Source organism: Myxocyprinus asiaticus, chromosome 1 (assembly GCF_019703515.2).
Source record: "Myxocyprinus asiaticus isolate MX2 ecotype Aquarium Trade chromosome 1, UBuf_Myxa_2, whole genome shotgun sequence".
Lineage (NCBI taxonomy): Eukaryota > Metazoa > Chordata > Actinopteri > Cypriniformes > Catostomidae > Myxocyprinus > Myxocyprinus asiaticus.
In genome coordinates, this window is record NC_059344.1 from 16,075,225 (window position 1) to 16,147,313 (window position 72,089).

Below are 72,089 nucleotides of genomic sequence, written 5' to 3' on the forward strand. Positions count from 1 at the left end.
CCTGGTTGAAGGACGGCCCTCTGAAGCGGGGTGACGATGAAGAGAAGGAGGGGCGGGTTGTTATGCCACAAAATATACCCACACAATATGAAGGATATGCGTATAAACACAATTTTAGTGTGATAAAATCACTTACTATCCTTTTCTGTATAAAGTTATAGCCAATTTTACAACTTTGTTGCCATGACTGTTGTAATGTCAAAACAATGTCAACACACCATAAAACCCTTCAGCCAGGCTCATGACGGGAGTGGGCAGGAGAGAGGTGCATAGTTAGTAAGCCTTGTTCGGGCAGCGGGAAATGAGGCAAACCTGATGTGTGTTTGGCCTCGTCACCATTGCCAAATAAACGTAGAGTGCGCCTCTTCTCTGGGAACCGGCTTCTATCTTCTTGTGTGCACACACTGACGTCCTCACAGATCCAGGACCAGAGTGGGTTGGGCCCGGCCGAGTTAGATGCGTGCCGGACCTGCACCCCCAGACTAGTGGGGGGATTGGAGCACGCATAGCAGCCGATGGGCATGGATGCTGGGCCACCTTCCCTTCACACTCGCCGTGGCTCCAGGGAAGACAGGAAGCCAATGAAGCTGCCGCCCCTTGCGCCACGGACCATGGACCCCTGGATCCTCCTCTGGACACTCCCCATCCTACATGACGCCCCTTTTCACAGTGTGGATGCCAGATACCTCTTTATTTTGAACACTATTCCCCCATAACAATATTTTACCCATTTTTGGACATTTTATGTTTAATATTATTTCCAATAAATGCCTCTCCAAGGCTCGATGCCACACCTACTGTGTCTGTCTCTTGCTCACCCCGCCACACCATTCACTTCCATTGTAAGTGCCTTACTGTAACTTCGATTTTTGCTTTTTTTAAAGAAAAGAAGGAATGAGCCTTCTTTTCTTTAAAATAATTTTTTATGGTAAAAAAATGTACCATAAAATTTTTTATGGTATTTTTGATTACCACAAAAAATTTTTTTTGTGGTAATCAAAATTACGCCACAAATGCTTTGATTGAGCTTAACTTGTATTGAACCTGGAACATTCCTTTAAAATGGTTATTTTATATATTCTGGTTTTAGTGTATCAGTAAGAAATATCAATTTTAGATCTCAACATTCCCTTTGCAAATAGAATTGAATAGAAGAAGAACAAGGAGCCATACAACAGATGGTATGGCCCCCACAGAGCCCAGATCACGACATCAAGTCAGTCTAGGATTACATGAAGAGACAGAAGCAATTGATACAACCTAAACAGTTAGAAGAACTGTGGCAAGTTCTCAAAGTATCCTGCAACATCCGATACACCAACAACCAAGAAAAACTGTGTCCAGGTGTACCTAGGTGAAATGGTGCTGTTTTTAATGTTTGCGGACTGATATTCTATGAACATGCACTACACGGATGGCATTCACTGTTGTGCACCATCTCCATTTTCATATCAGTGTCTCCTGCAGAACGCATTTAGATGTGCTCCTCCTGCGAACATCAGTGGTGGAGAATGGGGGGGTGGATGCCATGACTGGGGCCCCCCTGGGTGTTTTTGGCCCCTGGGCTTTAGCCCATGTAAGCCTGTGCATTAATGCGCCTCTGATCTCAGGGCACTAACAATTACATATTTACTGTAAATATAAAGAATTACAATATACTGTTTATTTTTTGCTATTTTGTATTTTGTCATTGTAACACTATTCATACGAGAAAGGTTGAGGAATACTAAAGAGGTGGGGGCATAACTCATAACTAATGAGATAGAGAGGGGTGAAATGAGGGTAAAGGAGAAAGTAACACTAGTGAAGTGGGAATGTGTGTATAGCCTTACCAAGAGGCGTAAGTTAGCTTTGAAAGCCTTCGTCTTAAATTCAGACAGCCTTTGTTGTCATAACCTTAAACTGGTTTTAGGGATCTGTCTTTCTCCATAAAAGAAAATTGCCTCTGTTTTTTTAAATTTTTTTTTATCCCCTTTTCTCCCAATTTGGAATGCCCAATTCCCACTACTTAGTAGGTCCTCGTGGTGGCGTGGTTACTCACCTCAATCTGGGTGGTGGAGGACAAGTCTCTGTTGCCTCCACTTCTGAGACAGTCAATCCACGCATCTTATCATGTAGCTTGCTGTGCATGACACCACGGAGACTCACAGCATGTGGAGGCTCATGCTACTCTCCGCGATCCACACACAACTTACCACATGCCCCATTTAGAGCGAGAACCCCTAATCGTGACCATGAGGAGGTTACCCCATGTGACTCTACCCTTCCTAGCAACCGGGCCAATTTGGTTGCTTAGGAGACCTGGTTGGAGTCACTCAGTAAGCCCTGGATTCGAACTCACGACTCCAGGGGTGGTAGTGAGCGCCAATTCTCGCTGAGCTACCCAGGCCCCTGAAAATTGCCTGTGTTGTCCTCTAATAGAAAAGTACATCTACAATGCATTGCTTTCAGATAATGAAATTATATACTGTGTAAACAAAGTTTTCTGCCAGATGACTGCTAACTGCTCACTAGTAGATTTGTTTATTGAAAAGATTAAATTACACATTTTCCAGCACCCAAAGACTCAATCAGGCCTTTTTTAATGGAGCCAAACTGTGTTTGCATTCAAACTCTTTGACTGAAGGGATATAGTGAAATGTGCACTGCAAATTCTGATTTCTTTTTATGAAAAAAAAGAAAAGAACAAAAGATAGGCCTTTTGATAGATTTCCTCCATTTGGCTTCCCTCTTTTCCTCGTTCTTCCCTCTTTACACATTCTCTCTCTTCTTTGTGTCTGATATATTTTTCAAAGCCCATTTTCTCTCTCTAGCTCAAAAGAATCCCTCTTTCAGGAGTGGAAAATCTCCTGTGTCCAGCTTATAAAGTTATTTGCTTAAGCTGGAAATCCATCGCATTTTGCTGTTTAAATCTATTCCATTTCTCCCTCCAATGTTCTTTAAAACATATATCATAGAGCTATTTATAAAGTCCTTATATAGATCTTACAAGTGTTTATTGTTATACTGTATCTAATATATTGAGTGAATGATGAATGTTAAAGTAAATTTAGGATGGCAGTTGTTTAACCAAAAATATGTAAAACACATCAGCAGGGCACTGATTGAATTTGCTCTTGGAGTGTTTAGCTGTACTGAATAGACCATGTACTATAAGTTAATGTTGTGCTGAGTAATAGTTTGAATATATCTGCATGGTATGTGTGAATGTGTGTGTACAGTGTCTGTGTGTGTGATTGAATGAGCTGAAATGATCATTACTGTGTTTTGCTGAGACTGAAGGTTTTTGCTGAAGGATTTTCAGTCAAATTTGCAGTCATTTGTGTTTGTTAATGAGAATAATCAAGAGACAGAAAGAGATAATTTTGAAAAAATACTTTGGCATCATTCCATGTTATAGCAGTAGCTTATAATTAATAATCAAGCCTTGAATTAAGATTTAGAGGTTTGGCTTTGCTGCATTTTCGAATTCACCAATGGAAACCCCCTCTCTGACTGGGATTAATGAGGTGCGTGTTTGTACATTCACACAGGGCCGTAACCACAATATACTTTGAGGGGGAAAGTCCCCCTCAATAATCAGATATGGCCATATTGTTTCCCCCAATAACTGATATCCTTGTTGCTGTTCTGCTGCAGTCCATTATGCACTGCTGTCTAATTGTCATTAAGTTGTTGCAGGAATGACATAATGGTTTAAAAAAGTTACATTTTTATCGCGCTCTGTAGTCTATCACCGCTCGTGAATGTCATATGAGATGGCCAATCAAATCGATGAAGGTGGGACTCAAGTTTAAGACGCTAAACGGACACCTCATGGATTATTCCAGCGCCACACTTCAGCAAGCAGTTCAAGTTAGGAGTGTTAGTGTCATGTGAGATGTAAGTATCTAACTAAACATGCAATATTTGACCACTGTTTTATGACTGAAATGTTGTACCGAACAACATTAATTTCCAAGGGTGCAAACTATTCGCCATTTGGCGAAATTCGCCATTTTGAATTTAAAATATGTCATGTACAGTACGTGATTTGTATGTCATTCATAATTGTGAATGTGAAAACATTAACGGAGCATTTCAGCGAATCAGGCTTAAGACAAAGAGCGAATATGTGTATATTATAAAGGAATTGAATGAATGTGGTAATCTGGCATGCTTTTGAAGTAGCTTTTAAAAAAATTCCCTTGACATTTTCTAAGAAAATTATCCCTAAAACACAAAGTAGAGCATTATCACCATCAGGTTAGAACTAGAACATGGTAAGACCTGTGACTTGTGACTTCTATTGTGCTTTTAGGTTTTGGCAAGGACAGTGTCATATATACTTAATGCAAATTCCTTACAGGCTCTGGTGGTTTCACTGGCTTCTGGACACTTTGAAGCCCGCATTCCCCCTCCAGCCCCGTATTCAGGTGAGGCTGAATCCTGCAGCGCATTCCTTTTACAGTGTTCCCTGTTATTCACGTTACAGCCCTCCACTTTCGCATCAGATACGATGAAGGTGGCCTGTGTAATTATGCTTCTCACAGGAAGTGCTGGCGAATGGAGCACTGCCATGTGGGACAACAGACATCCCTGCGGCGATTCCTGTCATGTCTTTACCATGGAGCTCCGCTGAGTGTTTGACCTCTTGGCTCAAGGTCGGGAGATGGCGAGGGTCTTATCTGGACTGTCTCAAGGATCTGTCTCAAGCTGCTTCTTGTGAGAGGAATGACCATGTTATGTGGGATCGATTTCTGCATGGTCTTTCCGACGACATTCTGGACGAGATTTACTCTTTGGATTTTCCTCTGCGCTTCGATGACTTAGTGCATTTGGCTATCCGAGTCGATCAACACCTGACCCTATGCCGTGCCACAGTTGACGCCACTTTCCACCCACCCTGGCTCCACTTTCCACCCACCCTGGCGGCTGATCCTCCTACTCAGTCTGCCAACTCACCGGTATCACGGCCTGACAGTGAGCCGATGCAAGTCACTAGAACCCGAATTTCACATAGGGAGAAACAGCAACATCTCGTTAATGGACTATGTTTTTATTATGCTTGTTCTGATTATCTCTCTGCTTCCTGTCCGGTAAAAGACATCGCTCGTTCAGTAGGAGAGGGGTTACTGGTGAGCGCTACACCTTTGGACAAAACCCCTGGACTTTGGACACTTCTCCCGGCCCAGCTGCAGTATGGATTTGTCTGTCACAAGGTTTCTGCCTTGGTTGATTCCGGAGCTGAAGGTAACTTTATGGATTTGAATTGACTCCTAAATGGCGACTTACTATGTTCCAGTTGGATAAACCCATCACCGCCTACACCCTAAGTGGCACTCTGCTGTCCGTCATCATTCAGTCCACAAAGCTGGTCACCTTCTTCTCTGGGAATCATATGGAGCACTTGTCCTTCTACCTGATCCAATCTCCTTCAGCACCGGTAGTGTTGGGGCATCCTTGGTTGGTAATGCACAACCCATACATAGATTGGTCAACCAACACTGTTCTTGCTTGGAGTCCTCATTGTTTGTCACACTGTCTTTACTCTGCTGTTTCCCCTGTCCAGTCTTGTGTTTCACTGCAGGATGAACCGGTGGACTTATCCGGAGTACCTTTGACATATCATGACTTGAGGGTGGTGTTCAGCTGGTCCCACGCCGTGACCCTTCCTCCTCATCGCCCATACGACTGTGCGATTGAACTGCTTCTTGGCACCTCGCCACCTTGGGGACAGCTGTATTTGCTATACCATTCTACCTGCGTGTTGGGCATGGTATTCTGGGAGGTGGAGGCTAAAGTCTGTGCTGCACTACGAAACACCGTGCCCCCCACTACGTGCCCAGAAGGCTGGTTATTAGTTCCACGATCTGCCCCATCACTTCTCATCCAGGGGCGACACGCACCCAGACGCTCATTAGACAGCGATTCTGGTGGCCATCACTAGCGCAGGACGTATGTGGATTCGTAGCCGCTTGCCCCATTTGCGTGACTAATAAGACGTCCTGTGAATCCCCAGCTGGGCTCCTCTAGCCGCTGCCTGTCCCTTTAAGACCTGGTCGCACATAGCCATGGATTTTGTAACTGGTCTCCCCCCTCCCATGGCAATAAATCCTGAAAACATTTCCCCTGCTCTTGGGTCTATTTGTTCTCACTATTGCTCGTTACACAAGACATCATAATAGCTGTCCATATGACAAGTGCACTATATTACAAGCTTTCTGGGGCCATACAACAGCTATGAGTTGTGTGGACTACTTTTATGGTATTTTATACCAAAATGGTATTTTTTTCTCTTTGGACCTTGACAGTAGTGCTCAATTTGAACTGTTTTTGTATGTAAAAGAGCAGCATTTAGATTCTTGAAGAAAATATTGTGTTAAGATTCCACTGGGGGAAAAAACTAAATGAGGGACAACTTGAGGGCAGTAAATTATTTTGTGTATTTTCTTTTTGCTAGCCAGCTGACACAGTCAAGTCATTTTACAGATACATCAATGATGAAAAGAAATTCAAATGATATCACATCATCTTTTCTTTGAGACAGCACAAAAAAGAAAGAAAAGATGACTGAAACAGGCAAATTGCTAGCAATGCAGACAGTGTTTGTCTTGTACTGTGTGAACTTTTAAAACCAAAAATTATACAATTTTGGGACTTTATCGCATTTCAAGCCTTTAATCAGAAAATGATTGCATTCAGCACTCTTACTATATTAAAGGACCAAAGAGGATCATTAAAACTTAATACACAAGTGAGTGATGCAACAAAACTAGTTGTAACTTCATCACAATGCTTGCTCTCAGTGTAGATGTGATGAAAGTGTGGTACTGAACATGTCTTTGGAATTGAATTTTTGCCTGGGAGAAGTGTGTCAGTTATACGTTTATTTACTTATTTATTTATTTTGGTTAGACCCATTTTTGGACATTTTATGTTTATTATTATTTCCAATATATAAACGCCACACCCACTGAGTCTGTCTCTTGCTCAACACCCCCCCCCCACACACACACTATTCACTTCCATTGTAAGTGCCTCACTGTAACCTTGAGGAACAAGTCAAAATTAATTTTTGTGGTAATCAGCATTATGCCACAAGTGCTGTTGATTGAGCTTAACTTGTACTGAACCTGGAACATTCCTTTAAAATGGTTATTTTATATATATTCTGCTTTTAGTGTATCAGCAGGAAATATACATTTTAGATTTCAACATTCCCTTTGCAAATAGAATTGAATAGAAGAAGAACAAGGAGCCATACAACAGATGGTATGGCCCACACAGAGCCTGGATCTCAATATCATTGAGTCAGTCTAGGATTACATGAAGAGACAGAAGCAATTGATACAACCTAAACAGATAGAAGAACTGTGGCAAGTTTTCAAAGTATCCTGCAACATCCAATACGCCAACAACCAAGAAAAACTGTGTCCAGGTGTACCTAGGAGAAATGGTGCTGTTTTGAATGTTTGCAGACTGATATTCTATGAACATGCACTACACGGATGGCTTTCACTGTTGTGCACCATCTCCATGTTCATATCACTGTCTCCTGCAGAATGCATTTAGATGCGCTCCTCCTGTGTACGTCAATGGTGGAGAATAGGGTGACGGACGCGTGACTGGGTCCCCCCTGGGAGTTTTTGGCCGCATTAATGCGCCTCCAATCTCAGGGCACTAACAATGACATATTTATATATAAACAATTCAAATATATTGTATATTTTTAACTATTTTGTATTTTTTCATTGTTACACTACTCATACGAGAAAGGTTGAGGAATACTAAAGAAGTGGGGGCATAAATCCAAAAAATGGATGAGGTAGAGGGGGGTGAAATGAGGTCCCAGGTCACTAAAGACCCGAGGTATGCATTTAATGGTAAAGGAGAAAGTAACACTAGTGAAGTGGGAATATGTGTATAGCCTTACCAAGAGGCGTAAGTTAGCGTTGAAAGCCTTCATCTTAAATTCAGACAGCCTTTGTTGTCATAACCTTAAACTGGTTTTTGGGATCCGTCTGTCTCCATGAAAGAAACTTGCCACTGTTGTCTTCTAATAGAAAAGTACATCTACAATGCATTGCTGTCAGATAATGAAATTATATACTGTGTAAACGAAGTTTTCAGCCAGACGACTGCTAACTGCTCGCTAGTAGATTCATTTATTAAAAAGATTGAATTACAAATTTTCCAGCACCCAAAGACTCAATCAGGCCTTTTTTAATGGAGACAAACTGTGTTTGCATTCAAAATCTTTGACTGAAGAGATATAGTGAAATGTGCACTGCAAATTCTGATTTCTTTTTATGAAAAAAAAAAAGAAAAAGAAAAAAGATAGGCCTTTTGACAGATTTCCTCCATTTGCCTTCCCTCTTTTCCTCCTTCTTCCCTCTTTACAGATTCTCTCTCTTCTTTGTGTCTGATATATTTTTCAAAACCCCTTTTCTCTCTCTAGCTCAAAAGAATCGCTCTTTCAAGAGTGGAAAATCTCCTGTGTCCAGCTTATAAAGTTATTTGCTTAAGCTGGAAATCCATCGCTTCGTTTTGCTGTTTAAATCTATTCTATTTCTCCCTCCATTGTTCTTGAAAACATATATCATAGAGCTATTTACAAAGTCCTTATATAGATCTTGCAAGTGTTTATTGTTCCCTATCTGTCACTCACTCGATGTTGTGTCGATGTAGTGACACTAGGGGTCACTCTTGGGAGCCCGAGACACCTCTGGTCTTTGATAAAAGGCCAATGAAAATTGGCGAGTGGTTTTTGCATGCCATTCCCCCGGACATACGGGTATAAAAGGAGCTGGTATGCAACCACTCATTCAGATTTTCTCTTCGGAGCCGAATGGTCATGCTCATTGAGCTGAATTCTACTGTTCATTCACCTCTGCTGGATCTGACGGCGCATTTCAGCGGCTTGTCCCTCCTCTGCACTGGTGCACTGCAGAGAACGCCCCTGGGTGCTTCGGCAGAAAACAAGAGAGTATATTTTCTGAAAGAGCTTTTTTCCTCTAAAAGAGTATATATTTCTCTAAAAGAGCGGCACACACGGAACGTCTTTTTAAAGACGCGTCTTTTTAAAGATGCCTTTCCGATTGTGTGTTATTCCTGGTTGCGGTCGTTATCTCTCAACTTCGGATGGTCATGATTGCTGTCTTTCTTGTCTGGGCGCGACCCACAAGGAGGCAGAGTTTGTGGATGGTTCATGTTCTCATTGCGAGAACATGACCATTGCAACGTTGCAGTCGCAGCTTGCTTTCGTAAGAAAAGCCACCCCAGCGGCTCCCCGCCTCGGTCCTTCCACCTATGGGTATGAGGCCAGCGCGGCTAGCACTGGGGGCGATTTCGGGACCCCAATGGGATCGCTATGCCGGGTATCCCCCCGCGGACCTCCCATTCCCCAGCACGAACACAATGTCGAGTGAGTGACAGATAGGGAACGTCATGATTACTTGTGTAACCTCCATTCCCTGATGGAGGGAACGAGATGTTGTGTCCCTCCTGCCACAACGCTGAACTACCCACTGAAATGGCCGGACCTTATATCGGCTTCTCAGCATAAAACCTGAATGAGTGGTTGCATACCAGCTCCTTTTATACCCGTATGTTCGGGGGACTGGCATGCAAATACCACTCACCAATTTTCATTGGCATTTTATCAAAGACCAGAGGTGTCTCGGGCTCCCAAGAGTGACCCCTAGTGTCACTACATCGACACAATGTCTCGTTCCCTCCATCAGGGAACGGAGGTTACACAAGTAACCATGACGTTATACTGTATCTGATATATTGAGTGAATGATGAATGTTAAAGTAAATTTAGAATGACAGTTTTTAACCAAAAATATGTAAAACATATCAACAGGGCACTGAATGAATTTGCTCTTGGAGTATTTAGCTGTACTGAATAGACCATGTACTATAAGTTCATGTTGTGCTGAGTAATAGTTTGAATATATCTGCATGGTGTGTGAATGTGTGTGTGTTTGAATGAGCTGAAATGATCATTACTGTGTTTTGCTGAGACTGAAGGTTTTGCTGAAGGATTTTCAGCCAAATTTGCAGTCATTTGTGTTTGTTAAAGAGAATAATCAAGAGACAGAAAGAAAGAGATAATTTTGAAAAAATACTCTGGAATCATTCCATGTTATAGCAGTAACTTATATCCAGCCTCGAATTAACATTTAGAGGTTTGGCTCTGCTGCATTTTCGAATTCACCAATGGAAACCCCCTCTCTGACTGGGAATAATGAGGTGCGTGTTGGTACATTCACATATAGCGAGTCATTAGTGAGGGTCGTTATTATTAACTTCATTAAATCTCATGATGTATAGAAATAATGGCATGGGAAAGTTCCTTTTCCCACTCCCATGGTGAGCAAACATTGGCCAAGTTAGTACAGTGATTCACAAGAAACATTTAAAGCAATCAGAGAAACTTAGGTTAGTCAGATTCACATGGTGTCCTATCCAGACATGAAACAGCAAGTATACCTTCAGCCAGGCTCACAATGGGAGTGGGCAGGAGAAAGAAAAGGTTACGGCTTCTATCTCCTTGTGTGCACATACTGGTGTGCTCGTAGGTCCAGAAACAGAACGGGGAGTTACATGCGTCAGCACACCCGCATCCAGGAGGGAAGCATGTCGCAGTCACCGGACCCCGCCCATTTGACCTGAACCTCAATCTCTATCTCGTTATTGTCGCCTTTCAGCTGAGGGCTGTCCTTCAGCCAGGCTCACTAGGGAGTGGGCAGGAGAGAGGAGAGGTTCCATTTAATAAGCCTCATTTGGGAAGCGGATGATGAGGCGCACCTGATGTGAATAGCCTCATCACCGCTGCCATTAAAACATAGAGCACGCCTCTCCTCGGGGAGCATGCTTATGTCTTGTATGTCCAGGAACAGAGTGGGGAAGGTCCGGCACATGTTAAATGTATCTCCTGCCCACACCCCAGACGTGTTAGATTCGACGCCGGAGATTGGAACACATGACACGGCCGACAGGCCAGGATGCCGAGCCATCATTACCCTCATACCCTAGGGAAGCCGAGCTGTTCTAAGGAAGCCGCCACCCCTTGCGCCCCCAATCCAGAAGTGGAGCGTATCGCAGCCACCTGACCCTGCCCATTATACCTGGATCTTACTCTTTCTTCATTCCCTGCCTGCCACATTCACTGCAAAGGCAACAGATCCCCCTGTATTTTGGACACTTTCCACCATGGACATTATTTTCCCCATTTTTGAACATTTTATGTTGTTTATTAATTAAAGTAAAAGCCTCTCCAAGGCCTGACACCACACCCACTGTGTCTGTCTCTTGCTTACCCTGCCACAATTTTAATACTTTAAGTTTATAATTTAAAATGAATGACTTGAAAATTGTTATGATTTATTCATTGCTTTATTTATTTATTGCTTATTGCTTTGTTTTCCATGGGACAAAAATACATTTTTAGAATGTCTGACTTGAGGCTCAAAATGAGAAAAGCACCATAGAAATTATTATAAAAATATGATCTCTTGTGACCGATTGCAAAATTCAATATTTGGATGTAATACTGATCCGGAAAGTATTCACAGCGCTTCACTATTTCCACATTTTGTTATGTTACAGCCTTATTCCAAAATGGATTAAATTCATTATTTTCCTCAAAATTCTACAAACAATACCCCATAATGACAACGTGAAAGAAGTTTTTTTAAAATCTTTGCAAATTTATTAAAAATAAAAAATGAAGAAAATCATATGTACATAAGTATTCACAGCCTTTGCCATGACACACAAAATTGAACTCAGGTGTATCCTGTTTCCACTGATCATCCTTGAGATGTCCAAGAACTTGATTGGAGTCCACCTGTGGTAAATTCAGTTGATTGGACATGATTTGGAAAGGCACACACCTGTCACAGTATAAGGTGCCACAGTTAACAGTGCATGTCAGAGCACAAACCAAGCCATGAAGTCCAAGGAATTGTCTGTAGACCTCCGAGACAGGATTGTATCGAGGCACAGATCTGGGGAAGGGTACAGAAAAATGTCTGCAGCATTGAAGGTCCCAATGAGCACAGTGGCCTCCATCATCCGTAAATGGAAGAAGTTTGGAACCACCAGGGCTCTTCCTAGAGTTGGCCGCCTGGCCAAACTGAGCGATCGGGGGAGAAGGGCCTTAGTCAGGGAGGTGACCAAGAACCAGATGGTCACTCTGACAGAGCTCCAGCATTTCTCTGTGGAGAGAGGAGAACCTTCCAGAAGAACAACCATCTCTGCAGCACTCTACCAATCAGGCCTGTATGGTAGAGTGGCCAGACAGAAGCCACTCCTCAGTAAAAGGCACATGACAGCCCGCCTGGAGTTTGCCAGAAGGCACCTGAAGGACTCTCAGACCATGAGAAACAAAGATTGAACTCTTTGGCCTGAATGGCAAGCGTTATGTCTGCAGGAAACCAGGCACCGCTCATCACCTGGCCAATACCATCCCTACAGTGAAGCATGGTGGTGGCAGCATCATGCTGTGGGGATGTTTTTCAGCGGCAGGAACTGGGAGACTGGTCAGGATCGAGGGAAAGGTGAATGCAGCAATGTACAGAGACATCCTTGATGAAACCCTGCTCCAGAGCGCTCTGGACCTCAGACTGGGGCAAAGGTTCATCTTCCAACAGGACAACGACCCTAAGCACACAGCCAAGATAACAAAGGAGTGGCTCCGGGACAACTCTGTGAATGTCCTTGAGTGGCCCAGCCAGATCCCAGACTTGAACCCGACTGAACATCTCTGGAGAGATCTGAAAATGGCTGTGCACCGATGCTCCCCATCCAACCTGATGGAGCTTGAGAGGTCCTGCAAAGAAGAATGGGAGAAACTGCCTAAAAATAGGTGTGCCAAGCTTGTAGCATCATACTCAAAAAGACTTGAGGCTGTAATTGGTGCCAAAGGTGCTTCAACAAAGTATTGAGCAAAGGCTGTGAATACTTATGTACATGTGATGTACATCGTTTTTTATTTTTAATAAATTTGCAAAGATTTCAAACAAACTTCTTTCACGTTATCATTATGGGGTATTGTTTGTAGAATGTTGAGGAAAATAATGAATTTAATCCATTTTGGAATAAGGCTGTAACATAACAAAATGTGGAAAAAGTGAAGCGCTGTGAATACTTTCCGGATGCACTGTACATTTTTGTATGATGATCATCTGAAGTACTGCTTTTTTGTCATTTGTTGGAATAAAATAGACTATTGTGACTGTACTTTAATCTGCTTGTTACACCTTTTAAATTGTTGGTTAGTTTTATTTTTGTTATATTTTTGGTTTTGCATGTTACATGTGGTTAAGTTTAGGGGTGGGGTTGGGTTAGGTGATTTAAAATATCAAAATATATATAATATAATTTAACTAACAATTATATATAAGTATAATGAAACATACTGTGGTTAAACACGATAAATACGAAAATTGTACAACATTGACAACTAGTTGTCTGTTACATCATATAATTAAAGAGCCCCACTGCACTTTACAAGTGTGTCTCGTGTTTTTCATGCGAGGTGCCATTAACTCATGGAGGCAGAGAAATATGAGTTATGCATCACCCGAAGATTCAGTTGTTGTCTTCAAATGAAGATGCTTCCATCAGATTAATGGTGTGGGCACTCATCAAGTGACCCAATTACTGTGCTCTACAAGCAGTTAAATAGCATTTAAAGCCACTATCGGTTAATTAACATTTGACGCATGACCTTGCACTTGTGTTTCCGGTCTTATAGAAGCTGAATTTAGTCACTGTCACCATGGTAATAAGTGTTACTAGGCTATTGTGAGAATAGAATATGGGCATGGCTTTGGTCATTTTTTCATACACAGTATTCAAGTTGCTACATTAAGCTGTTGTAAGAGTTGGACATTTTGAGACTCACACATGTAAGTAAATGTGGATTTCAATCCCAAACAATGACTTTTTGAACTTAGCTGAAAAAAAGAACATAAATAATACAACAAAAAATCTTTAAACCCACAAACACACAGATAACAAAATATGATTCATATGACATATATGCATACTAACACTGCACACAATTCATAACAGAGCTTTCCAGCGCTATGACACTGTGTGTTGCTCTTGACTTATGAGTCAATACAGCCATTATGTTACACGGCTGGGCTTGTGAGTGGAGGAGGGTTTGTTTTTGGGCCCTGGTCTATGTGACTGTTTTCCTGCCCTGTTTACTAAGAGCCCTTGCCCTGAGGGGTGTAAGGGGGGCACAGTAATACCCTGACATTTCTCTCACCCCAGTGTTAATAAGACTATTCCCTAACTCTCCTAACAAGGGCCAGACTGTAGTTGGGACGGCTTAGAACAGTCTCTTGCAACAAAGCCATTCTGCTTCATGTGTGTTCAATTGGATTAAGACTCTGCCAATACAGACTTTTGCCTCTGTATTTTAACTATGAATCAACCAATATCTTTTTCACTGGGAGGAGAGTGTTCATCTCATAACAAATTTGTTGTGCCTTTCTGATTCAGTCAAAAGTTCTTCAGATGCTCTAATACTTAAACACAGACATCGCACACAACATCTGAACATGATATATGTGACCCATGCAGTGTGTGTTTGTGTGGAAGTAGTTTCCTGACTCAGAAATGTATCCTTGGGATGACTGCCCCATCTGAACTGGATTTGAGACTTGTCATGGTTCAGGGAGAGGATTTTCCCCTCCAAAAGTGTTTTCAATGAGTGAATTATGAATACAAAATATGTCAAACATAGCCACAGAACACTACACATCCTTCTCCAAACTCCTTGTTTCCAAACACAGCTGGTAAGATTGGTAACATCATAACCTGAGATTGTCAAAAAAACAATTTCAGCAACAGAACACTTTCAGATACAAATTCTCTTTAAACAAGTGTTATTTCTGTATTTAATGCATACAAATATTCTATACACATGTTGCACTATTGGCAAGAAAACTACTGGTACAGCAAAAGTTTCATTTTCAATTACTCATCTCCACATCACATCTGCAGCCCATTGAAAAAAAAAAACTATTTTTTCTTTCTCTTTGTGTATGACTGTCTCCAAGGCTACATAGAATTACTTAGTATTTTGGATCTGGTGTCCATATCTCTATAATGCTTTCTTTGAGCCTTTCTGTCACCATATAAATCAATATTTTTGCATTGAAAAGATTAATTTAGGGTTAGTTCACCCAAAAATTTAAATTAATAATTTTTCATCACTTTCATGTTTGGTTACGAGATATGCAAGAACCAAGAACATTCATGTAAAACCTAGTCCAATGCTTCTTAGCATGATGCCTCTTGATGTGTCTGGGTTATAAATCATTAAATAAGATATGATTAATACTACATTTACATACCCAGTTCCTTGCATGTATGCCAAATGTGGTCAAACTCCACACATGCAGTCCATATGCATCCTTCAAAAATGATCAATAACAAACACTCAATTTTAACATACAACTCTTAATGAGCATTTTGTGTGAAATGAGATATTTACCCAAAGACTTCTCAAATGATCAACAAAACCGGGAGCTCTCTTGCACAACGTTTGTTTTCACATCTTTAACACAAGAGAGTGCTGGAAAGCAGGCGTTGCAAAACTCTGGTAAAGGGGCCACGTCCAGTTTATGAATAAAGTTAAATTACATGAAATTTCTCCACTTGGCCTCAAATATATTCCTAAACCTAACCTTAAACTTAACACTAACCATACTGAGACCAACACAGCGTTCTTGAATGGGTGTGATGCGAGAGGCACATCATGTCTGATTTTTATTCACTTTGAATAGATTGTGAAATGAGAGGCACAGTGCATCTTATTTTTGGCTAAATTTAATATTAATTATATTAATATACTCCTAACCATGTGGTTTTCAGGACATGAACATTCACCGCATGGTGGCACTTGTCTGGAATTTGGCACATTGGGTCCAAATATTGGTGCCAGTGGCAGGCCATGCATTTAAAGTCTAGGCCTTCAGTGTGATTCATGCCATTAAGAAAACACAGTTTCACAATGAATAAGACACCCTATGTCTTTGGGCATCATACATTATGTCGCAGCTAACTAGTAATACCAATTGACAGCAAAGCCAGAACTTGAAACGACACTTAATGCTCAAGCAAACCTAATTTGAACTGCAGCATGACTGTTTTGTGAAATGAATGTCTCCCGAACAGACATTCAAAAATCATAATTTTTCATATGAATCTACCAAGGAGGTCTATAATACCTGGAAAAATCTATCTAATACTATTTGCGATTTAAATGTTGCTTGCAATAAATTTTGTTTCAGCAGGGTACACGGTTATGCTGCATTCCATTCAAGTTGGATGTGGGATATTCCTACTTGATATCTCCAACCATAAATGCATTCCATTCCCCGATATTCGGAAGATGATGTATAAGGAAACAAAACTGCAATGCTCCCATTAGCTTAGCAGGGGTTTGACTCTCATTAGAGATGTCTCCTAGCAACCCAACTGAAACAATGCTGCAGCGCTAGCATTTGTGCTACAGGTGTACGATTATCAAAAGAGATTATAATGTTTTATACACCTGTTTCTGCAGGCATTTGTTAAACAAGCTTTAATATTATGTAATATGGAAACTAACTCATTTATCGATATTACTTAATAAAGTGAATGTTTATCACTTACTTTGTTCGGAGTTGAGAATTTCTGCACGAGCCTACAAGTTGTAATTCTGACTTAAAGATGCATTCCATTGCACTTTTCCCAGTAGGAAGTTGTAAAATCCGACTTTCCGAGTCGAATTGAACGCAGCACTACTTTTCAAAACTTGATCCGACACTGAATGCTCAAGCAGCCTAATTTACATTTAGAAAACTCCTGATGTTGCTATAACAATGCAAAAAGCACTTACCAATTTGCCTGAAGTGAAAATCAGTCCTCCTTTCCTGTTTAATAAATTAAGCAATCACATGGTCATGTAATACATCTCAGGTTTTTAAATCCATAAGGATCTCTTTCTCAATGGCAATACCAGCAGTGATGACAGCAGACTTGTCAGACAGCTTGATCTTAACGCTTTTCGCTCTTGAATTATGTGCATCACTTAAAGCGTGATTGCATCACTGAAGGCCAGCTAGAAGGCCTGGACTGGGACATATCCTAAAGATCACACCCATCAAGAACAAATAAATCAGTCTGATTGACTGATGAATCTGACAATCTGACGTTAGTTTCCCATTAATTTGCACTGTTGAGGGATTCTGAAGATATTCCGTAGGTCTGACGGGGTGGAGCTCAGACTCACGTGTTGCTTCGGGCATGCGATTTGTGAAACAGTTGTCACACTTTGCTTGTAAGCATCAAGGAATACATTCTGACTGGATATATTTTCGTTTTTCTGTTTTTGTTTGTAGATTAATTAAGAGTGGAAAGCGATTAAAAATACATAGGCAAAAAGTGATTGAGTATGAAAGGATGAAAAATATTTATTTATTTGGCATGTTAGGCCAGCAGAGAAGGCTTTGCTGGCCCTGAGAATTCATCACGGATTGGTGCCCTTTCAAAAATCCAATTCTATCAGAAAGACTCGCAGACTTAAGTAAAGTTGATGTGACATTTATTTGAAGAACTTATAGTGAACAGAAATGTAATGTCTCTTTTGGCATAAGCCCCGTCTGGCAGTCTGATGAGATTGCTACTTGAACCATCAGATCCTGCCGGAGATAGGAGGCAGGGGGCGAGGAGCCTACCCCCGTGCAGGATGGGACTGGTGGCGGTGGGGAGGTGGAGGTTGCAGTGGCTGATATATAATTGGCTAGGAGCTAACTAGTAATTGGCGTGACGATGTACAGCTGCGAGTTTCCCGCTAGAACTATGCTTATGCTTACATTTCTAGCAAACCTCTGTGGTAAACATGTCGCAAATTTTACACTTATTATTTTCAAATGCAATAAGGATTGTACCAAACTTTTCATAGTTGCAGCAAATTGTTTTCATATTATTACAGCAACTGCTAGCTTGTCGCAAATAAACAATTTTTGCAAGGGTGGCAAAACATTCCAAACTAATGCCCCGATTTTCCCATGTGATCATGTTGCCTGGTCAATGTCTGCTTTTATTATATGGAAAAGAGCAGCATAAACATTGTTCAGAATGTCTTCTGTTCCATGGTTGAAGTCATATGGTTTGGAACAAAATGAGGGTGGGTAAATAATGACAAAACCTTCATTTTTGGATGAATTATCAAGTCGGTCTGCTTTTATTTCCCAGGGGTTCTAAAACACATAAAACGAGCAAGACTGACTTGCCAAGAACATGACCACTGCCAACAACATGACAGCATAATAGCATACTAAAACACTTTGAAACACTCTAAATTGGTGATGCTGAAGACACATCTCTGTTGTAAAAAAAAAAAACTAAACTAAACATAATTCTCATTACAGCCCTAATCACAACTCTAATCCCCAATAAAAACACAAAATCACCAGATATAAGAATTACGGGCACTATTTACAGACCAAGGGGCTCATTTCCGCTTGATATTAGGGGTGACATGGAACATTTAGATACTTGAGAATAATTGTGAATGAGGGATCTTGAGGAAAGAAGAGAGAATGTTACATTTACAGGATGTGTGTGGACGGTTTCAAGAAAAATGAAGGCAAATTGATGAAAAAATACCCTGAAGATCTTCTGTTGCTTCACCTGAGTGTACCAGGAAAATGGAGTTCTGTGATGGCTGTTAGGTACATCAACACTGACGAAGAGAAGAAAAAAAATAGTGTGGAAGTATATTTAGAAGATATTAAAAGAGAGTAGCCTATACACAGCATGTATAACAGACATACTTAAAGCAATAACTAAAGAAGTGGCAAAGAATTCATGCACAGACCCATGATCTCATACTTGGTTCAAATTGAGTGATGTTTAACTGTACTCAAAACTTTACTCAGAAAATGTATATTGCTCAAAAGTTGCTCTTTTATAGCTCAGAAATCTTAATAGAGTTTTCAGATATGTTATTTAAGTATTGACCTTGTTCATGTGTTTCTTCAAAATTCCTTTGGAAAAATAAACATTGAAACAAATGACACAAGTGTTGACATACAGTAAGAGTAAAAAGCTATAATATGAATAGCTTTTAATATTATTGGATTGTAAAACTCAAATAATTTGGTTTTGAAATAATTTAATAACAAATGTTTGAGTACATGTTGAAATCTCTGACATTTGATTGCAGATTATGATATTTTGTTATGATGTGAGCACAGTGTGAGACATTGTTTAGAAGTCTCCATTTACTCCATTCATATTCATTTCTGTCAAGGAGAAGTATAGACATTAAAGAGATTCCATTTCTGATTATTGTTTCCTGTACATTGCAGTCTTTAAACCTTATAACAAAAAGAGGTCTTAGTACTTCTTGGTATCTTCTCTTGATTCTTGGATTTTACAGTATTTCATGTTTAATTTTGTTTAAGACTTATCAGGCATGTACTAGCTATGGATCCAGTGTCACTTGCTAGGTATGGATCCAGTGTTTTCATGATAATGATGAATATGTTCTTGCATTCATTGCAGCATATACCATGAATAGATTTGTCTAGAGACTATTAGAACTGTCTCAAACATTCTCAGTCATTCTTTAATTGTGAGTTTGACATTGTAAGTGTATATTTGTTATAAAGCCTGCTGCACAGATGCCTGAGCATGAAGAAATTCCCATTACAGACCATTTAACCTCTAAACACCTCTTCAAAAAGTTATGATGTGAAATCTTTGCTTTTAACAGCCATTTTAACAGGAGACAAATTGCTTGGTTCAAGGTTGTGTCAAGTTTTATGAACTGGCCAACACACAAAAAAACACAAGGACAAGAAAGAAACTCAAAAGCAATCTCTTAGACATGTGCTTCATATGCGTTCTGTTCACAGAGTGAATTTTTAATGAGCTTTTGGAAATCCAGCCATTTCCTCCTCAGGATGCCCCTGAGTCACCCCCCAGAGAACGTTATCCCTGTAATGATCATATACAGAGTGAGACCCTACCTCACTTTTTCCCCCTCTCTGTTTACTTAACAAATCACCCGTTTTTATTCCTGTGCCTGAATTTGGAAATGTATGTTTTTTCTCTTATAAAGTTACATTTATTTATTTATTATTTGTTCATGGACTTTTTGCCTTTAGTTTTATGGGACACTTTTAGGAGAGACAGTAAAGTGGAGAAAAAGAAAGGTGGGGATCAAGTTGGGGACATGAAGCAGGCCAGATTTAAACCTGGGTTCCCATAAGCACTACCACTCTGACATGGTATGTGGACATTCACTACCCGCTGTACCAAAGCTCCAACAATAACATTTATTTGTAAGGGTTTTTAACCACTTTCAACAAAACATATCATGCAGAGGCTAGCCTCCAGTGATCCAGTGCAGCAGTTAATCAAATGCATTGTAAGCAACAAAAGACTCAAGGAAATAAAGACATCAGTAAATAATGTACAAAAGAGAAGACATCAGAGAGAAGCAGGAATAAGAAAGTGCTGACAAATGTGAGTGGGATTGTTGCAGCAGACAGCCTTTGTTTAATTTTTCTGTCGTGTTTACTTTTTTACATGGGAAAAAATAAAAGCATTACAGTTTGTTATAACTTAAGCTGTATTTAGAGTTTGATGGGGGTGGAGAGTTGCACAGGGTTGCGGGTGACGGTGCGGTGCGGTGGGGGGTAGGGGCAGAGTCCCAAACCATTTCCACACACACTCTTATGAGAAACATACGGTACTTTCTGGTGAAGAGGCACAGAGACTGCAGCACACACCCCCATTCACTCTCTCCTATCCTCCCTCCATCTCTCTCACCCTCTCTCACCCTCTCTCTCTCTTTCTCTCTCTCTCTCTCTCTCTCTCTCTCTCTGTCTCTCTCACTGGAAAGTCAAGAAAGAGATTGCAAGTTTTCAGTTTAGGCACAGATCTCCACTGGACAGGACAGAGAAAGGAGGGTAGAGAGAGAGAAGAAAAGAGAGAAATGAAAAGTTTTATACATGTAGATGTAGAGGGAAAGGGGGACATCTAAGTCATCAGATGCTATTAGAATTTTCTATTGTATAGAAAGCCACCAAAAGAAGGGAAAGTAAAAAAGTAAAGTAAGTGAGCTGAGCTGTAAGAGGTATGGGCTGCCAGGTTATTTGTGTTGTTGTACTGTCTTCATTACTGTGCCTCTCTGGGGTGTGGACTCAGGAATTGAGAGAACGAGATGCACTCTGCAATGAGGAAGGGTGCTATGTGCTTTACTTCCAGCGCAAGATCTTCCTAGATGCCTGGCGGAGCTGCAAAGAACAGGGAGGCAACCTAGCCACCATCAGGCAGCTGAAAGAAGCAGAAATGGTGAAGGAGCTTTTTTCTAATGTTGAACTGATGTCACACCATAGAGGCAAAGTACAAGTTTGGATTGGCCTTCAGAGGCAACCTCGTCAATGTGCCTCTACACGGCCCCTGCGTGGCTTCTCGTGGATCACTGGAGATCAGGACACTCAGTACACTAACTGGCTGCAAGAGGACTCTTCAAAAACCTGCTCATCACCACGTTGTGTGGTAATGGCTTACAGCACCACAGCCCATGAGCAAGGGGATAATCTGAAATGGAAGGATGGACCTTGTTCCATTTTAATGGATGGCTACCTGTGCAGGTACACCTCCCGAGGCATGTGTGCTGCAATTACTAGTGAAGGAGGTGGAAATACACTGTATAGTACCCCTTTTAACCTGCTGAGTACCCTCTTAAAGCATGTTCCATTTGGAACAGTTGCAACTGTACCATGTCCCATTAAGGATGACCAGTCAGTACTCTGCACACAAAAAGATGACGGAACTATAGGTTGGAACAGGGATCCACCTTTTTGCTCTGATGCACCTAAGGCAAGCTGGTGCGATAAGGACAATGGAGGTTGCCATCATTTCTGCATTGAAGATGAGGGACACTACTCCTGTCATTGTAATGAGGGCTTTATCTTGGCTCAGGATGGGGTAAGCTGCTTTCCCTCTGACCCTTGCAGTGAGGCTCACTGTGAGTTTGAGTGCCTGCCAGTGATGGACGGCTACCGCTGTGCTTGTCCTGATGGCTACATGCTGGCACCCGATGAGCAAGCCTGTCTAGATATCAATGAATGCCTACAGAGCCCATGTGAGCAAATCTGTTTAAATGCACTAGGAAGCTTTGAGTGTCTCTGCCGAGATGGCTTCCAACCAGATGAGGAGGGTGCATGTGAAGATGTGGATGAGTGTGCAGACAACCCATGTGAACATGCATGTGAAAACACATTGGGCTCCCATATTTGTCACTGCCATCTCGGTTTTTCCCCATTGCAAGAGGATCAGAGTCACTGTCATGATGTCGATGAATGCCAAATTGAAGGAACTTGTGAACAAATGTGCATTAATTATGAAGGAGGCTTTGAGTGCTACTGTGAGGAAGGTTATAATCTTCAACCAGACCAATTTTCTTGCAGACCCATCGAGGTGAACCTAGAGATTACCACAGCAACTGTCTCTGACCCAAGGAGTCCTCGCAACCCTATATGGGAACCACAGAATCCTTTATACACGTGGAAATCTGCACCTGAGTCTGATTGGAGAGAATCTCTGTACTGGCAGACAGAGCCACCTAATGTGGAGACAATTCCAACAGAGCTGCTTTGGCTAGCTAGTACAACTGAGGAGGAACCTGAAATGACAACACCAACTGAAAGTTCCCCTGAGATCATTCATGTTGTTAGGGGTGACTTTCGTCCAGAAGACCTAGTGGCCAATGCCTTTTTTCTTCCCACCACTACGCCCACACCAGACTATTATGAGGATGAGAGCACCACAGTTCCCACAGTCCTCCCCTCCTCCACAGCAGCAGGCGGAGCTTGGAATTGGCTCTGGTTCAGCTCAACCCAAACACAGTCTGAGACAGCGGAAACAGCAAAGAACACTTTCAACTTTCATAGCGAGTATGACTCTTATAAGCAAGACTATGAAGATAGTGAAAATGATAATGATGAATCAACCACCATTTGGCCTGATCATCAAACATCCACCCTGTTCCCGATGCATTCACAAGGAACAGAGGAGGACAGCTATAATGATGGCAACAAAAAGAAGCCAGGCCAAGCAAGCAGCTGGTTACTAGTTGGATTGCTAGTGCCACTTTGCATATTCATTGTTGTGATGGTGGTACTGGGCATTGTATATTGTACCCGCTACACAGTTAAGCCACAGAACAAGAACACCAGTGATTGTTACCACTGGATTGCTGGTGCTGGCGATAAAGCGGCTGCTGAAATCTCTGGTAGCGGTACTAAGTCCCATGTTTAAGCAACTAGTACTGTGACTGGACAGTGTGAAAATGTAAATAACGGTTGTTTTGAGAATTCAGAGTTGCTGGAGTTCCAGGAGCAATTAGATGGATTGTGGGTAGCACCCCGCCATTCCCAAGATACAGTTTTTCATCCATCATTTTTTGTGGATGTTAATCTAGACTGTCTGCTAAGCAGAAAAGGGAGGTGGGGGGCAAAGAGGAATGCCTCTAAAACCACTGAACCACTCTGCTCTCCAAAGAGGCAATACAATTGTTCTCCTGTTGCTCAGACAGATCTTTTAGTTTGCCATACAGGCAAATAAGAGAGCATAATGGAGAAGGATACTTTAGCCTGGTTGAGTAATTCAGGTCATATTTATTCAATTTGAAGAAACATTCCATCAGGATAATTGAGTTTTTGCCATACAGGAGAGTCATATATTTAGAGATTTGCTATGTAAGGAGCCATAATTTCTGTGTCCATTTTGACAATGTTAAGATTTTCATTCCATGTTGTGTTATCTGTCTGGTCCAGACCAAGACAAATGCTTTAACCCACTGTAATTGTGTGTGTAAAACATTGATGCCACCAATTTGTGCCATACAAACCTTGTAAAATGATGACTCAATATACATTGACAGAAAAAGTATCATCTGTTTAATGACAGTGATTTGAAAGCTCTAAAACCAGGCTTTTAGAGGCTTACATGCTAAGCAGTTTTGTTTCCTCATAAAGTCAAAACTTCCACCAAAGTTCCACCTTTAACTACTTCTTTATTTTTTTAATTTCTTTTATTGTTCATTAGTGTTGAATAATAAGGATTAAAAGTTAATGTCTTTATTGTTCAGGACATGCACTTTGTGATTGATGTTATATCTTATGCATGTCTGTAAAATCAATAGGCAATAGATCAAAACAAATTGAAATTTTTGTTGTTTAAAACCTGGTTTATGCTTAAAACATCCACTTGTTCACGAGGGATTGTGCACAGGAAGGGATGTCATTGCGGGTTTCGCCTTGCCCCTGCAAGACTCTATCTTGCGTGATCATGCACATGCCAAATTTGTTAACTTTCCGCACATTGCGAGCACAGTGCTTCAATCCCATTGGATGAATTCGAGGGAAAGGGGCAGGACAGATGTTCTAGCACTTTTGTACCAGAATTAATATACTGCTAATAAATGTTAAAAGGACAATGTTTTCACAGTGAAATTACCTTTTGCAGCTCCACAGTTGTTCTGGTTAAGAAAGACAAGTAAGCCTATTTGTCCACTACCTTTTGTACACTGAATAAAATGGTCTAAACAATACAATAAAGTTTGGTTTTATTAATTATTAATATATAACTGAACAACTCTTGTATATTTTATACAATGTAAAAATAAAAGCATTTTTCATAACGTGTTAAATGTAACAATTATTGTTATTATTTTAAATGTAAAAGTCATAACCTTGAATCTAAAATCTAAAGCACTATTATTTAAACTGTAAACGTAAATGCTTAAATGCTTAAAAACCTATGGAGGGTGATTTGAGTCATTTAAAGGACCTGATTTCTGTCTGATATTCCATTCCTGGCTGAAATGGAATATTAGCAAATGTTTTCCACATAATTTAGTGATTTGGGATGGACAGAATGCAATGCATATTATTATTTTTTTTTCCTGAAGCTGCACAAACTCACACAGATATAACAAACAATTCCAGAATTACATTTTATTCCCTTTGAAATTACATTTAAATATTTTTATAAATGTGTAGAATGGTGGTTCTGGTTTTGCTTCAGGACCCAGATTTTACATTGGACATCGACTGGCGACCAGACAAATGTGTTTCTTGTATAAAATGCCCTTAAAATCACATTTTAAAATATATATATAAAATATTATTTATATTATCATGAACGGCATAGATGTGCAAATTTATATTACAAATTTTTGGGGGAAAATTTTTTCAATGGGACACTCTGCCATATGGCAACTCTGTACCACAATGTAAAATGGTCGAAAAAACATTCTTAAAAAATGATAAAATTCTCACTGAAATAAATGAATATATATTGAATTAATTCATGTATTTATGAACACGTTCCGTAAATCATTGCTATGTTCATTTTTGTCTGAAAAAGAAGAAATACAAATCATAATGGTGTAAATGCAATTTTATTATGGTAAACATGTAGCCGGTGGGTTGTAAAGAAACAACACAGGATACAAAAATGTCTTTTTGGGGTTTTATTCTGATGGATGTTGAAAAAAGAGGGGGAAAAAAAGAAGCTGTCGATGGGGCTGTATATATGTAAAAAAAAAAAAAAAAAAAAAAAAAAAACTGTAAAATGAAATATGGTTCAAAGAAATACGGTAGAGGCAAATGTCAAAAGAAAATACAAACAGGGTATTAGCCACAGTCGCCTTCGGCTTGCTCACTGGGGTTCTAAATACAATTATTATTTAATTATTTATTTTATATATAATTTACAATCATATTTAATAAAACTACACAATGATGACTCTAAGACTTTATAGATATTACAGTGTCATTTTCTGTTAATGCATGATTTTCTGTAAAGCTGCTTTGAAACGATGTGTGTTGTGAAAAACGCAACACAAATAAAAATGACTTGACTTGACTTAATCCTCATAACTTTGTCTACCCAGCTGCAACAAATATAGCTCTTGACCATGTCGGCATGCTTTACATATTGAGTTAGGCAAATGGTTTTCTATTTAGCTATAGCACATCTACAAGCAGGCATGCCTAATAAAGTGACAGCTAAGTTCATTAGAATGTAAACGTGATAAGTTGCATGTGTGTGCACTATCCATCACTTCCTATAGTCTTAGAAATGCTCTGTAGACTGTTGTCAGGATTTCATGCAGACAACAATCATAACAAGCAATCATAATATGGTCATGGTCTCAAGTGTACATTTTCTATCAAATTTATGTGCTGTTAAAGCGGAGCTAAATATCTGCCATGCCCCAAAACACCATCAGCCAATTGTAAGATGTCTGAAACACTGTATGCTCTTACAATTTTCCTTTCAAGCTAAATATCCCTTCATTAGATGAAATATAGTCATGCCCTATATCTAAAGTGCTTGAATTGCTGGCAAGATCATGAAATTCCCTTTGAGTAGTGCTTTGATCCAACATCAGCTTAATTTTCTCTTTCCAAGTCACTTCAGTGAGAGATTACTTTTTTCAAAGCCTTTTTGTTTTCAGGAAAGTCGACCAGCACCTCAGTCCCAAAATCTTTCTCTGGGTTCTGTTCTGTGTTCTTACACCACTAAGAACATGCAAGCCTTATATCTTGTGTTTGTGGGACAGAACGATTAAAGATAACAACTCTGGAGGCTTTTCTCTGATATTTTGAAGATACATTTCATGTCATGCATGATCTATCTGTTACCACAAGCTGCTGTGCAGATGTGCAGATCACTGTGGTTTCCCAGACAGACCTCTTTGATCTGTCAACCTTATCATCAATCAACCTTAAAATCAATAGTTTTACCTGTCTCTCCAGCCAGGTCTCCTAAGCAACAAAATTGACCCGGTTGCTAGGGAGGTTAGAGTCACATTGGGTAACCTCCTCGTGATTGCTATAATGTGGTTTGCTCTCGGTGGGGTGCGTGGCGAGTTGTGCGTGAATGCCGTGGAGAATAGCGTGAAGCCTCCGCACACGCTATGTCTCCGTGGTAATGCGCTCAACAAGCCACGTGATAAGATGTGCAGATTGATGGTCTCAGACGTGGAGGCAGCTGAGGACTTTGAGGCATTGGGAATTGGACATTCCAAATTTTGGAGAAAAATAAATAAATAAATAAAAAATAGTGTTACCTGTCTGCTTCGTTGCAGACGTTTGCAATTTTACACAGCTAAAAATTTCTTTCTCTCTCTACAAACAAAATGACATAGAGATAGACTAACAAATATTCAGGCTTATATAATTCTATTAATAAGTCCTAAGAGAGCACTAGAATACAATTCTTAGTATTTTGGTACTGTATGTCTAACCTTTTGCTTTAATGATAGCATTTATTCAAGCTGGCATGGACAGATGATCCATGTTATCCAAGCATGATTTAAGAAAGTTCCAAAGAGTATCTTGTGTGTCTCAATGGAAGCAAGAAAATCTGGCCTTTCAAACAAAGGAGTTCACATGATCAATGTCACAAATTTGCTCACATTTGATTTGAGGCATAGACGTTGTGCAGAATATAAAAAACGTTCCTCTTCACTTAACGTCATAATTTTAACTTAAAAAAATAATAATAATAATAATAATACGTTTTTGTTTTTCATTTCTAACTTTATATGAAAAGAAAATCCCAGATTTTCAATGTCTTTTGGACCCCACTGTTTGTGAGATTGTCACACATTGTATATATACTCACTCATATAGATTTAACTAAAAAATGTTTGGACCTGCTATTATTACATTAAGGAGCTATTTCTATCTGACCTTACCCTTATTTGGTGTGTGAGTGTGTGTGTGTGTGTGTAATGTAGTCAGGTTGATTCAGACATCAGCAACATAAATAAATGCAATAATATAATTGATGCCACTATCTATCAAAATTCCCAATGTGAAAATGCATTAGTGCAATTCTGTTGTAGTACAGAGTTGCCATATGGCAGCAAATCAGTTTCTCCATTGAGGTCAACTTTGCCATATGGCAACATTGACCTCAATGGACAAACTGCTATGCTGCCATATGTTAAATCTGTACTCAAATGAAAGCAGTTAATTAAGACATTACCACATAAGGCACATTTTTCAGTGTAGGGTACAGTAACAAAATATTAACTTTAAAAGTAGCAAGAAATAAGGAGAGAGGTTATATAAAAGAGAAGTGAGATGAAATAGTGCTACTCTTTTGACATGGTGGTTATGATTTATGGTTAGAAATATCTTTTTGTACGCTTCTGCTGTTTCTTTCAAGATGCATATCCTCTTGGCATGAGACAGGAGGATATGAGGACACATTTGGATGTCATAACAGTCTATGTCAGAGAAGTGACAGTGTTCTGAAAACATATTATAGGCTTCTTTGTATGAGAATCATGTTGAACTGTACATAAAACATGTTGCTGGGGAAGAAATTGTGATAGATGTGAATAATCTTGCTTTCCATTTTTACTATCATAACATTTCATGTAATAATTACAACCATACTGCAAACCTTTTGACGATACATTGGCTAAAAAAGAATACCAACAAGTTCTTTGAAATGCCTGCAGGGTGTTAGCAGCTCAGCTCTCAGCTGTGAGTTTTCAAATATTACATCGGTTAAGTCAGTTTTGCAATAACCCTTTGTGTAGCTAACATTGCCCTCAAGAGAGTTTATGTGGAAATAAGTTTTAAAAGGACTCAATTCACAAATTTTAAAACCTATGAGAAGATTGATGCTTACCTTTCTGTATGAATCAACGTTTCACATTTCTGTGTATGTTAATTTTGATAGAACTTATCTCTCCTTGACCTCCTCTATATCATTCAGATCCATGTGATGCTCTTTACATCATTACAATGCCCGGGGAATGTTCTCCAAGGGAAAACTCTTTACCATCTTTTAGTGGCTCGTAGAACTTTAATGATGAAGAGAGAATTTTGAATATGAAGACAAAATGTTCAAGTGATATTTACATATATTTATGTTATTCATGGGAGGGACGAGTGGGATATGTCCCCACCACTTTTTGAAATAGCTTTCATCAGGGCTCATCTAGTACAACATATCCAGTTCTTGAGTTTCCATTTCATTTGTGTGTGTTGTAATGATTGGCAATTCCAGCGCTGGAATTTGTTATTTTGAATGTTATAATGAACTCTCATTGCGACTGTTATCAGTGGAGTTGAGTGACAGTGGCAAGGTTCTCTTATGCACACAGACACACATAAATCTCCACTTTCACTTTCACTTTTCTAATCGCTCTTCTCTCCTAAGAGTTCTTCTTCTTTCGTTTTTGTGGATTTGCATTCTTCTTGCATATCGCCACCTACTGTCAGGGAGGAGAATTAATAGTAAAAAAGGACTTACAGTGCTGTGAAAAAGTATTTGCTGATTTCTTCTATTTTTGTGTATTTTTCATAATAAATTGCTTTAGATCTTCAAACAAGATATAACATAAAACAAAGGCAACTTGAGTAAACACAAAATACAGTTTTCAAATATATATATATATATATATATATATATATATATATATATATATATATATATACAGGTGCATCTCAATAAATTAGAATGTCGTGGAAAAGTTTATTACATTTATAAACATTTATTTCAGTAATTCAACTCAAATTGTGAAACTCGTGTATTAAAGAAATTCAGTGCACACAGACTGAAGTAGTTTAAGTCTTTGGTTCTTTTAATTGTGATGATTTTGGCTCACATTTAACAAAAACCCACCAATTCACTATCTCAAAAAATTAGAATACATCATAAGACCAATAAAAAAAACATTTTTAGTGAATTGTTGGCCTTCTGGAAAGTGTGTTCATTTACTGTATATCTACTCAATACTTGGTAGGGGCTCCTTTTGTTTTAATTACTGCCTCAATTCGGCGTGGCATGGAGGTGATCAGTTTGTGGCACTGCTGAGGTGGTATGGAAGCCCAGGTTTCTTTGACAGTGGCCTTCAGCTCATCTGCATTTTTTGGTCTCTTGTTTCTCATTTTCCTCTTGACAATACCACATAGATTCTCTATGGGGTTCTGGTCTGGTGAGTTTGCTGGCCAGTCAAGCACACCAACACCACGGTCATTTAACCAACTTTTGGTGCTTTTGGCAGTGTGGGCAGGTGCCAAATCCTGCTGGAAAATGAAATCAGCATCTTTAAAAAGCTGGTCAGCAGAAGGAAGCATGAAGTGCTCCAAAATTTCTTGGTAAACGGGTGCAGTGACTTTGGTTTTCAAAAAACACAATGGACCAACACCAGCAGATGACATTGCACCTCAAATCATCACAGACTGTGGAGACTTAACACTGGACTTCAAGCAACTTGGGCTATGAGCTTCTCCACCCTTCCTCCAGACTCTAGGACCTTGGTTTCCAAATGAAATACAAAACTTGCTCTCATCTGAAAAGAGGACTTTGGACCACTGGGCAACAGTCCAGTTCTTCTTCTCCTTAGCCCAGGTAAGACGCCTCTGACGTTGTCTGTGGTTCAGGAGTGGCTTAACAAGAGGAATACGACAACTGTAGCCAAATTCCTTGACACGTCTGTGTGTGGTGGCTCTTGATGCCTTGACTCCAGCCTCAGTCCATTCCTTGTGAAGTACACCCAAATTCTTGAATCGATTTTGCTTGACAATCATAAGGCTGCGGTTCTCTTGGTTGGTTGTGCATCTTTTTCTTCCACACTTTTTCCTTCCACTCAACTTTCTGTTAACATGCTTGGATACAGCACTCTGTGAACAGCCAGCTTCTTTGGCAATGAATGTTTGTGGCTTACCCTCCATGTGAAGGGTGTCAGTGATTGTCTTCTGGACAACTGTCAGATCAGCAGTCTTCCCCATGATTGTGTAGCCTAGTGAACCAAACTGAGAGACCATTTTGAAGGCTCAGGAAACCTTTGCAGGTGTTTTGATTTGATTAGCTGATTGGCATGTCACAATATTCTAATTTTTTGAGATAGTGAATTGGTGGGTTTTTGTTAAATGTGAGCCAAAATCATCACAATTAAAAGAACCAAAGACTCAAACTACTTCAGTCTGTGTGCACTGAATTTATTTAATACACGAGTTTCACAATTTGAGTTGAATTACTGAAATAAATGAACTTTTCCACGACATTCTAATTTATTGAGATGCACCTGTATATATATATATATATATATATATATATATATATATATATATATTCACTACCGGTCAAAAGTTTTGAAACACTTACTCATTCTTTATTATAATTTCTTTCTTTTTTTTTTCACATTTAGAATAATAGTAAAGTCATTAAAACTATGGAATAACATAAATGGAACTATGGGACTAAACAAAATCCAAAATAAATCAAAACTGTGTTATATTTTAGCATCTTCAAAGTAGTCACCCTTTGCCTAGAATTTTCAGAAATGTACTCTTGACATTTTCTCAACCAACTTCTTGAGGTATCACCCTTGGATGCTTTTTAAACAGTATTGAAGGAGTTCCCATCTATGTTGGGCACTTATTGGCTGCTTTTCTTTATTATTTGGTCCAAGTCATCAATTTCAAAAACTTTGTTTTTTTTTTATTAAATTTTAGTTTTATAATGAAATAAATTAATATGGTAGCACAATTATATTTTTGTCTACAAAACTAATTTCAAACATTTAAGCATACGCCTTCAGATCAAAATATTTTTAAGATCATGAGAAACATTTCAGTCAAGTGTTTCAAAACCTTTGACCGGTAGTGTATATATATATATATATATATATATATATATATATATATATATATATATATATACAAAAACATTTTTATTTTTTTTATTTTTTTTGACCGTAGGTATGATGTTCTTTTGTGGAATTCTTTGTTTGATTCATGCCAGATATCTTCCAAACAGTTCCACTTTCGACTCATCAGTCCACAGAACATTTTCCCAAAAGCTTTGAGGATCATCAAGGTGTGTTTTGGCAAAATTCAGACAAGCCTTAATGTTCTTTTGGGTTAGCAGTGGTTTTCGCCTCACCACTCTTCCATGGATGGCATTTTTGACCAGTGTCTTTTTGATAGTGTAGTCATGAACAGTGACCTTTAATGAAGTGAGAGAGGTCTTCAGTTCCTTGGATGTTGCCCTTGGCTTTTTTGTGACTTTCTGGTGCTCTTGGAAGAATTTTGGAAGATCGGCCACTTCTGGGAAGATTCACTACTGTGTCAAGTTTTCTCCATTTGGCTCTTACTGTGGATCTTTGAAGTCCCAGAGTCTATCAAATAGCTTTGTAACCCTTCCCAGACTTATGTATTTCAATCTCCATTTTCCTCTCGTTTCTGGAATTTCTTTCGACCTTGGCAGTGTGCTACTGGGTGAGACCTTTTAGCCATCTTCATGCTGCTGAAAAAGTTCTATTTAGGTGTTGATTTGATTGAACAGTGCTGGCAGTAATCAGGCCAGGAGATCCTCTGCTTGGAGACAGTGCTTCCTTCCTGCTGTCCACCAAAGCAGACAAAGAGCTGCTCAGAGACTCTAAAGCACTGCGTGTGATCCAAATAGTCACACAGCAACATCAGGGCTGGGTCTGCCTCCTCCTGGGGCAGTGCTTGCAGGTTCACCACCTGATCCCTAAAAGGGGTCGTGGGAACCTTGGGCACATAGCCCAGTCGGGGTTTCAGGATCACATGAGAGAACTCCAGGCACGTTTATCTGACAGAGAATGCTTGCAGGTCTCCTACCCTCTTGATGGAAGTGAGCGCAGTCAGGAGCGCAGTCTTCAAAGAGAGTGCCTTAAGCTCAGCTGACTGCAGGGGCTCAAAGGGGGCTCTCCGTAGACCCAGAAGAACTACAGAGAGGTCCCATGAGGGAATGAGGTGCGGTCTGAAGGGATTCAACCTCCTGGCGCCTCTCAGGAACCTGATGATCAGGTCGTGCTTCCCTAAGGACTTACCGTCCACTGTGTCATGGTGTGCTGCTATAGCGGCTGCATACACCTTCAAGGTGGAGGGGGACAGCTGCCCTTCCAAACTCTCCTGCAGGAAGGAAAGCACCGATCTGACTGCGCATTTCTGGGGGTCTTTGCTTTGGGAAGAACACCACTTAGCGAACAGACGCCACTTCAAGGCATACAGGCGCCTCGTAGAGGGGGCCCTAGCCTAAGTGATCATGTCTACCACCACGGGTGGTAGGCCACTTAAGTCTTCCGCGTCTTGTCCAGGGGCCAGACATGGAGATTCCAGAGGTCTGGTCGCGGGTGCCAGATGGTGCCCCACCCATAAGAAAGAAGGTCTTTCTTCAGGGGAATTCGCCGGGGGGGGCTGTCGCGAAGAGCGTGAGGTCCGAGAACCACATCTGGGTGGGCCAGTAGGGTGCTACCAGTACGACCTGCTCCTCATCCTCCCTGACTTGCATAGGGTCTGTGCAAGTAGGCTCACTGGGGGAAACGCATATTTGCATAGTCCAGGGGGCTAGCTGTGTGCCAGCACGTCTATACTGAGAGGTGCCTCGGTCAGGGCGTACCAGAGCGGGCAGTGGGAGGATTCTTGGGAAGCAAACAGGTCTACCTGTGCCTGCCCGAATCGACTCCAAATCAGCTGGACTACCTGAGGGTGGAGTCTCCACTCTCCCCTGAGGATAACCTGTCATGACAGCACGTCTGCTGCAGTGTTGAGATCACCTGGGATGTGAGTGGCTCACAGCGACTTGAGGTGCTGCTGACTCCAGAGGAGGAGACGACGGGCGAGTTGTGAAATACAACGGGAGCATAAACCGCCTTGACAGTTGATGTATGCCACTGTTGCCGTGTTGTCTATCCGAATTAACACATGCTTGCCCTGGATCAACGGCCGAAACCTCCGCAGGGCGAGCAGAATTGTCAACAACTCGAGGCAGTTGATGTGCTAACGCAGCTGCGGGCCCGTCCAGGAGTTGGCAGCTGCGTGCCCATGGCATACAGTGCCCCAGCCCGTTTTGGAGGCATCTGTCATAACCACGATGCGCCTGGAGACCTGCTCTAGGGGAACGTCTGCCCGTAGAAATGTGAGGTCGGTCCAAGGGCTGAAGAGGCGGTGACAGACCGGCGTGATGGCCATGCGATGTGTCCCGCGGCGTCATGCCCATCTCGGGACTCGAGTCTGGAGCCAGTGTTGAAGTGGTCTCATATGTATCAACCCTAGCAGAGTGGCCACCAAAGAGGATGCCATATTCCCCAGGAGCCTCTGAAACAGTTTCAGTGGAACTGCTGTCTTCTGTCTGAATGCCTTCAAACAGGTAAGCACCGACTGTGCATGCTCGTTCGTGAGGCGCCATCATCGAGACTGAGTCCAACTCCAAGCCGAGAAAAGAGATGCTCAGAACCGGGAGGAGTTTGCTCTTTCCTCTGTTGACCCGAAGCCCTAGTCGGCTGAGGTGCGAGAGCACCAGGTCCCTGTGTGCACACAACACATCCCGAGAGTGAGCTAGGATTAGCCAATCGTCGAGATAGTTGAGTATGCGAATGCTCACTTCCCTTAATGGGGCAAGGGCTGCCTCTGCGACCTTTGTGAAGACGTGAGGGGACAAGGACAGGCCGAAAGGGAGGACCTTGTACTGATACGCCCGACCCTCGAATGCAAACCGCAGGAAGGGTCTGTGTCGAGGTAGAATCGAGACGTGGAAGTACACGTCCTTCAGGAGAAGGACCAATCACCGCCGCGAACCAATCTTGATGCCGGACACTTGCTAGAATGCGTTTTTGCATTAGCATCATGAACGGGAGTCTTTGTAAGGCCCGGTTCAGTACTCGCAGGTCCAAGATTGGCCACAACCCACCACCTTTCTTTGGTACAATGAAGTAGGGGCTGTAAAACCCCTTCTTCATCTCAGCCGGAGGGACAGGCTCTATCGCACCCTTCCGTAGGAGGGTAGCGATTTCCATGCGCAAGGTACCTGGGCGGACGCCTGGCGAACTGAATTGCGTAGCCAAGTCAGACGGTCCAACCCAGCCACTGCGATGGGTTGGATATCGCAAGCCACACATCCAAGCTCAGGGCGAGGGGGACCAAGGGGACAATCTTGTTGGACGTACCAGTGGGTGGGGCCTCGTGGCAGGGCGGAGCCTGAGTTCTGCTGAGTTCAGGGACATCGAAGCATTTACCTGGCTCCTTGTGACCACCCCCGGAACAGCCTGGGATGGGGGAGGAAGAGGCCTGTTCTCGTGACCCGTGGAGACCGTCACATCGGGGGTGGATTTGTGCCACAGCTGGCCATGCAGGGGCGGGGAGACCGCCGCTGGAGTGCCAAACCTGCCAAAATGGAATGGTGGATGGTGGTCGTGATGACGGCTGTGCGCACCAGGTATGTGAATGGGTCCCCGCTCATGAAATACATCCACTATTGTTCAGAATGCAATCTTGCTTTATTAAAACTAAAAGTCCTATTAGGGTGGACACAGATTTGATCCTGGAACCCCTTGTACTTGAGGCAAAAACATCCCCGGTATACCAAACAGTCATGCTTTTAAATGTCTGCTTGGACTGTCTACATGCAGTCCTTTTTTTGTAACCTTTGTCTGTGCCCTGTTATCTGCACTTGCGCCTTGAGTTGACTATCCGAAAGAATATCACAAAGCAGCCATACTGTGCATGCATCAAATGTGTCCATATAGACTAGTGGTCAAATGAAAACACTTTGAAAGTCTAGAATGCTTGACCGTGTGAGAGCCATAACTGCATGCAAAAAAGCAAAAAGCATACCCTAGCTTTAAGTGTGACTAACTGTTTTTCTGTCTCCATGCTGCTCTGCTCTTGTTTTCTCTTGACGTCTGTATGTCTTTTGGTCTGTCTGCCTGTCTGACTTTTCATCTAACATGTCATGGATCTTAGACCTTGCTGAGCACTTTGCATAATGTAAAAATCAATGAGTCAAAAAAAAAAAGAATAGAATAGTTTTGAAGCTGCTGGTCCGGTGGGAGGTACAACTATGCAACTATGCATGTGTATAAGCATAATATATATATATATATATATATATATATATATATATATATATAAAATGTACTAAATTCATTACTGTCCCTTCTATAATGCCTAATCATGGTGATTGAGTTGCTTGGTAAAACTTCTGAATGAATTCTGTTCTCATTCTTGGGACCCAAGGAATCCCCAGTTTTCTCTTAGCCTTCAGTTTTCAATCTATATTTATTACTTTGCCAGTTAACTGATCACATGCTAGTCGACATGCTTACATCTGTGTCTGATTTATAACGCATTAATAACTAATTAATAGTACAGATTTTTCGAGTGGAGTAAAATCTGTGTAATCTAATATTTTCTGTACTGATTTTTTCCCCCTCTATTCCTGTCTAGACAACCTCATAAATGTAGCTGAGGTGAGTCCTAGGGATTTTTTTCTGCAGCATTGTCCATTTATGTTTAATGATAAACTCTTCTGCACTTTTTTGGAATATTCTGATGCACCAATTATGGATTACAGTTTTTTTGGAAATGTATTATTTATATCTTTATGAATAAGGAAGGAGACAAGAAAAAAGATCAGATAAATGTATAAATAATATGAATAAAGTATTTTTGAACCCATGCTGCTTTTCTTTAAACAGAATTTGGAAATACATTCTCTAAGACAGCTCCTATTGAATCAAAAAGGGAGCATACAAGAGAGCAAAATTAAGTTCTGATGAATGCAAAATTATGAATAAATAGAAATTACACAAATGATATAGTACATTTTGTTCAAATCCCTTTATATATTTCCTTCAGTAAATCATAAAAGATCTGTTACTCTTTTAACCAACATTCAGGAGTTTATTGCCTTTTTTACACTTTAAAAAGTGGTAATCTGTTTGCTACCTCAAGGATCTTACCTGATCTAACCCATAAAATTAGTTTTGGTGATGTAACCTAATATATGCAGGTTCATACATTGATGTTAAATATTTTTTTTGACTTGAATAAAACCAGTTAATTTAGATGTTACCACATGAAACACGATTTACAATCTATATACAAACTTTCAGGCATTTATCACAGTACACATCTCCAAAAAGCAATTCCTTTTGTAGTTGTAATCCAAGCAGCCACTGAACAGATTCACTAGTTTGAGAGGTTTTTAAAGGTGTGTGGGTCATTTCCACGCAGCTCAGCTCTAGCTATGGAACATTTAGCTGGGGCCTTTCCTACATTTTTCTTTTTAGTATTATTTCTTATTTGAAGACACCAGAACATTTTTATCAAATTAGATATATGCATTAAATGAATAGTTTAAGACAAATGTTAATTCAGCTATGAATGCACAATGAACAGTCAATGTAAACTATGGTATTTGTGTACTATACCAGTCATGAGGAATGAGATAATATCATTTGATTATCTGTGACTTTTTACACTTGGAATGTAGCAGTTTAGTGGTGGGATTCAATGAGTGGTGAGCAATGACCATATAAAGCCTGTCTTCTTTAATAGATTTCAGCTGACTAAACTATATTACTTAGGAAAGAATGTTTATATCAAATCATACTTTCAACTAACATTGGCTATCCAAGCTTTAAGTGTGATACATTATCATTGTGTTTCCTAATTGATTCCACTGAGGCTGAAAATGAGGAATCAGTAAAAACGATTCTCCCCTTTATGTATTTATGGCAGGTATTTGGATCCACTTCTTTTGGTGGGGGTCCCCAGTTTGTCTTATTAATTCCTGCTAAATGAGTCTTTGGAAACTTTACTGAAACGCAAAGGTGGGTTGCTTGAACTTTAGGTGAAACCAGATGTGTGAGCGCCATAAAATCACAATTTCATTAAAATGGCTTTTCTCCTGCAGCACTGACATGGAGCGCTCTTCCATTGCTGGAGGTTGGGGGGCTGTCTTATCTATCCTAATATTTACAATGTGCTGGAAAGTTGATGGGAACACCCCTTTAACCTTGGGCCTGTTTACAGTTTGGGATGGCCAGACTAAATACCTGTCTGGAATTGAGTTGCCCTCTTGTGTTTGCGCCATTATATTATGTTGGTCTGTCTATATATCTCTCTGTCTGTCCATCCGTCTGTCTGTCTGCCAACAGGCATCTAGTTTTTAGCCTTCTCTATTCATCATAATGTCAGAATGTTTCATCACATGTTTCACCAAATATCCTAATATTTACAATGTGCTGGAAAGTTGATGGGTACTCCCCTTTAACTTTGGGCCTGTTTACCGTATGGGATGGCCAGACTAAATGCCTGTCTGGATTTGAGTTGCCCTCTTGTGTTTGCGCCATTTTATTATGTTGGTCTGTCTGTCTGTCTATCTCTCTGTCTGTCCATCCGTCTGTCTGTCTGCAAACAGACATCTAGTTTTTAGCCTTCTCTATTAGTCATAATGTCAGAATGTTTCACAGTTCCTACCAACCACCAAATCTCTGGTGTCTCAGCCAGGCCTGCAATGCGGAATTTTTCTATGGACAGTAGCCAGGTCTGATAGCTTTATTTGCATGCTGTAGCCCACTTGCATCTGACAAAATGATAAGGACATACATGACAAGAGCTCACTTGACCTTTATTCTAATAATATTACTGGCCAAGGCACTTTGGCTCTCCGTTTTAGATGGTTTCATGTTGACACATTGGAAGAAGGGTCAAGATGTGGCACTGAGCAAAAATATGCACCCCGCAGATAGCTACTTTAGAAAATAATTTCTAGTGATAAAATTTATTTGCTGAAAGGAAGTATAAAAAGCAATGGTTTTGTGTAAAATGGACACAATTTTCTCAGAATACACACAATAGTTATAAGCAAGATGACGATGGTGGTTTATGGAAATATTATACTGATGGTGTTGTCTATTGAAGAATTGTCAGTGCAACTGAATGAGTCCTCTGATTCCTCTGCTTGCCCCTGGGGTTATGCACATTTTCAATTCATGGCCAGTGAACAACAACAGACTGAAGGAAAACACAAAGAAACTGCTTCACATTTAAACATAAATAAACAATCTGGCCTCACATTTAAACAACATTATTACAATAAAGACAAAAGAAGATTAATGCGGACATAATTAAAATGACTGTCTCTTCTGTGGCACCATGGAACAATTATTGTTGTTGAGTCATTGAAACTGAAGCCAATGTAATTAAAATTCCACTGCAAGCACTAAGCCTGCATTGAAAATGAAAGGTGGGTTAATAACAAATTCATATTTCCAATAACAGTTCTAATTCTCAAGACATTTCTTAAATGGTTGGTTGGGAAACAAGATCTATTTCTGGTAGCTATTAATGTTTTAGTATGTTGAATAAAGTATATTAATTCTGTGTTTGCTCTTAATTAAATTCATATCTGAACCTTTATTATTGCACCATAGCCTAACTTACAGTTGCCAACAGACCAAGATGGTTTGAGGAAGTGACGTCTTGTTGTTCCTTGAACATTTTCTGCTAGGTTTGTTCCAAACGGGATAAATCACCCTCTGAAGGGCACTTTGAAGGGAGAACAATCATAACAATCATGCTGTTGCTTCAAACATAATTTCCAATAAAAATTACTTAAAAAGTGAGTTCCAAATTATCCACACCTTTTAGCCTTTCAAAGCTCTCACAGTGTAAGGTAAAGTCTTGATTACTTCTTAATAGAATACACACTCATTCAAAACAACAACGTGAGGCGCTTCATTCAAAATGACTTTAACACGATTACTAAGCTCCGCAAGTCATTTACTTTTGCATTGAGTCATTTAGCTGATGCTTTTATTCAGAAGAAAGAGACAAGAAAAGTATTATAATCATTAAAAAAATAAATCCTTAATTTATGTCTGCAGGTCACGCAGACAGACAGCTTCATTGAATGGCTTAATTGAAATGTAACCAGAAACAATTTAGCAAGCTATGCTGCTTGTTAACATAGAAAATAGTTGCCCAAGAGCATTCCAAATGTCCGCCGAATGACCTGACATGCTTAAAAAGACTTTATAACAGGAGCGAACATTCCCGAGCACTCCACTGAGGAAATAATTGTGAGAATCTAAACTATGATACATTTTCATCGCCTCTCTCGTGTAGATTCTCAGTATCATCAACACGTCTGGATAAGTCACTTCAGGTAAATGTTTGACGTTATTTGTGAAAAACATGTTAACTCAGAGCCGTATTTAAAGGATCTGTTAATGATACCGGAAGTGCTGCAAGAAAACTTGAATTCTAATTCCTTGTTATTGTTTACATGCATGAAATGGTCTAGAACTCTCTATTCTAATCAATTCAAAATTCTAAATGGATAAGCCGCATTTGAAGAATAACATTGCGATATACGCACACCTGTGAACACATGCATATACAGCCTGATTTCATGAAAATGGCAACCATCGCAACATTTTTGCAAATGATTACAAATTATGTAATTCATTATATGGTATCGCAGCAGTTTCGAGGTGAAATGTTCACTGAATGGCGGTACAATCGAGTAAAATTTTCCCCCAAACAGATTAGGTTTCTCAAGGTTAATGCTCTGTCTGTCGAGTTTTAAATGAACAAAACCTACCTCACTATCCTATGTCTAAACCTAAATCTAACCAATAACGTCATAAAAAGCAAATGTGAGATGAAAAACAGATGAAGTTCTTAAGATTAATTCTCTATCGAGTTTTAAATAAACAAAACTGATGTCCCTACCCTAAACCCTATACATAAACCTAACTGATAGTGTCATAAAAGCAAATGTGAGGTGAAAAACGCAATTGCTGAAGCAACCATGTCATTTTGAGGTGCTTCTATAGCTGTTTCCATCCAAGTTACGAATTTAATTTATGCGAAAAACCATAATATTGCAAAAACAATGTGCGAATAAAGCTGCGCTTTCATTTTTTGAACATCATTTCATGTGTTAAAAACAACAAAATCATCATTTCTGGATAAACTGTAGCCACTGTGACTCTTCTATTAATAAAATACTTGCGGTTTAAAGTGCACAGACAAACTGTAAAGAACTTTGTCTCATGTCACACAGTTCTGGGAGCACAATGTGTGTGCGTTTTTCCTTCTTTATGACTGCTGTGCAGATCTATAATATATTTTTCAAAAGTGTCAACAAACTTGCTCTTCGGCTCAGTTCAAGTTTGCGTTGGATATGGATTTTTTTGACACTTTTACTTCAGGATGACCAAAGCAACATTTCATATGTGATGATTAGTCCGCTGGTTAGTCCAGTTATGAACGAGTTATTTTTGTTGAGCATCTTGCATTCCTAATAAATTCAATAGGAGTTTCTTCAGTAAATGTGTTTCCATCATTGTTTATGCATATTTCTTATTATCGAGAAAAAACTATCCACCCCAAGTGAGCATATATGTTTTTTTCTGCGCAGATTTTTTTTAATTTATTTTTTTTACAACTTGTTGTTTCCATCCAGCAGTATTTATGCAATATCCCAAAAATGTGCTTAAGAATACATGGATCAATACAAGTTAAGCTCAATCAACAGCATTTGTGGCATAATGTTGATTACCACAAAAATTTGAATTCAACTTTAAAAAAAAAGAGGGAAAAAAAGCAACAATCAATGTTACAGTGTTGCACTTACAAATGGAAGTAAATGGAGCCAATTTTTGAATGTTAAAATAAAATATATAAACAATATCTGTGTTAACATGATTTTAGTGAATTTTACAACTTTGTTGCCATGACGATGTAATGTCAATAAACACTAAAACCCTAAAATTACTGTAAAAATTACAATTTAAACAACTTTACAGCTCAAATAATACATGAGTTTTAACAGTAGAATTAATGTAACTATTTTTATAAAATTATAAGCTTCACTTTTCTGCCTCTAAACTAGAGATGGACTGATATTGATTATTTTTTACAACCGATACAATACATAGGTATACATGTCTGGTAACCGTTAACCATTATATATTCATATCATATTTTACAAAGAAAAAAATTAAACAGAGAAAAAAATTACAAAAATTGCATATTACACTCATAATCACATATCATGTTTTTTAAATAATAACTTCAACTACAGCAATGATAATAATAGGCAAGATAAATTGACAACATCTGATTTCAAACGGAGAATATAAATTAACTACCAACATTGCATAAATGTAATTGTCCATTTTAAACTACAGTGCAAAGGTTTAGATGTTGTTTAATAGGCTAAAGGCAGATAACACATTCTCAGGAAAGTGAAAAAACAATAAATACAACACTGTAATTACAGAATTCGTCCCAAATGGCATCAAAATTATTAATAATGTTTTGTCAGCCTCACGAAACACCTGCTGACATTTTGTGTTTCAAGATGTAAAATGAGAGCATTGACACGTAAACCTCATCAATGCTCTCGTTGTGACCACACACATTGCAATTTTAGACACATTTATTGTGACTCGAACGGTGTCAGAGCTGCAGAGCTGTAACCATGTAGCTGATGATTCATAGCTAAATAAAGTTTAATAGTAAATGTTAATATAATTTAGGGAATTATAAACAAGTGGATCTTGTTAAAAGCTGCAATGGCATACGGTGGCCATTCTGTTGGAAGATGTCCTAGCATCGGACTGATGAATGGTAACTTTTACGGGACTATTTATGAAAGAAAGATTCTGCCAATTTTAAATACATTAATAAAAGGATAAAAATGAAAATGAATACCTGATTAACCATTTATAATAATAATAATAAAATAATAATAAAATTGATGATTTGAAATTTCATTTTCACTACAATCTCGAGGCAAGACTGCCAATTTTAAAACGAAAAGGCAAATGTGAATAATAAATTACAATTTACAAAACTTTTTCTTAATATTCACGCAATAATAGTGACATAATTTAAATTAAAATGCAAAGTTCAGTTTTAATTTAGTTTTTAATTTAATTTTTTACATTTTCATTTTCAGGTTTCAACATGTAAATTCTATGTTATTGAGTGGGTGGTGCACAAGAGAGGATATTTTTGTGCTTCTCACACTAGGGGGCGCAGAGAGGTTGCAAGGGAGATGTTCATTTTATGTGTATTTCCCTGAAGCCAAGAATCTATACAGAAGCCCTGAACCGCAAGGTGAAAAAAAAAATGGTGTCTCAGTTTCTTCCTGAGCCTAAGTCTTAAATTTTTTTCTCTCTTCCTAAATCTTTTTTTTCTCTCTTCCAAAAAATGTTTTTTTCTTCTCTTCAAAAAAAAAATTTTTCTCTTCAAAATTTTTTTTCTCTCTTCAAAATTTTTTTTCTCTCTTCAAAAAAATGTTTATTCTCTCTTCAAAAAAATTTTTTTTTCTCTCTTCAAAAAAATGCATGCGGTACCACCCTTGGCCATCAGGTGCCATTATCAGTAAACATGGAATCTTATGCTTTTAACGCTTTCTCTGTTGCTATATAGCTGAATAATTCATTTATTATTTATTTAAGGGTTTGCAAACCTTAATCAAGACCAAATCAGGTTACATATGTTTGATATGGCATTCATTGTCATGTAACAACTGGAGTTATTTTTTTGTTTGAAATTGTTGGTTTTTCCAAACCATCTATGCTGTTTGCTCAGTGTTACATGGTGGAAGTGAAGGAATGTATTGAGGAAAATGGAAAACATGTGGAATTTATTATTATGTCTGTCCTTTTGAAGTGTTAGGGGTACATCTGGTAATATTAAGGCCACGGGTGTTGTGACCAATTATATGTCTATGGTTGTGACATCGTGTACAAAAGAAGTCCGATTTCATTGGCTAGGCACCAACCTATAAAACGACTCCTTTGCACCCTCCCCCTGCCCCGCCTTTCTCTCTCTGAGTTTGCAAGTGCACAAGTTAGTTATGCATCAGATATATTGCGAAAATAGTTGCAAAAGTCAAGGCGCGAAGATTTGAAATTGCAGTGACAGATTTGAGAAGTTGCAAGTGCCTAATTGAGGTTGTACTGCGAATGTGAATGTAAGAATAAGTGCAATTTGTAAAATATCCATGAGGTAATTAAAGATGAGTGGAATCTTTTGTAACGAAAAATACTGTAAGGTAAAAGCTGTATGGCTACCATAAGTAAAATATTTTTCAATTGTGTAAATTATAACAGAACGCTAACGTGAAATAAGTGCGATATAAAATGCAATAATGCTCTCTTCTGGCCGGAGATGCTGTGATGTATGTTTCCTCGACTCGGCAGATGGAACCCCCCGAGCGCAGGGGCTCACCAACAGGTCCTCCATTGGACAATAATATTTATTTGGGCATCAAATAACCAAGGAAAACATTCAAGTACACAACTCAATATACTTATAAGTTTTATTTTTATTCAATAATTTAAGTTTAAGTTTATTCGGTTTATAGAGCACATTTAAAAACAGTGAGCGGGCTAACCAAAGTGCTATACAGAAGTAAAAATAAAAAGTATTTTAAGTATTAAAGAATTTAAGTGAATTTAAGTAAATTTAAGGGGGGGGGGGGGGGCTGCAGGTTGATCCCATTAATACAAGTACAATTATCCTGGCAAACATTTGATATTGATAACAATCCGCAGTAGATTGACTTTGGGACATTTAGAGCATCAACAAATGAGTCTATATATTCATTAGGGGAATTTAAAAATGATTGTACAATACACAAAATTAATTCATATGACCACCCGGTATACACAAACTCCTTACACAGCAAATCTCTAAAACACATAAATATCCACAGAATACATAATTAAATACCACACATCATAAATACACACCATCAATGATTAGTCAACACATGCCATTAATACCACTCAAGCTAAATACATAGCCATTGTCAATTACATTACAGAATGCATATGGAGAGATATGAAACCATATCAAACATATGTAACCTGATTTTGTCTTAAGGTTTGCAAACCCTTAAATAAATAAAAATGTATTATTCAACTATATAACAACAAAGAAAGCATTAAAAGCATAAGATTACATGTTTACTGATAGTGGCACCTGGTGGCCAAGGTTCGTACCGCATGCAAAATTTTGAAGAGAGAAAAAAAATTGAGAGGGAAAAAAAAACATTTTGAATATAGAAAAAAAAAATGTTTTGAAGAGAGAAAAAAAAAATTTTTGAAGAGAGAAAAAAACATTTTTGAAGAGAGAAAAATAAATTTAGGAAGAGAGAAAAAATTTAAGACTTAGGCTCAGGAAGGAACTGAGACACAATTTTTTTTTTTTTTCACCGTTATTTTTTTTTTTTTCCACCTTGCGATTCAGGGCTTCCGTAAATCTATGATACAGTGCTTTACAGCCGCAAGAGTTGTGATATCAAGTTCACATTTAAAAATACCAAGCAAGCATTACAGAAAAATGCAGTACTGGTTTTTGTTTCATCAACCAGCTGAATAAATGAACATAGCATTGGAATCACACTTGTAAATATGTGCATCATGCTTACAGCAGGCTTTGTTTTGCAGATGTTACAGGTTAAATAAATACATTAATTCAGTCTAATTGGGGGGCCTGGGTAGCTCAGCAAGTAAAGACGCTGACTACCACACCTGGAGTCAAAAGTTCAAATCCAGGGCATAGTGAATGACTCCAGTCAGGCTTCCTAAGCAACCAATTGGCCTGGTTGCTAGGGTGGGTAGAGTCACTTTGGGTTAACCTCCTCATGGTCACTATAATGTGGTTCTCACTCACAGTGGGGCGCATGGTGAGTTGTGCGTGGATGCCGTGGAGAATAGCATGAAGTCTCCACATGCGCAAAGTCTCCACGGTAACACGCTCAACAAGCCACATGATAAGATCTGCAGACTGACAGTCTCAGATGCAGATGCAACTAAGATTCATCCTCCGCCACCCAGATTGAGGCGAGTCACTACACCACCATGAGGACCTAGAGCACATTGGGAATTGGGTATTCCAAATTGGGGAGAAAAGGGGAGAAAAAAGTTCAGTCTAATTGGATTTTTTCCCACCACAGCAAATTAAAACTCCAATATCCTTGTGACAAGTCACAAACTCTCTTTCAAGGAGGAAGCGGGAACCGGACAAACAATTCAACGTGAGTGTCTTTTATTCTTGCACTTTTCAGAGTCACACATAAAGAGTTTGCTTTTCAGCACAATGTTAATGAATGCACACATAAACTCATCTGCGTGCATCTCTCTCTCTCTCTCCTTCGTTGGTATGGACTGCCCTCTTATCCCTCTCCAGTTCTCACTGTAACACAGAGCAGCTGTTAGAGATAATCTATATGCTTTTGGATAAATGAGAAAGTCACACGGTCTCTAATTTTTGCCTACAAAGGTAAAACACTTCACACTGCCAACACTTTCAAACTGCCGTCATTTCTTCACTCAGGGGCAAATTCACACAGTTGCGACACTTTTGCACATGGTATTCGAGCAAATATACATTACATGCAGGGTGTAGTTTCCAGGGGGGATCAAAACAAGCAAGTACAACCCCCACCCCCAGTATTTATCCATGATCAATGGAAACATGTAGATGCTTCATGCTGCAACACCCCCCCCCCCACCCAATATTCAAGCCAAATCTACGCTCTTGATTACATGTGTCTTATTCACTAACCACCCACAATCTTGTTTAAGCAGGCACAATCAGTGCTGAAATAGCACTGTGTCTTATTATTTAAAACACACCTTTCTATGTAGGCCTATCATAGATTGTTATTTGACCGGCTCAATTAACATTACGCAAATACTGCCCAAATTACAGCCATAAATGACAGGGTGTGCCAGATCGTTAGTCTACTCTGCTGCATCCTTCACAATATAGCACTCAGAACTGGCCCGCAAGATAGAAATTGCACTGTTCAAATTACGTTCAGCGCAGAATTTTTGGGCACAATTGCACCATTGCCCGAAATTACTTATAAGCCAGCACAGACCACACGTGCCAATAAATGGGGATTTTACCAGGTGCCCACTCAGACATTGATAGACTTTGTTTACTTCCAAAATATCTTCACCCGGCCAGCTGTCCGGGAACTTACCTGCTCGTGCCTGCCAATACACGGGATGAGACCGGCTCAACCCGGAGACTGTAGAACCTCGCAAAGGTGTTGGGTGTTGCCCAGCCCGCTGCTCTGCAGATGTCTGCCAAAGAGGCGCCACTGGCCGGGGCCCAGGAGGCCGCCACACTCCTGGTAGAGTGGGCTAGTAGGGGGTGGCACGTCCTGAGCCTGATATGCCATCGCGATGGCGTCAATGACCCAGTGGGCGATCCTCTGTTTGGAGACAGTGCTTCATTTTCACTATTCACCAAAGCAGACAAAGAGCTGCTTAGAGCTTCTAAGGCTCTGTGTGCGATCCAAATAGATGCGTAAAGCTTGCACCGGACACAGCAACGCCAAGGCTGGGTCTGCCTCCTCCTGGGGCAGCGCTTGCAGGTTCACCAACTGATCCCTAAAAGGGGTCGTGGGAACCTTGGGCACATAGCCCGGTCGGGGTCTCAGGATCACGTGAGAATAACCCGGACCGAACTCCAGGCACGATTCACTGTCAGAGAACGCCTGCAGTTCCCCTACCCTTTTGATGGAAGTGAGCACAGTCAGGAGGGCAGTCTTCAAAGAGAGTGCCTTAAGCTCAGCTGACTCCAAGGGCTCAAAGGGAGCTCCCTGTAGACCCCAAAGGACTACAGAGTGGTCCCATGAGGGAATGAGGTGCGGTCTGGAAGGATTCAACCTCCTAGTGCCTCTCAGGAACCTGATGATCAAGTAGTGCTTCTCCAAGTACTTACCATCTACTGCATCGTGATGAGCCAAAATAGCGGCTACATACACCTTCAAGGTGGAGGGGGACAGCTGCTCCTCCAGCCTCTCCTGCAGGAAGAAAAGCACAGATCCGACTGCGCATCTCTGGGGTCTTCGCGGCGGGAAGAACACCACTTAGTGAACAGACGCCACTTCAAGGCATACAGGCGCCTCATAGAGGGAGCCCTAGCCAGAGTGATCATGCCTACTACCGCGGGTGGTAGGCAACTTAGGTCTCCTGCGTCCCATCCAGGGGCCAGGTGTGGAACCCCTGCCCGTAGAAATGCAAGGTCGGTCCAAGGGCTGAAGAGGCAGCGACAGATCGGCATGATGGTCACGCGATGTGTCCCGCGATGCCATGCCCATCTCTGGACTCAAGTCTGAAGCCAGTGCTGAAGCGGTCTCATATGCATCAACTTGAGTGGTGTGGCCACTGCTGAGGATGCCATATGCCCAAGGAGCCTCTGAAAAAGTTTCAGTGGAACTGCTGTCCTCCGTCTGAATGCCTTCAGACAGTTCAGCATTGACTGCACGCTCTCGTTCATGCTCTGAACTGGGGAGAGCTTGCTCTATTCCCAGTTGACCCGAAGCCCCAGTCCCGCAACCCACTCCCTTCCTTCGGTACAATGAAGTAAGGGCTGTAGAACCCTTTCTTCATCTCGGCTGGAGGGACAGGCTCTATCGCGCCCTTGCGCAGAAGGGTAGCGATTTCCACACGCAATGTAGCGGCGTTCTCGCCCTTCACCGAGGTGAAGCGGATGCTGCTGAACCTGGGCGGGTACCTGGCGAACTGAATTGCGTAGCTGAATCGGACGGTCTGGGTCAGCCATTGCGACGGGTTGGAAAGCGTGAGCCATGCACCCAAACTCCGGGCGAGGGAATGATCACGTTGGATGTACCAGCGGGTGGGGCCTCGTGGCAGGGCGGAGCTCGAGGTGCTACGTCAAGGGGACTTGAGCCCCGTGGCCGTGCTGAGTCCAGGGACATCAAAGCACTTACCTGGCTCCTGCCGCCCACCATAAGATTGGCCAAAGAGGGGGGAGGAGGAATCTCATCCCCGTAGTCCACTGGAACCAATCCCATGTGGGCGTGTTTGTGCCACAGCTGGGCTCACAGGGGCGGGGGGTCTGCCGCTGGAGCGCCATACCTGCCAAAATTGGACGGTGGACTGTGGTCGTGACGATGGCCGTACGCACCGGATATGTGACCCAGGAGATGAGGGAACCATTCTTTTGTCAGGCTTTTGGGTGCTGCAGCCTCCTGGGCATGCGGCAACAAAAGATTCTCCTCTCGGCCCTCCACCGGTGGATGGAGTGGTCTGTAGACCAGCCCCAGAGAAGTGGGTCTCCTCGCCCCTGGGTCGCTCGTCTCGAGGGCGCTTCGAAGCCTTCCTCAGCCTTCGCCGCGAGACGGGTGGCGTCTGCTTCCTGCGGAGGGCTCCACGCCGGAGCCGGGCCACTGGGGTGGGCTGCGGCGGAGCCAGTGTTGTTGCTGCAGGAGGACGCCCTTGGTGACGAGCAGATAGGGTGCGGGGTCTAAGCCGCGCCGGGGCTGGATATGTTGTAAGGCCTCCATCTGCTTCTTCGCCACCGAGAACTGCTGGGCAAAGTCTTCGACAGCGTCGCCAAACAGGCCAACCTGGGAAATGGGGGTGTCAAGGAACCGTGCCTTGTCTGCCTCTCGACCAAGTTGAGCCAAAGGTGGCGCTCCTGGTCCACCAGGGTGGACATCGCCTGCCCGAGAGACCATGCCATGACCTTCATCGCCCAGAGAATGAGGTCGGTCACTGAGCTCAGATCCTGCATCAATCCCGGGTCAGAACTACCCTCATGCAGTTCTTTTAGTGCCTTGGCTTGGTGTACTTGCAGGAGAGCCATGGCGTGCAGGGCAGAGGTGGCTTGTCCAGTGGCACTGCAGGCCACAGTCATCAGGGATGACGTAAACCTACAGGCCCTGGATGGGAGCTTCAGGCGCCCACGCTAGGTGGTGGCGCTCTGTGGACACAAGTGCACCGCGAGCACCTTATCCACCTGGGGGATCACCAGATACCCCCTGACCGCTCCACCATCGAGGGTAGTGAGAGCGGGGAGCTGAAAGACCAGGAATGGCAGTAAAAGGTGCCTCCCACGATCTTGTCAGCTCCTCATGCACTTCCGGGAAGAAAGGAACGGGGGCGGTGCTTGGCTGTGGGCGGCACCCCGAGCCCAGGAACCAATCATCGAGCTATGAGGGTTCAGGGGAGAGTGGAGAGTTCCACTCTAGCCTGACACTCGCGGCCACCCGGGAAAGCATGTCCGTTGTTTCTGCATCGGCGTGAGACTGGACGACCGTTCCCGAAGGAGAAAGCCCAGCCGAAGCCTCTGCGTCAGACTGGACAAGCCCACTCTCCGATGCTGCGCTCGATAACTCATCGTCTTCCTGAGCTCCAAACGAGAAGTCAAACTCACGCTGAGAAGAGCCGACGGTCTCGTGCGAGAGCCCGATCGGGGCAAGCGAGTGTGCTGGGGAATGGGAGGTCCGTGGGGGGATACCCGGCAGAGGTGGTCCCATTGATGTCCCCAAATTGCCCCCAGTGCTAATCGACGCAGCTTCAAACCCGTTGGTAGAAGGACCAGTGCGGGGAGCCCCTGGGGTGGCTTGCTTTTGTAAGAAAGCAACGTTGCCATGATCATGTTCTCGCATGAACGATGTCTCTGCGTGGGCAGTGTCCAGACACGTAAGACAACGATCGTGGCCGTCAGAAGCGGACAGATAATGACTGCAGCCAGGAATAACACATAAACAGAAAGGCATCTTTAAAAAGACGTTCCGTGTGTGTGCCGCTCTTTTTGTGAATGAAAATATACTCTTTTAGAATATACTTTCTTATTTTCACTCTACTGAAGCGCCCAGGGGCGTTCTCTGCACTCCATGGGTGCACAGGGGGAGAAGCTGCTGAAATGCACCGTAAATCCAGCAGTTTTGAGGTGTGTCTTTGGAGGGAATTGAATTCAGTGCACTGAATACCACTCGGCTCCGAAGAGAAAATCTGAATGAGTGGTTGCATACCAGCTCCTTTTATACCCGTATGTCTGGGTATAATTCTCATTGGCCTTTTTTCAAAAAAGCAGAGGTGTTTGGGGCTCCCAAGAGTGACCCCTAGTGTCACTACATTGACACAATGTCAAGTAAGTGATAGATAGGGAACAAGAAACAAATTATCCATAGTAACATGATTGTATGAGACAAGGTTCATTATTTGCAATAATGGCAGTGCATAGTGACTCTGGTATGTTAAAGGAATAGACTACCCAAAAATTTAAATTCTCTAATTCATTACACACCCTCATACCATCCCAGATGTGTATGACTTTCTGTCTTCTGCAGAACACAAACAAAGATTTTTTTGAAAAATATCTCAACTCTGTAGGTCCTCACAATGCAAGTGAATGGTGACCAGAACTTTGAAGCTCCAAAAATCACATAAATCCAGCATAAAAGTCATCCATATGACCCCAGTGGCTAAATACATGTCTTCAGAAGCAGTAAAATAGGTTTGGGTGAGAAACAGATCAATATATGCTCAGACACATCATCAGTGATGTTACCCGGGGTCATAGGGTGTTTTGGATCTTTTGAACATCATACACCCTCGACCCAGCCAGGGTTGATCAAGCCCCAACTTGTGTCTAAACAGCGTTCTGCCATGGGTCACTCCCCTTGATCCGCAGCCATCGTGATGCCTTCTCACCGGCTTCTGTGATGTTTTTGATGGATCTTCTCTTGTGGGCATCTGTTATGCCCAGTTGACAGAGGGCTTTACAGAGAGACTATCCAGCAAACACTCTGCAGTCTACCTCCATGGCCCAACACTGTGCCAGCCACCCCTAGCTGCAGCACTCCTCAACCAAGCCTTGATACTTGGCTCTCTTCCTATTGTGTGCCTCCTCCATGTGGTCTTCCCAGGGAAAAGTCAGCTCGAGCATGATCACCTTCTTGGATTACTGACAGTAGGATTAGGTCTGGCCTAAGCATGGTCATGCAGATGTTTTCTGGGTATTTCAGCTGTTTTACAAGATCAACACTCAACTGCCATTACCTCGCATTTTCTAGGGTGTCTGTCTGCCTTGCAGGCACACATCTCTTTTACTCCTGCCCTCACCTCCTGCTGGACCATCAGGAGTCTTTCTCTGCCTGTGGCCCTGTTGTAATCGGTCATCTGGAAGCTACCTTACAAACTAACTTACAAGAGGCCATTGTATTATAAAACATACTGTAAGTTTCAGAACTCAAAACTTTCTCCTTACTGCAAAAAAAGAGCATTTGTTGAAACCAAACTGCCAAAACGACTCGTTCTCTACTTTCTCCACTTTGTGATGTCATACTGTGGTATACATTTGCATCTGACCACCTCCACAACAACACATCGATGCCTACTTTACCTTATTAATTCCGTAGCCCTGCCCAGTAGCAGTGAGCAGTGAGATGGCAAGGAGTGAGCAGGTCAGTCAAGAGCAGAGAGCCAATCTTTGAAACAGTGGCCATTTACTGTCAAGTCTTAAAGAGGAAGCAGCACCAAAACCAAGCGTTTCTGACAGAGGGTCAGAATGAGGGTGGAAAATTATCATGTTTTACATATATAGTACTTTTTTTGTGTAAAAAATCAAAAACAAAATTGACTAATTTTATAAGTGAACCTCAAGGAACATATTAAAATATAATAAAATTGTATGTCATGAATACTTTACTGTAAATATTTATCTGTTTCTCACCCACACCTATCATATCGCTTATGAAGATACAGATTTAACCACTGGAATCATATGGATTGCTTTTATGCATCCTTTATGTGCATTGTGTAGAATTTTGTTACCCATTCACTTGCATTGAATGGACCTACAGAGCTGAGATATTCTTCTAAGAATCTTCATTTGTGTTCAGCAGAAGAAAGAAAGTCATACACATCTGGGATGGCATGAGGGTGAGGAAATGATCATCATCATCATAATGGGGTGCTTCTCAATCGGAAGGCTGCAGCCTAGTTAGGCAGTGTCCTTCCTAGACCAGTCCTTCTGCTAGGCTCTTCCTCAGCATTCAGTGCTAAAATGAGATGGTCTAGTAAGTGTGCATTGCTACGTCAAAAAGGTTTCCACCTCCATGGTCACAGCGCGAAAACTTTGAAGAGGGAACAAGTGGCAACAAAGATGACAGATGTAAAATTTGAGCTGATCCTCAACTATCTAGGCTGCAGCCTTCCGATTAAGAGGTACCATTAATCATCAATAATTTTTGGGTGAACTTTCCCTTTAAGACTCTTATAGATGTATTTGCTTTGACCTTTAAATGTTCTTGTTGGGGGTAAGCTCTTTAGTATGTCTTGAAGACAATGTGAAATACTTGTTAGAGCCTGAATAGAACTTTTGCCTGTCAGGGGAAAAAATGAAACACATCCCTAAACAAAACCAGCTTTTTCCGCTGGATTCACAATGTTTCTGTTTGTGTGTGTGTAGAAGTGACTGAGTTTCTTTGCCATACTGAAACAAGATCAGATGGATTTAGCAAACTCATACCATAATGTTTGGGGGAAGGAATGGGCAAAATTCCACACCTGTGTCATTTTAGACATCATTAGATTAAAACCAGTTCCTGAGTAACGAATGGTATTTTTATTTCAGGGGTCCTTCATAAATTCACAGTATGCCCACCTCTTCAGACACTACTACACCACTGTGTGTAATGTATAAAATCATGCAGATATGGGTCAGGAGCTTCAGTGGGCGAAAATGGCTTGTTAATGACAGAGCTCAGAGGAGAATGGCCAGACTGGTCCAAACTGACAGGAAGGTGACAGTAGCCTAAATAACCACACGTTATAACAGTTCTATGCAGAAAAGCATTTCTGAATGTACAACATGTCAAACATTTAGGCGGATGGGCTACAGCAGCAGAAAACCCATCCGGGTACCACTACTGTCAGCTAAGAACAGGAAACTGAGGCTGCAGTGGGCACAGGCTCACCAAAACTGGACAGTAGACAATTGGAAAAACATTGCCTGGTCTGACAAATCTGGATTTCTGCCAAGGTACACCTCGACATGCAAGGTTCGACATATTGTGCATTCTGAGATGCTATTCTGCTCACTACAAATGTACAGAGTGGTTATCTGAGTTACCGTAGCCTTTCTGTTAGCTCGAACCAGTCTGGCCATTCTCCGTTGACCTCTGTAATCAACAAGGCATTTTCGTCCACAGAACTGCCGCTGGTTGTTTTTCGCACCATTCTCTATACACTCTAGAGACAGCTGCGTGTGAAAATCCCAGGAGATCAGCAGTTACAGATATATTCAAACCAGCCTGTCTGGCACCAACAATCATGCCAAGGTCTAAATCACTGAGATCGCATTTTTCCCCATTCTAATGGTTGATGTGAACATGAACTGAAGCTTGTGACCCATATCTGCATGATTTTATACATTACACTGCTGCCACAGGATTGGTTGATTAGATAATCGCATGAATAAGTAGATGTGCAGGTGTACTTATGAGGCGGTGAGTGTATGTATCCTAATGGCATGTCATGTTGTTTAACTGATTACAAAGTTCCCTTAACCACATTTGAATTAAAATGTTTACAAAACAGTGGGAGACATCAGATATGATGAGATTTAACAGACATGTTGGTTAGCATTCATACAGATGCACTGAGACAACTTTCTCCTCTCTTTAGAGAACCACAATGTAAAAAGTGGTAACCTGCAATTGTTATCTTAATGGATAGTTCACCCAAAAATTATAATTCTCTAATTTACTCACCTTTATGCCATCTTAAACTTGTATGACTTTCAAGTGTGAGTAAACAATGAGAGAATTATCATTTATATGTGAACTAACCCTTCAAGGTGCTATTTCTACTTGATCTTTCTCTTAAAATAATTAGTGTTGTTGGTTTAACCTAATGAATACAGGTTGATTCAGTTATGTTAAATAATATTTTGACTTGAATAAAATGAGTTAATTTTGATGTTATCACATAAAGCACATTTATTTTTTCACTGCATTTTTTTTTTTTCCAGAGTATGGTTGATCTGAATATCCAAGACGTAAGAAACATATGAGCAATGTATGAATTCTTATTTTGTAGGACTGCTTCTGTTCTCTCATGTGCACTAAACAGGACACACTAATTGTGGAAATTATTATAGACCAGCAAATATAGACAAAAGCAACAATAAGTAGTAATTAGACCCTGTAATTCTAAGGTCTCAAGTTAAGATCAGCCAATGGCATCAAAATAACCTCCCTTTGTGTTTATTTTTAAAAATAATATTATGAGCTCTCAGTCAGCTCTTAATCATCATTTGTCAATTGGTACAGTCAACGGCACTTCATGTGTCAGTAAGTAAGGAATTAAACTTTGACACCCCCATTGATAGCCCTCTCATAGAGTGGTGGTGCGGGATGTGCAGGTTCCATTTCGAAACACCATGTCGGAGGCTAAGCACTCCTTCGGGAAGTCTCGTGGGCCGCATGTGGGCTGACGCCTTAGTGCCACGGCACAGTAGTCCACCTGCTCAGCATCCAGTCCATTCTCCAGCCAGCGGAAGCAGATGATACGCTGGAAGGACCGACGGAAGTTGTCTGACACAAATCCGTAGAGAATGGGGTTGGCGCTGCTGTTAGCGTAGCTGAGAATGACAAACAGCTGAGTCACCATTGGGTCCGGCGGTTTGTGGAATACGCTGATCAGCTGAACGATGTAGAATGGCATCCAGCAGAGCACAAACACAGCCACCACCAGCAACACCATGCGTGTGATCTTCTTCTCAGAGCGTCTACGTTGTAGCCAGCCTGCCTTTAGTCCCACTGCCCTCATGCGCACCACGATCAAGCAGTAGCACAGGCAGATGGCCGCCACAGGAAGCAAAAAACCCAGTAGGAAGGTATAGACCACAAACGCCTCTGACCATGAGGCCTTGGGCCATAAAAAGTTACAGTCCACGCCACCATCCTGTGCTGGGACTGTGTCTGCAAAGATGATAATTGGCAGAATTACAAGCAACGAAAGTCCCCACACACATACGTTGACCACTTTGGCAACAGTTGGGCGACGGTAGCGAGCGGCCTTGATTGGGTGCACAACAGCAATGTAGCGGTCCACGCTCAGCACAGTTAGGCAGAAGATGCTTGTGAACATGTTAATGCCATCCACACTGAGTACCAAGCGACACATCAGTGAGCCAAAGGGCCAGTGATGGACTGCGGCAGAGGTAGCCAGAAATGGGACGCTCAACATGAAGAGTTCATCCGCAATGGCGAGATTGAGAATGTAGATATTGGTGGCGGTTTTCATCTTGGCGTACCTTAGGATGACATAGATGACCATGGCATTTCCTGTGACACCAACACAGCAGACCAGTGCATAAATGGATGGGATAACGATCTTGCTGGCATCAGGCTCGGGTTCATAATACTCATAGTCGCCAGTAGAGTTGAAGGACAGACCAGCTGAGAACAGAAAGCCCTCACTGCCATTATATCCAGGAAGTTCTGCCATTTTGTATGGGATCAGAAATATATTTTACCAAATATATACCCAAAATATTCCCACACTGGGCCTCTTTATTTATGACTGGTCAATTCAGCTTTCCATTTAAAGTTGTTAGTAAGTCAGACATACTCAGACGAACGCAAATAATAGCCCCCATTGTCTCCAAGCTTTTTTCTGTAAAATTTTCAACCTTCAAGTGTCCTTGAATGAGTTGAGCCAAACCAATAAGGCAGGTCCTTGTTATTGATGCAACAGCCTTAAATGAGTCTCATCTCCTCATGAGAGCTTCAGAACTCAGAACCTCTGAAGTAATCAACTGCAAATTGGAATTCGAAGGCTAAATCATTGCATCTACAGAATTTGAAGTACGAGCATGCCTCTTAAATTCCTAAATTAACACATGCTTGAGAGGGTGCAGGTGTTGAAGGGCATGGCTTATTCTCGGCTGGCGGAAAGCATTCCAGCTCATTAAAAAGAAATTGAGTCTGTGATTTAAAGTATTACTCCATTACTTTATATGTGCTCTTGCCTGAAGATGAATCTCCCAGTGTGATCCACAGCACGTCATAGCATCATCACAAAGAAGAGATGACTGGAGGAGTTTTAGATAAGTAGCATTAAGTTTTCTTTGTCTTACTGATGTTCTCAAGCTCCAGAAGTCAGTAAAACCTATAAACAGAATTGAAGACCATGTTAGTTAAGAGCAAGACACTGAAGGCAAACATAAGGTATCCACACAAGAAATCTGCTATGTACAATGTGAGTTTTTATGGTCAGGATGGGAATGGAATATGGGAATTCATGCAACTTCAGGTGACCTGAGAACACAATACATATTGAGTTCACTGGACAGTATACAGTATCGTAGATACAAAAGGAACATTCTAAATCTTAAGAAAATGTGAGTGGTTCTTACTTGTGCCAAAGTCACAGCAACGATTCTATGGTGTTGTGGGTGGTTGCAGAATTGTTGTTATGCGGATGCTATTAGCAGCGTCCCATATCACATACTGTACTTCAGCATTATTCAATCCCATTTTGTAATATAAGTAGTCTTCTTTTTTGCATTTCAAACAAAAAGAAGAGGACTACATGTACTTCGAGTACTATGATGTACTTTTTTAACCAAAAAAAAATAGTTTTTAATGTTGGACACTTGATGCACTCAGTGGTTGCGGCATGACCGTGATGCTGAATTGACAAAACAATTGTAATTAAAGGTAAATGTGGCAACTAGCGAAACATCTGTTAAGACAGCACGTCTTAATGTGAGTTGAATGCTACCATCACCCCATGGTTTTTGATATGTATGTTATTTGAGATATACTGTAAGTGTTGGACTGGTTGGCTACATGCTTAAGCTAGTGGCAACACATTGCGTGCATTTGAAACGTCACTTCCTACAACTGAAAAACAGCTGAAAAACAGAGAATGCTTCTGTGTGGTACAAAAACATTAGTGCTCCATTTGAGATGATAGTACACTTTGAAAATTCATACACTAGACGGCAGAGTGCGTAGTGCGTCATTTGGGACGTGGCTAATGTGTTTTCAGTGGTATTTTAGCATGTTGCTATGCAGGTAATAGGGTGTACTGGGTGGTTTTCTATTACATTGCTAGGTGGTTTTTAGGGTGTTTGAGGGGTACTAGATGGTTGTTTACTGGCCCAAGTTAAAAGACCCCTCCCGAGTTTTTATGATATTCTGGTCCCTAGATATTTGTGTGACCACCTTTTCAAGGAATAGCACACCTCTCCTTCATAAAGTGCACGATTTGAGGTATCATTAATGTCCATTGCACGAATGGTGTGGCATATTATGCACTAAACTTTTAGGCAGAATATAGAATAAGTATGAGCAATAATAATAGTGATGCTTGCTTTAGCACCACTAAAAATTCCACTTGATTAGAAGTAGTATCATCACAAGCACATTTTACAAAAAAGTCCATCCATGTCTTAGTGTGTGTGCGTGCGTACGTGTCTACATTTATTGTGTGGATTTAAAATGGATTCAGATTTTAGAAGAGAGATTTGTTTGTCACCCCTGTCAATGTGGTGTGTCTCTGTTTGTCTGTTCCTGTACGCTCTCTCAGCCATCCCCCATTCAATTAGAAGACATGAAGACACCAAGACACCTTTGACATCAATCTGTTTGCTCACAAGAAGCAAACATCCTGCTGTAGGACCGGACAATGGCGATGCCAACTAAATGAGAAAGTAATGAAAATAATAAATGGACAGAACAAACAAACTCTCCACCGCCCCACAAACTGAGCTGGGTGGGCCCTGATCATTCAAACGACAAATTCAATATTTAAAATAAATCTGGTCAGCTAATAACACTCGTGGTTAGAATACAAATAGGATTGTGTTTGTATAGTTATACAGCAAAAACAGCTGATATTGAAGAAACTAAAAAGAGGCCGTGAGTAGAATTCTGAAAGCAGAGGACACAGAGGTTGTTTAATAAAGCCAGTCCTCTCTTGCCTGCAGTTCACATTTATTTTTTCAAACAGAGAAAGATAAAGATCTCCTTTTGAGAAGATGGAAGTTCTGCTAAGACAAAATAAGTCTAAGCGCTTAGATTTGTTATTGCTAATAACAACTCCATGGCATATTTTCCTGTCTACAGGATTCTGAGATCCCCAGAACATTTTTAAGTCAAAATAGGTCTTTGTTGAATCTTTGTTAAAATGAATCATTTATACCACACATATGTTTCTCACAAAGGCATTTTCCCAAAGTAAAGATGCTCTCATTTCCTGTTTGTCATTTAATGTGATTTCCAATAAATATGACTTTATTGAAAAGCACATATTTATAGGCATCATAATAACTTATTCCTGGTTACAATGAATTTAGGAAATAGGTTTTATTTAAACAAACAAACATAATCATTTTAGCAAAAGTCCTGAAAGGTCCTGAACATATTATCTGCACAGAAAACCATTAAACTTGTGGTTTAATGAAACATACTTAACCTTGATGTAGCAAATGTAGAAGGCCAGAAACAAATTACTGTACATTTGCTACAAGTCATTTCAGACCAAAGCAGTGCATTCACTGAGATAATCTCCATAAGGGTGCCTGCTGGCATCAGAGTAAAAGCCTTTTAAAAAGCAATGGGTATTTATTCACCATCTGTGATGTGCTCCTCTGGTCATGTATTGTAGAGCAATGTTATAGGGTCTAATGTTATTGTTTACTGGGCCTATTTTATTTTTTATTTTATTGAACACATTTATGTACAGTTTAATGGCATGGTTTATGTTAAGGGGAAAGAAATATATATATATATATATATATATATATATATATATATATATATATATATATATATATATGTAAAAATCACCTGACTTGAGCAATCTGGTAGCAACAACGTCGCGGAAAATCTCGTGAGCGTGCATGGACTGTCGGATTTCCGAGCGATGGACACCAGTTGGGACTGTTATGTGTGAGGTTGAAGCACTTTTTTTCTGTTCTGTGGGTTGTTGGGGATTTTGTGGTTACATCAATGTTGGATATTGGTCTATATAATTTAGCCTTCATACACAATTTTTCTTTGCAGTATGTCACACTTTAATATAGGTAAAATGTTTCTCTCCATGTGGAATGTTAATGGGCTGGGGCACCCTATAAAAAGAAGGAAGGTGGTATCTTTTATTAAGTGTAAAAAAAAATTATATAGTGTTCCTTCAAGAAACTTACCTTTCTCCACAGGAAGCTGAAAAACTTGGCAGGGCATGGGATGGGCATGTGTTTTGTAATGCTGGCTCGAGTAAGAGCAGGGGAGTGATCACATTGAAAAGTAAGCATTTACAATTTAATTATCTCAAACAGATTAAAGATAATATAGGATGAGTCATTATTGTTCTGGCTGAAATATAGGGGCGAAACCTTATTTTGGCTAATATTTATGCACCCAACACTGATGATCAGAACTTTTTTATAGATCTTGAGGGAAATTACAAGTAGCTGGGATCCTTCATGATATGGTCAATCTATTAATCGATCCAGTCCTTGATCATAGTGATACAAAGGTGTGTAGATCAGCCATAACATTAAAACCATTTGCCTAATATTGTGTAGGTCCCACTCGTGCTGCCAAACAGCGCCAACCCGCATCTCAGAATAGCAATCTGGAATTCACAGAATTCCACAGGAATTCATAGAATTGGAAAAGAGTATTAAAAGTGCTGAAACAGAGCTGAAGCGTTGAATGTCATCTAATTGTCTTAGAGAGTTGACTCAGCTAAAGTGTAGGTAAAATACTATTTTGTCACAGAAGGTAGAGTTTTGGTTATTCAGGGCAAGACAGACATACTTTGAGTTGGAAAACTCTTGCCAGATACATAAAACAGAGAGACTGTTTTTACACCATTCCTTTAGTGAAGTCTTCTGTAGGCAATATATTTACTTCTGCCACAGATATTAATAAAAGCCTTTAAAGAATTCTATTTCGATCTTTATAGCTCCAAGTCTATGTCTACCAGTAAGGATATTAGCAACTTCGTAGAGCCATTAGAACTCCCTAAATTGACGAGTGATCAAAAAGACTTTCTTGACTCAGATATTACATTGGAGGAGCCTGTTGAGGTAATTAAAGCCTTGCCAACAGGTAAGGCTCCAGGGCCAGATGGTTTTGCCACAAAACTTTTAGATCTTATGTTACAGAACTGGCTCCACTGATGTTAGAAGTTTACACAGAGTCATTACAGAAAGGTGTACAACCACCAACCATGACGCAAGACCTGATCAGTCTAATTCAGGAAAAAGATAAAGACCCAAATGAGTGTAAAAGTTATCGTCCAATTTCCCTGATCCAGTTAGATGTAAAAATGTGAGTAATTACATCTATTATACATATGCAGTAGATCAAGTGCGGTTTATTTGTGGTTATAGTTCGTCTGATAATTTTATATGTTTTATAAATATTATCTGGTCAGTATCGAATGATCTGACCCCGATCGCTGCCATTTCACTTGATGGCGAGAAGGCATTTGATAGGGTGGAATGGGACCATCTTTTTAAGATTTTGGAAATTTATGGGTTTGGGAAGACTTTAATTGGGTGGATTAAAGCTGCATTGGGTGCTTTTTTGGTTAAAAATGAACAAATTGCTATTATTGATTGAATACATCAGTGTTCAAAACAATGTCCTTACCGTCCCCTGATTCACTACGGTAAGCCTAGAAAAATAATATGTATTTTGAACTGTCGGGTTCAATTTGCCGTGAAATCGCTGGCTTATGACATTCATCCTAGCATCATTACGTCATGTCCACACACACAGGAAAGAAGTACCGGCTGTCTCATGTTCCAGCTGGAGAAACTAACTACGCTGTTCAACTCAGTTCAGTCACACTCACACAGTTCAGGACAGCATCGTTGCAGTCTAGATGGATGTTTATCTGTTAGCCATTTGGCAAAGTTGTTTACCTGCTATAATGCTGGATATGTTTTCTGGTAGGGTTGTTGAAGCTTTTACTGCTTGTCATGCTTTTATGAATTGAACATTACTCATGTGTTAACCGATCACGATGTATCTATGTTGTCCGGTGAAGTTACTGTGACATGTTTAATATGTATGACTTCTGAAACTGACTTCTTGTAATTGTTATATTGCATATTTAGGTGTATTATTTTTACGTTTAATACAGTAGATTTGATCCCCATCATTATTGAATCCTCGTTTTATGTTTTTAGTTTACAGTGTTATTGTGTGCATACTATTGTTGTAACTGAGTCTAGACAATATAGTATAAAAATAATAAAGTCTTCTATTGAACTCGTATCAGCCATATCATGAGTTTAACCTCTTAAATTGAAAAATGTAGTATAATTCAAACATTAAAAGTAGATAAAACACTTGAATAATCATATTAATATATACTGGTGGTGGCTGAGGAGAGTCCCCTGTTCTCTATTTAAAAGTGCTTTGAGTGTAGTGTCAGAAAAGCAATTTAAGTGTAAAATTAATTCAAATAAGACTGTTGTTTGTCTTCATCAAAGCAAATAATATTTTAATTTCAAATGTTTCATTGTATAACATAATATCAATATGAAAATAGCACGTTATGACTCCGGCTCCAGTCATGATCACACACAGGCGATGTCCAGTTAAGCTCAAATCGGGAGATTCATCCGCCAGAAGAGCAGTGCCAGAACACCACTGACGTAATGTATTCTTCCGCAAATTGCTTGCAATTTTAAGTTTCAACTGCAGATATCACTAGAGAGCACAAAGTTTCGTAATGCAGCTTTAAGTTTCTTTATAACAACCGTTAGCGGCAGTGCAAACTAATGGATTAAATTCAGATTTGTTTTCTCTTGGTAGGGGAACCCGGTAAGGCTGTCCTCTCTCCCCTTTATTGTTCTGTCTTGCCCTGGAACCATTAGCAGCCGCAATAAGAAAAGAGGATGATTTTTCTGGCATTGTTGCAGGATGTGTGGTGCATAAACTTCTATTTTACATAGATGATATATTATTATTTGTCTCCGACCCTAGTAGATCTATGCCTAGCCTTCATCTAATTATTAATTATTTCTCCAAATTTTCAGGATACAGGGTGAATTGGTCTAAATCGGAAGTTCTTGCTCTGACAGCATATTGCCCTGCCACAGCTTTCCAACCTGGCATCTTTCAATGGCCCAAGCAAGGCATTAGTTATATAGGCATTTAATTTCCAGGAAATTTGAGAGACTCAGTTAGTTCATTTTGACCCATTAATGAAAAGGTTCTCGTGTTATGTGGATAGGTGGGCTTCACTACATTTTTCTATGACAGATCAATGTTATAAAAATGAATTGTATCCCCAAATACAATTATCTACTATAGTCTCTCCTTCTAGAAGTTCCTCTTTCTCATTTTAAACAATTTGATAGAATATCTAAGTCTTTTATATGGAATGGTAAACAACCTCGGTTCCATTTCAGTAAGTTACATAGACCAATTGACAAAGGAGGTTTAGGCCTCCCCAAAAGTTTGTTTTATTACCATGCAATTAGTCTCAGACACCTGGTCCATTGGTCTCTTCCACCTGAGAGAGCCCCTCCCTGGTACTACATTGAACAAGCGGCCCTTGCCCCAATCTCACCATTGCAAAGTCTTTCTATCAAACTGCCTAGAGAAGTAAAAATGCATCCCATTATTTCACACTTACATTTGGTATGGAGGAAGATTTCCTGTATGTTCAGTTTTGATACTTACCTAAATGTTTCCTCAAGCATATGGCTGAACCCCAAATTGTGTATTAACAAGTCCCCCTTTAGCTGGAAATAATGGATGGAGAGGGGTGTTGCTACACTTGGTGACCTTTATGAAAACGGAGCCTTGAGATCATTTGAAAATATAACACAGCAATTTGGGATTTCTAGGTCTCAATTTTTCAGGTATTTACAGTTGCACCATGTACTTTGTACTAAATTTGGGGGTAGTACACAGCCCCCTAAAGCTGCAGACACCCTCTGTATGGTGCTCATGGACTTTGGAAAAGGGCATGAAGCATCAGTGTATTATTCCTCATTGATTCAGTCTTGGTGACGGGGCCTCCCTCTAGATTGTTTAGGCTTGGTTTAAAAGACACACCTACCCACTGGCAATGTCAGGATGGAGACATAGCCCATGCTCTGTGGTGTTGCGCTAAAATTCAAGAATTCTGGGTAAGAATGCAGAATTTTATCTGTGAGGTTTTATATAGTCAAATTTCATTCTGCCCCAGACTATGCATATTGTGTAATGGGGCAGTTATTAAAGTAGGTGACAAATAAACAAAAAGCTGGGTCCAAACTAGTATAATGATTGGTAGACAGATCATTCTTAGAGGATGGAAGTCAATTGGCGCTCCCTCATTTCAAGAATGGTTCATCGATTTGGCCAGGGTGGCGGCATTTGAAAAGATGTCATATAAGCAGCTTGGCAGATTGGACGCGTATGGTAAGAAACAGGACAGGTATTTGTTCTTTCTGGAAGGCTGTCAGTGAGGACCATGTGGAGAGAGACAAAATTGTGGTAGTAATTGTGGATTATTTTCTTTGTGGAATTCTTTCTTTTCTCTAATATTTGTTGATTTTTATATTTTTTGATTTTCTCAATTTTGTTTGTTTGTTTGTTTATATGTGTGCATTGTGTAATTTAGACTTTGACCACAGGGATGTTTGTTGAGGGGCAGGGGAGGGGGAGGGTGAAATAATGGGGGTTAATGTTGATTCTGTATTTATATATTTTATTTATTCTGTTTTTTTATACAAGAATCAATAAAATGTAACTTTTGATTTTAAAAACGTATTAGTATATGTTGATATTAACATTAACCAAGATTAATAAATGATTTAAAAGTATTGTTCATTGTTAGTTCATGTTTGTGACGAGGAGGAGGCTGTGCTGTAACGATGGACGGCCGGCGCTGAATCAGCCCAATCAGCCGGGAGAGGGATAAAGAGGAGACGGGACACCAGTTAGAGAGAGAGAGAGAGCGATGCATGCAGCAGTATTTTGTGTGTGCACTTTTGTTATGTTTCAGTTCAGAGTTTTATGTTGAATTAAAGTCTTTTTGATTGTTAATCCGGTTCCTGCTTCCGATGAACAAGAGGCTTGTCTGCCACACTGGCTTGCCGGTCCCCGAACACGCTGTCGACTGGTCCTCAGCCAGCTGTGCAGCGGTCCTCTGCGACGCCGGTCAATGGCACGCACAAAACACTGCTGCGTGCATCTCTCTCTCTCTCTCTAACTGGCATCCCCGACTCATCTTTATCCCTCTCCTGGCTGATTGGGCTGATTCAGCGCTGGGCGTCCATCGTTTTACGGCCCGGACACACTCTTCTCCTCGTCACACTCATGCCATCCCAGATGTGTATGACATTCTTTCTTCTGCTGAACACAAAGATTTTTTGAAAAGTATTTAAGCTCTTTAGGTCCATTTAATTAAAGTTCAAATTCAATGCGAGAAATGGATCAATATTTAAGTCCTTTTTTAAAATTTTTTTTTTACTATAAATCTACTTTCAAATAGCCCTCCCATACACGTTCACAAGAGTTCTTTTTCTGTTTTTGCCGATTTGCATTCTTCGTGTATATTGCCTCCTACTTGGCTGTTGTGTAAACATGACTAGTTTATTCTTTTCCTTTCCTTTATCCCTTCCTTTTTTCATTCCCCTCCAGCCCAGTAGGTGGCGATATGCATAAGAATTGCTAAAAAACAAAAGAAGAACAACTTGGTCCTCTAGTGAACAGGCATAAGAGAGCTGGTGAAAGTGTAGATTTATTGTAAAAAAGGACTTAAATATTGATCTGTTTCTCACTCACACTAATCATATCACATCAGAAGACATTTAACAACTGGAGTCATATGAATTACTTTTATGCTGTCTTAATGTACTTTTTTCTAGCTTCAAAGGTCTGATCACCATTCACTTGCATTGAATGGACCAACAGAGCTGAGATATTCTTCAAAAACCTTTGTTTGTGTTCAGCAGAAGACAGGAAGTCATACACATCTGGGATGGCATGAGGGTGAGAAATTATGAAAGAATTTTCATTTTTGGGTGAACTATCCCTTTAAGTTTTTAGTGTTGCTACTTTTTGTTACCCAACACTGTGACTGAGGCTGTCAAAATTCAGCTTTCGTTTCTCTTACTGAGTAAGAATCACAGCCATAGCCTCTGAATGTGGAGGTGATCATCAAATCTTTATCTGCTTTATCAGGGTCTGTTTTTAGTGTCAGGTATAGGTTTTAATTATTCATAATCAGTTTATTTATATGAGGGAGCAGTTATGTTCCATAATGATCAAAGAGAATGCATTAAGTTGTGGCTCCAAGGCGGATATGTGAACATTGCCCAGAATTGCCATCTACCTGATTTCGAAAACCTGACATAAATTGAAAGATATTGGTGTCTGTCTGTCTGTGTCTGTCTGTCTCTCTCTCTCTCTCTCTCTCTCTCTCTCTTTCTCTCTCTCGTGCATTGTTCATTGTGTACGTTATAAAGGCTATGGAAGAGGTAGTGCTTCACACCTTCATTTATTTCATCATTTCATTTAATAGGCTCCAGATTGTAGCATTCTAACCCAACACGCTTTGGAACATCAAAATGTTTGTGTGTGAGTGTGCATGGTGGTCCTGAAATGTAGCTCACACAACAGCCTCTATCTACAGAGCCATTATGTTGAGGAAAATGGCCATCATCTGCTCATTAGTATCATAAACAAAGCAAGTATCTTTGCAGATCGAGTTTCAGACACCCTCTCTTTTTCTTTCTCTCTCTCACACACACACACACACATACACACTTAGTACAGACATTACTGTAGCAGCAGTGTGTCTCTCTAGAGTGATTTATCAGCGTGAGAAACATCCAGTCACTTGGTATGCATTGTGTAACGCCATTGTAATTTTAAGACATATTTGCCTAGTTAACAGCAAATCAAATTTTTTTAGTCTAAATTTAGTCTAGATTCTGCATTTACCAATTTAGCCATAGCCCATATTTGGCCATTTTGAGGCTTGGTAAAGCCATGTTGTCAATGCTTTAATTCTCTGAGGTCTTGTAAAGAGCCTTTTGCTTTTAACTTTTACTAATTTAATGCCATTTTCATGTTCCATTAAAGGTCATAACACCCTTGCTTTAATCTTATTACCCTAATAAAACAGTTTGTCTGGCAATTTGTAGCACATTGGTACAGGCGGCAGAGAGAGTGAGAATGTGGGAAAGAGAGACCACACACAGATGATAAAAGAAAAAGAGAGCAATGGTTGTCACATGTCATTGTGTTGTGTATTAGCTAGGCACCACTTGACCAACGACAAACCCAATTGAAAATGCGAGCTGTGTTGGAGAATATTAACAGAGGCTGTGTGTGCATTCGTACACCTCTCACGTCCCTGTACAGTGGCTCATGCTGGAATCACACAACTCTACTCTAGTACTAGCTGTAGGAGGGAGTGTATCTTGTTTGCTCATTGTACACTGCTACTAACAGTGAAAATGAATGTGAAAGCAATCAATAAAACCACATTCTGAAGGGCACTTAAATGTAGCATTTGTGGAGAAAACTTCCCAGCATAAACACACAGACTCCACCTTGTGGCAACATCACGACCTCTTCACTGTACTGCATAGTTGATTCAACATTGTTAACAATTTTGCATCTTGCTGTGATCGGTTGAGTTGAGCACTCCTTTGGTGATTCCCATGCAAACGTGTCAAGGATATATTTACCTCAAAATCTAAAGACAAAAAATTTGAAATTATGATTTGTATTAAATGGATAGTCCACCCAAAAATGAAAATACTGTCACCATTTACCCAACCTCATGTCACCCATATGCATTTCATTTTTAGTACAAATGTAATGCAGTCTCAGTCACCATTCACTTTCATTGCATTTTTCTTTTTCATACAATGAATGTGAATAATGACTACAGCTAAAATTTTGACTGACATCTCCTTTTGTGTTCTACAGAGAGAAACATTGAGCAACATGAGAGTCAGTAAATGAAGACAGATTTTTAATTTTTCATGACAGTTAAGCACATTTAATGACAAATAAGACAATTTTCATGACAGTTACATTCTCATTCTCTTATGCAATTTGTTTTTTTGTTTGTTTTTTTGTAATACAATAAAATGGTCCTAAATATAGGTTTTATTTTCCTGTTTAAAAAATTAATTTTCTTTGTTTTTGTTTTTACTTATGGCTCGGACAGGCTGTTGTCAGGTTTCGGAAGATTCACCCCTTTTCTCGGATCTCCTGAGAGACATAAATTGGAACTATATTCTTCTTATCACAGAACACACAAACCTTTTTCAATCCGATTATTGTTTATGTATTTTCTCTGTCTATACTTGGCTATGTCTCACATGGTGTATATGAAAATGTACTATTGAAAATATAGCATTTTATACTGTTTGTAAAACAAATGAAATAATCTCACTATTTTATCTGTATGCTGTAGAAATGTGTGTACATTTGATCTAAAATACTTTATATAACTGTCCTTCCTACAAGTATTGTAGCTACTGTTTTACTGACGTCTTTGCGCAGACTCTGAGTGTGACTCATAGAGACAGGAGACTTTTGGAGATAAATGGATGAGGTGCTTCACGAGGCTGTTTTATTCTCCTCTACTTGAATCGAGACGTCTGAGTCAGATTTAATCTGTCTGTTGATTTTTTTTTCAGAGAAAATAGGTTCCTATTACATTATTTTTCCATTCAATCACCTTAAATATTAAACATTTTGTGTCTGTTTGTGTATTATTGTTTTTGTACACAGTTTAACAGGGGTCTAATGAGCTGCCAGACCCCCGTGGTACAGTGATATTTATCATGGCTTTCAGGAAAATACTTTTTTTATTGCAAAGATGTTTCAAATATTTCAAAGTAGTCTTGTTTTGTAATTTATTTAAGCTAAAGAATTTTTAAGCCAAAGCTACTTGACATTAAGAGAATGAAAATTGTTTCATCGTGTACTCACCCTCACTTTGCTGCAAACCTGTATGACTTTTTTCTTCTTCTGTGGAGCGTAAAAGGAGATGTTTGGCAGAATGTTAGTCTCAGTCACCATTCACTTTCATTGTATGGAAAAAAATGGAATGGTGACTGAGACTAACATTCTGCCTAACATCTTTTTGTTCCATAAAAAAGTCATACGAGTTTGGAATAGCATGAGGATGAGTAATGTTGACATTTTAGGGTGAACTGTCCCTTTAAAACTGTGAACTAATGAACCCATTGGTCTGCACGGATCATTTAAACTTTAAACTGGAATAATAAATTAACACACAAGTGTTAAGAACTCTTAATGTCAACCATGCCATAGCAGGCGACTATTGGAAGCAATATTTGCATTAACTTATTTATAGCTTCTGATAACATCTTCAGATTGGACGATAATTTCAGAGTTCTTCAGAACTTGATTCCAACTAAAATGATTTATCTTTATGAGTTTATGAACAACTAAAATAGTAGACAGAACTTGGGTTTATTTAACTTAATGACTATGCTCACATTTAGATAAAATAAAAAATTAAAAATTAAGAGTAATATTTCATTCAAAGGTTTGCAGATAAGCATCTCGCAAGAGATTAATTTCTCTATTTCCTTTTTGCTCCCATGCATCAGTAATGAAAGACTGATTCCATCCCTTCCTTTCCAACCCTGCCCCTAAACCCAGCCCTCACGGAAACCTTTTGCAATTTTTAGATTTTTATCAAGATATTATTTTCCATCATATTTTCCATCATATTTTCCTCAGAAGGATTCATTGACATGAAATAACAGTTATTCATAAATGTTACCTCTTCACCATTACCTGACAAGTCTTTCACTAACAAAGAAAAAAAGATTGGGTATACCTTTTTAAATATTGGATAATTAACAATGAGTGAACAAAGTGAGACTTACCTTGAATGATTGAGATGAGTGGAGTTCTGTTGGTTTGTGGTCCGGTTTGATTTACATCAGGAGAAAGCTGCTGATATGCCAGCCTGTTTGTGCAGAGGGTTGTTCTGTATCTTTCTCATGATGCTAAAGCATCTTCCCGTCTCCAGTGCTTTCATACATCCACCAGCCATCACTCTATTGCCTTTCTGTCTCACTCTGTCGCTCTCTCTTATACACTCTCTCTCTCTCTCTCTCTCTCTCTCTTTTTCAAGTGCTGCCTTCACATATTAAAATATGGATCATAAAGACAATAAACATTTATTTATTATTGTTTTACTTCAAACATCATAAGTTGCCTCGTGTCTCATAACACAGTAAGTTTAAATATGCAGAAGAGCAAATTGGATTCGAGAAATACTGAGAAGGGGAAGATTTCAGTGAATAAAGACTTACATTTCAGTCATTTCCTCATTTAAAGCTCTCATATGGCTTCAGATTACGAGTCATTTGGACTACTTTTATGGTGCTTTTTGCCATTTTTGGAGCTAGAAAACATCCGTACCCATTCATTTCCTTTGTATGGAAATGGGCAGCTTGGACATTTTTTCCAATATCTCCTTTTGCTTTTTCATGAAAGAATTTTAATTTTTAGATGAATTATTCCTTTAAATGTAAATTGATTCACAATCTAATGTTCATCAAATATTTATGAGAATTTTATTTTATAACTTGGAGAATTAAAATTATAACTTGGAGGCAATGAGAGTAACGAGACTGATTCAACAAAAAGAATTATACACGTGTGCATTTGTCTGGTTTCAGAGCCTTTAGATGAAATGGATACAAGACAAACACATTTCACTCTTTTCAATATAATGTGAAATGTGTTTTTTATGTATTCCAATTTTGTTTTGTTTGTTACAGTAAAGTGACTACATTGTATAGGTTTTTCCAAGAAGGGATCTTTGCCACATACTACTAAAGCCTATTTTTTTTTTTCTGTCACCTTTCTTTGTCTACACTTAAAGCTTTGACACTTTTACATTAATTATTTTGTGTTTAAATGAAAAGTGCTTTGAGAATAGTGATTTGAAACGAGAGGAGATGATCTTAAAAGATGTTTTATACACCTTTGCTTTGATGTGCTTAAAAAAACTAAGTTTTGAAAAAGAGAAAGCTATTCTTAATGTGATGTTTCGTTAAAAATTATGTCTAATTTTAGGTACATGTTTATTCAGGCATATTGCTGTCACATCTAACACATGTTGAACTCAAACATGTTTTCAATCATTCATCATTAATCCATCAAATAAAACAGTGTGATTATTTTTCTTGACTTAGATTAATGTCTTAAGCTATTGATCAGAGACTCAGCCTCAGAATTGAGGCTTACAGCATTATTTAAGCTGTACAAGAAAAACTGTACCAAGAAAAACAAGGCACAGTAAATAAAAAATAAAAAAAATTAATATGTTCAATAATAACCTTTCAGAATTCACAGAAATGCATGAAAATACAATGGATTTATAATTCTGTCATTTTATTTGTCTGATGGCTTATGGGACCTATTAGTCAAAGATACAATACAGCAAATACAGACACAGAAAGTTATATAGCAGAATTATAAGAGAAGTGTGTTTAGGCAAGAAGAACAGATTACAGTTCACAGATTACTTCAGTGTCCTAAAATGAAGATTATACTTTTCCAGGAAACCAGTGTAACCATTTTTATTTTTGCCTTAATTCCTGTGTGACAGCACATTCTTATTTAATCTATGGTGATCAAAATATCTGCTTTACTTTAATCCGCACTAGTGCATTTTTATGCTGCTTCAATGGAATGAATTTAATTACTGTTATGTATTGGAAGTATCTCAGTTTGGTACAAGAATTCTGTTTGTTGCAGATAATGGAACCAGATCAATATTTAAGTCCTTTTTTACTATCGATTCTCCTCCCTGCCCAGTAGGTGGCGATATGCACGAAGCATGTGAATCGCCAAGAACAAAAGAAGAAGAATGTGAAAGTGGATATCGATAGTAAAAAAGGACATAAATATGAATCTGTTTCTCACCCACACCTATCATATCGCTTCCTGGAGTCATATAGATTACTTTTATGCTGTGTTTATATGCATTTTGGAGCTTCAAAGTTCTGGTCACCATTCACTTGCATGAGGAACTACAGAGATAAAATATATTCTAAAAATCTTCATTTGTGTTCGGCAGAAGAAAGAAAGTTATACACATATGAAATGGCATGAGGGTGAGTAAATGATGAGAGAATTTTCATTTTTGGGTGAACTAACCCTTTAAAATCCAGACTGTGAATTTGGCAAAAGGTGGTCAAAAGTTCTTCAGCTAAACTCGGTCTGTGCTTATTGAAATTCAAACCACTGCCACCAGTGGCTGAAGTGGGAAGTGGTTTTTGAACATGAAAGCTCCAGCTTTCAGGTGAAATGTCTACAGGGAGGCGCCAAATGCGAGTTGAAAATCGAGCTGCTTTTAGTTGTAAATGATACACTGCTGTGTAT

At 40.1% G+C, this 72,089-nt stretch overlaps 2 protein-coding genes across 2 annotated transcripts; one reads left to right on the forward strand and one right to left on the reverse strand.

Moving 5' to 3' along the window:
* The first annotated feature begins 20,955 nt into the window (after window positions 1–20,955).
* Window positions 20,956–25,946, forward strand: LOC127450848 (endosialin-like). Its single transcript, XM_051715302.1, has one exon. It carries the CDS (start codon window positions 21,147–21,149, stop codon window positions 23,331–23,333), a length of 2,187 nt encoding a protein of 728 aa, XP_051571262.1. The 5' UTR covers window positions 20,956–21,146; the 3' UTR covers window positions 23,334–25,946.
* Window positions 25,947–55,059: 29,113 nt separating this feature from the next.
* On the reverse strand, window positions 55,060–56,175 carry LOC127452886 (somatostatin receptor type 1-like). The gene has a single exon (XM_051718767.1). It carries the CDS (start codon window positions 56,173–56,175, stop codon window positions 55,060–55,062), a length of 1,116 nt encoding a protein of 371 aa, XP_051574727.1.
* Window positions 56,176–72,089: the final 15,914 nt, after the last annotated feature.

Bases quoted from the DNA above. Each gene is read 5' to 3' on its own strand.
- LOC127450848 (XM_051715302.1), top strand. From the start codon at position 21,147: ATGGGCTGCCAGGTTATTTGTGTTGTTGTACTGTCTTCATTACTGTGC.
- LOC127452886 (XM_051718767.1), bottom strand. From the start codon at position 56,175: ATGGCAGAACTTCCTGGATATAATGGCAGTGAGGGCTTTCTGTTCTCA.